At 38.8% G+C, this 63,223-nt stretch overlaps 1 protein-coding gene across 1 annotated transcript; it reads left to right on the forward strand.

Annotated features, from left to right (window-relative positions):
- Nucleotides 1-5,985: 5,985 nt before the first annotated feature.
- On the forward strand, nt 5,986-47,992 carry LOC122737951 (serine/threonine-protein kinase PDIK1L-like). The gene is made up of 5 exons (XM_043979961.1): nt 5,986-6,063; nt 6,471-7,086; nt 21,480-21,696; nt 24,508-24,760; nt 47,861-47,992. Exons 2-4 carry the CDS (start codon nt 6,541-6,543, stop codon nt 24,747-24,749), a joined length of 1,005 nt encoding a protein of 334 aa, XP_043835896.1. The 5' UTR covers nt 5,986-6,063; nt 6,471-6,540; the 3' UTR covers nt 24,750-24,760; nt 47,861-47,992.
- The last annotated feature ends 15,231 nt before the right edge of the window (nt 47,993-63,223 follow it).

A 63,223-nucleotide genomic window follows, 5' to 3' on the forward strand; every position in this document is an offset into this window, starting at 1 on the left:
GTACAGTGATTTAGGGGCTCAGAAAGGATGAGATCATACCTTTGGGATGAAGGAAGACTTCCCGAAGGAGGTGACATTTGAACTAGATTATGTTGGATGGCTAAGAATCTGGTAGGTAGAGATGGGAGTGGAGGCAGGGGAGCAGTCCAGGCAGCAGCAGCAGCAGCAGCAGCAGCAGGAGTAAAAGGTGCTCAGAAACACTTGCGTGCTTCAGCTTGGCTACAGTGTCAAACATGTATTAGGGGAACGGTGAGGGATAAGGCTAGAACCAGAACGTGGAACATCGTGAATGGCAGGCAGAGGAGTCTGAACGTTACTCAGGAGGCCTTGGGGAAGCCACAGAAAGTTTTTGAGCAAGAGAATTGATGCGGTTGGAACTCTGCTTTAAGAAGATTAGCTTGAGAGTTTTGCATGATTGCATGTGTATAATCTATATCAAATTTCTTACCCTCAGTTTAGACATGAGAGATGTTTAGAGTTGGAATCAATAGGATGCAGCATGGATTAAATGTTTGGAGGGGTGGGGGTAAGGGAGAGGAGTCAAAAGTGACTAAGGTTTTGAGTCGGCAAGGAGGGAATAACATACACTCAATTGGGTAGAGTATAGATTACTCTAAGCCTGCAGGAAAGTAGGAGAGGAAGGGGATAAGAAGGGAGGGGTGAAGGAAGGGAGAGCAGAGTGGGGGAGGGGGCAATCAGAAGCAAAACATTTTTGAGGAGGAATAGGTTAAGATAGAAAATAGAGTAAATATCATGGGGAGGGAATAGGATGGAGGGAAACAATTAACAATAGTAACTAAAAATTTTTTTGAAGCAGAGGCAAGAATAATGTAAGATGGTGATGATGATGATTAGATGAAGATGAGGATTGATGAGGATTGATTGAGGATGATGAGGATTTATGGATGATGATTGATGATGACGATGACAAAGACTTATGGTACTTTGCTGGGCTATTGTGAAGAAAATTCTGTTAGGCATAAGGTACTATATAAATGTTATTTATTACTGTTGTTGCAATAATCAACCGCATGGGTTATTGTAAGGAAATCTCTCTTTAAAGTACCATATAAATGTAGTTTGCTATAAAAAATGATGAGCAGGATGCTATCAGAAAACCTGGAAAGACCTACACAAACTGATGCAAAGTGAAATGTACTGTATACAAAATAACAGCAATATTGTAAGATGATCTACTGTGAATGACACGGTTATTTTAAGCAATGAAGTGATCCAAGATAACTCTGAAAGTCTTATGAAAAAGTGTGATTCATCTACAGAGAGAGAACTGATGGTGTCTGAATACAGATTCAAGCATAATTTTTTGTTAGTTCCTTTATTTGAAGTGTTTTTGTCTGTTTTCTTTCACAACCTGGTTAATGTAGAAATGTTTTGCATGACTGCTCATGTATAGCTTATATTGAATTGCTTGAGTTCTTGGTGGGGGGTGAGGAGGGAAGGAGCAAGAGAATTTGGAACACAAAGTTTTTTTTAAAAAATGATGTCAAAATTTGTATTTTACATGTAATTTGGGAAAATAAAATTCTAAATGATCCAGAAAAAAAATATTTCGAGTCAGGGTCAAATGATGGTACCATTAACAAACATAGGAAAGTCATGAATGGGATATTTTCAACAGGCTGGGATACTGGTGAGAAATCTATTGAGAATAATAATAGCATTTATGTAGCTTTTCAAGGTTTGCAAAGCATTTTACACATGTTATGTCATTTGATCCTCACCACAACTCTGGGAGGTAGACACTGTTAATACCCTCTTTTTACAGGTGAAATAGCTGAGGCTGAGAGACTTCCCCAGGGTCACACAGCTATAAGGATCTGAGGCAAGATTCAAACTCATGTATTTTCCTGATTCCAAGTTCAGTGCTCTATCTACTATGCCACTTAGCGGCCTCTAGGTGGAGATGTCTAGTAGGCAGTTAAAATGGAGGATCAGAACTTGGGAAAGAGGTTGGAACTGAGTGGATGAGATAGCCGAACAAGAGGAATGAAGGAGGCCTGAAGCTGAAACTTTCTTACACAATTGTTTTATTCCCCTTAATATTCAACACTGTGCTGGGCATTAAGGGATACTCAAGAAATACTTGAATGAGAGTTGCTGAGGTGGGCTGCAAGTCTCCTCTTATATGTCAGCCAGCATTCTAACTCGACTAATTAGAGGAATTGCTCTGACAACTTGATGTGTCCAAGAGGTAGCCTATCAATAGGTATTCATATCTGGAAAGTCTTCAGTTCATATGTTTTTTAATTAGGTTCTTTCTCTCTTGCCTTCTCCTTCGGGGAACCTATTGGGAAAGCATTGGATGACCAGAAGCCTCTTTTTTCAGTCTACTGACACTATTCGTGTGTGTTATGTTGTTTTGTCATCAAGGATCTTTCTAGAAAATTTAAAACAAATATAGCACTTAGGGGATATATATATATATATATATATATATATATATATATATAATTAATAAATACTTTATTCAACAACATATAAGTGGCACAATGGATAGAGCATTGGGCCTGGAGTCAGGAAGACTTGAGTTCAAATCCAGCCTCAGACATTTACTAGCTTTGTGACCCTGGGCAAGTCACTTAACCCTGTTTGCCTCAGTTTCCTCATCTGTAAAATGAGCTGGAGAAGGAAATGGCAAAACACTCCAGTTTCTTTGTCAAGAAAACCCTGAATGAGTTCACAAAGAGATGGATACCACTGAAACGATTCAACAACATCAACAACTATAGGCTACTTGCAAAATAACACTATATGAAGTACTATAGGGAAATGGGGACAGGAATGTCAAGTTATATACAATATTGTTGCTGGATTTGAAGCCTTTATGAGTTGCCCAGTTCTGAGTGTAGTTGGAATCAAACTTTTCAAAATGCAATGGCCCTTAGAGATCATCAAGGCCAATTCCCTTTTTTAAAGGGACCCAGAGAGGGCAAGTGACTAACTTGTCCAAAGTCAATGGTTGGTGGCATTTGGTTGTTCTTTTTTCTACCTCTCTACTCTTATTAAAATGCCAAGGAGACTATCATAGTGTAGATCACAGTGAACACAGACTTTGAAAGGATAGTTTTGGGAACAGACAGTTCTTCTGTAATACTTGTTTTTAAAACCTGAATTAGTTCTAACTTGATTGACATATTAGGGAACAGGAATTTCAAGTTTGCTTATCAGTGATTTTGTCATCCAGAGACAGTAAGATGATAAGCCATAGCCATCCATTTCTGGAGTTACATCTTTCCATGTGATTTCAGATAATGCTGCTTCCATTTCATAATAACTCACAAGCTGTCTTTTTCAAGGTAAAGTGTATATTTTCTGGTGCATTAGGAGCTGGGGGCATAGGAGAGCTCCACTCCTCTCTCCTCACCTTCTGCCTTGGCTGAGGCTGTCCTCTTACCCATAGCTGTTGACCTTATTGTAATATTTCTTAAACATTTAACCCATATAAAACTGTGCTACCATTTTATTAGGTTCTTGCCTTTTATATGTCTCACTGATGCAGTTTTGTAGTTTTGTGCTCCCAACCCCATTTCCCCCAGTAAAAACCACATGGTTTTTATTGTATGTTTTTGCATCGCAATGTGATTTTTAGGAATGCGTAGAACACTGTACGGAAAAACTGACTTTACTTAGTGCTTTCTTTATAATGATAATAACAGTAACAATAATAATAGTTAACATTTTAAAAGCACTTTAAAGTTTGCAAAGCCCATTACAAATGTTATCTCATTTGATCCTCACAACAACCCTGGGAGTTAGGCACTATTATCATCCCTGTGTTACAGATGAGGCAACTGAGGCTGAGAGGGATTAAGTGACTTCCCACGGTCAGGCGGCCAATAAACATTAAGCCAGGTTAAAGAGGATTTCATAAGCCAAACCAAGGATTTTACATTTGGTCCTAGAGGTAATGCGCAGACTTCCATCAGTCAATGAGTATTTACTTATTAAGCATTGATGTGCCAGGCACTGTGTTAAGTGCTGGGGAATACAAAGAAAGTCAATCCCATGGTTCTTTGCCTTCAAGGATTTCAAATTCTAATCAGGGGGGCAGCACCCAAAGAACCATATATGTGCAAGATCGAATAGAAGGCACTGGCAGTGCCTGGTAGCAGAGCTTATCTAGTCCAACTCATGCTAAATAGAAATTCACAGAGCACTACTGAAAAATTGTAATCCGATCTGCTTGAAGGCTTACGGTGATGCTGAACCAGCTCTCTCCCGAGGTAGCTGATTCCAGTTTTGGATGGTTCTAATTGTCAGGACCAGAAAAGCCCCTAGCAAACAGTGAGATATGAGCTGAATATTAAAGAAATCCATGAGGTGGGACATCTGTGAGGAGGGAAAACTTTCTAAGTATAGGGGGCAGCTAGCAAAAAGGGATGGAGCTGGGATATGGAATGTTATGTGTGGAGAAGAACAAAAAAACCAGTGTCACTGGACCATGGAGTATGTTGAGGGAGTGAAGTACAGGAAGACTAGAAGCACTCTGAAAACTAAGCAGGAATTTTATAGTTGATGCTAGAGGTAATAGGGAGCCAGTGGGGTTTATTGAGTAAGAGAGTGACATGGTCAGACCCATGCTGAATGGAGACCCAGGTACCCTATTTAGAGATGTCAAATTTAGACATTTAGAGATGTCAGATTTGCAGCCTGTAAAACTCTGGAGCGCACAGGAAGGAAATTAAAATGTAATTGAGAAATATTAAAATAAATAAAAACACAACATACATACATAATTTGGCCTGCAGGGGTATATTTCTATTTGATCTAGGATCTAAATAATAGAGGGATAAAGAGGGGCACTGAAACCTTTGGAGAGAAGAAGTAGAAAGAAGAAGTAACATGAAGACAAATGCAAAGAGATAGAAGATTTTGAGACATTGAGGAAGGCATGTCATAGAAAATAAAATGTGCCTACTCTCAGGCTATGAATTCCAAACACTTTAGTTTTGATTTAGGATACTTCATTCCTCATAGTGCAGTTATTATTAATCATTAATGTATCTTGGTGCAGATATAACCCCCTGGAATTGAATAAACATGAGATAGGAAAATTTTATCTTCTTGACTCTTAGGTCTATTATAAACTCAATGACTAGGGAATGATTGTTTTAATTAGGTTTTGCATTAGGTTTAATATTAATTATTAGTCTGATTTGATATTTTAATTTTAGGAACTGATATCTTGTTGTTAGTTACATTTAAACATTCCTTAATTTTAGTACCTTCATATATATATATATATATATATATATATATATATATATATATATATATATATGTATATGCTTCAAAAATCACAACATATATCCTTTGATCTGCCACACCTTCAGGAATGGAGGGATAAGTAGTAGTGTATTATGGCTAAGGAGGGATAATTCTTATGGAATGGAATAACTTTTTGTCCGTTTTTTTTGTACTGAGATGATTTTCTTCTTGTTTTATTTTTCTCTCCATTTCTCTTTGTCCCATTCTCCAAAGGAGTAGACATTTCTTATTTAAATATACCTTTAGAGAGGAGTGAAAGATGAGCTTTTCTTTCCAGGGATCTACATCTATTGTTGCAATTGCCAGACTAGTGGATGTTGGTAGTGTAAGGGCCTAAAATTCTCGCTATGATGTCTAAGATCTAATGAGTGGTCGCCTTAAATTAGAAAACATATAGCACCAATCTTTGGGCATTAAGTATTTATTAAAGTATGTTAGGAGTTAGTAAAGAGAAACACGTGGATAAAGTATCCCTATTCTGCCTGTCCCCTGCTGCCAAGCCCAAGTCCGACACCAAAAAGACTGAGATACTCCCCCTTCCCCCAGAAACCCCCTGCCAAACAGGAAGCCAGGCCGTCCTCACACACAGCTCCAAGCTAATTGGCTGGTAACTTTGATTGACACAACTTCCAGATGCCAAGTCACACGGAGGAGCTTCCCTGCAGTATCTTTCTCAGCGTGTTGCTAGTGCTGTAATTCTCACAGTAGAACCATTTGCTCTTCTTTGGACCAAAAAGTAGGAACCTGCTCTAGGACTGATAAGGAAGGATGCTGGTAAGGAACTTTCCAATAGGGTTTAAAAGGAGAAACCAATGTGAATTTGACCATATCGAGCATTTATACATAATTTTAAATTACTTTGGCCCTCAATGTCTTAGTAGTGTTTGTTTTTTTAATCCTATTGTGTCTCTTTTGAATTGAAGGAAGAAGGGCTTTCATCTATGTGTAGAACAGGAGACCCTTGGGGAATCTGAGTGCCCTAGATGTTAGGTAGAGAATGATGACAGCCAAGAAGAAAGGGTGGAGGTGAGGGAGCTGCTACTTATATAGATCAGGGCTGTGGGCTTATTAGAGAGTAAGCAAAATTGCAGAGAATGATCTGGGGTTCAGTTGTCTGACTGGGGTATTATTTTGCATTATCCATTCATTATACTTTATATGTCTTTTCTTCTTTGCTGCAGGGTTATTTAAAAATTAGGTGCACTTTTCCAAGATTTCTGTTGCTTCTCCCCTGGGGCCCAGAGGTGAGCCATGACTACAGATGCCAAGTACAACATCCTTCAGGAAGTGGGCCGTGGCAGCTATGGGGTGGTGTATGAAGCAGTTGTCAGTCAGACTGGAAAAAAGGTGGCGGTGAAAAGAATTCATTGTAATGGACCTGAAAATGTAGAATTAGCTCTGCAGGAGTTCTGGGCTCTTCAGAGCATTCAAAGTCAACATGAAAATGTGATCTGGTTGAAAGAGTGTATCTTGCAAAGTGGCCAGGTTTTCCAGCCAATGAGCCACCACTCCAATAAGTCAGATGATCAGTTGCTGCTCATAGAGACCTGTCTCAAAGGGCGTAGATGTGTGGATCCCAAGTCAGCCTGTTACCTGTGGTTTGTGATGGAGTTTTGTGACAGCGGCAACATGAATGAGTTCTTACTGGCCCGACATCCAGATGCCCGGCTGAACAAGAGTTTTATGAAGCAGATGAGCCAGGCAGTGGCTTTCCTGCATAGAAATCAGATTGTGCACAGAGACCTGAAGCCAGATAACATTCTGATCTCAACTAGTTCTGGAGGGCCTGTGTTAAAGGTAAAAGGATGAAGGACCTTTCATCATCCTCTTAGCGTGAGGGGTAACATTATGAAATGTCTACTTCATTTCCACAAGTGTTTACAACCCACACAGTGTTTCACACTGTACTGAGTGTTGAGGAGGGTGCAAAGGAAATATTAAATCCAATACTGCCCTCAAAGAGCTGACTATCTAGTTGGGGAAACAAGGCCATAAACCCAGGACATAAATAAGAATAAATGTATGATAGCGTGTACCAAAAAGAGTCATATGAACAATCTAAGTGTTATAGGAGTTCAGAGAAGGTGGTATCATTGAGGGATGGAGTGGTCAGGGGAGGTTTTGAGAAGATAACACCAAAAATATAAGTAAGAATGAAGAAAGAGTAGGAATTGGATAGGAAGAGAAGATTGGATATAGCAGTCACATGGGAATGTATGAGCAAAATCACCATGGGGTGATTTGTCATGGCATGTTCATGGGACAGTGAAGAGAGTAGTGGGAGGTAAAGTTGATTAGATAAGGTAGGGTGAGATTATAGATTATCTTGAAAGCCAGTCCTCAGCCTATTGTCTCACCAGAAGACTCTGTCTTAGACTTCACTAAAAAAATAGAAGTTGATTGTCATGAGTCCTCTCCCATCCCCTGTTCTACATCTCACAAGCCCTTTACCGCATTCCCCACTCTCTCTTTTTAAACTTAGAAACTCCAGTTTCTGATGAAGAGGTGATTCTTCTTGCCAAGGCTAGTTCTTCTACTTGGACCCTTGATCTGCTCTCTCTGGGTTTTCCTTCTATCTGTCAAACTTATCCTAAGTCTCCTTTGCTGGATTATCATCTAAATGCACCTTAAGTATGAGTATACCCCAAAGCTCCATGCTTCATACCATCTTCTCCCTCCCTTCTTCCTCCCCCATATCAACACTTATTCTTTCCAATGTTATCTCTTTGCAGGTGACTCTCAGATCTAAATGTCCAGCCTCCATTTTTCTTCTGAGCTCTACTACCATACCATTACCTTAACTGCCTTTTGGACATCTTGAACTGGATATACCATAACTCTCTCAAACTTAACATGTCCAAAATAGAACTCATTTTCTTCCCCTCCAAACCTATCTTTCTTCCAAACTTTCCTATTTCTGTCAAGGAACTGCCATCCTTCCAGTCACCTGCATTAACAAGATCGATATCATCCTTAATTGCTCACTCTCCCTCATGTCATCAGTTGCCAAGCTTTGTTTATTCTATCTCCACAACATCTCTCAAATCTGTCCCTTTCTCTCCACTCACATGGCTGCCACCTTATCACCTTTTCCCCAGTCTTTGCAATAGTGTACTAAGTTGTGTCCCTGTTTAAAATCTCTCTCCTCTGATCCATCCTCCCCATAGTTATCAAAGTGATACTTGTAAAGTACAGATATTATCTTGTCCCTCTTTTGCTCACTCAACCAACAAGCATTTATGCACCAGATGCTTTCTATGCGCATAATAAATCCTAGTGGTGCTTGGTTACCTCTAGAATCAAATCCAAACATCTATTTTTGACTTTTGAGACCTTCACAACCTGGTTCCAACCAACCTTTCAAGCCTTCTTATTATATTACACTCCTTCTTGTACTCTGGTCCAGGCAAACAAGCCTTCTTGTTTTTCTTCAGACACAACATTCCATTTCTTATCTCAATGCTTTTGCCCAAGCTGTCTCCTGTGCTTATAATGTCTGTTCTCTTCATCTCTGTTCCTTTGACTTCCTACCTTCCTATAAAGCTCTGGTCAGACACCATCTCCTCTAAGAGATCTTTCCTGCTCTGTCTAGGTATAGTTCTTTCTTCCCCTTACCTTGTATTTATGTTGTATATGCTTATCTTTGTACATGTTTATCTTGATAGAAATGTAAATTCTCTAAGGGCAGAGAATGTAGTTTGGTTTCTTCAAAGAATCTTCATAGCACATGGACTCAATTCCTCTCGTGACTCTGTTTACTGTCTTCTGGATACTCTCCAGCTTATCAGTATCCTTCCCTAACTATGGTGCCCAAAACTGAACACAACACTCCAGATATGACTGTTACTTTCTTATTTATAGAAGCTAGGCCTCTTTTAATGAAGTCCAAGATCATATTACCTTTTGAGCTGCCACATCACACTGTTGACTCATACTTAGTTTGCAGTCCAATAAACCTCTCAGATAAATTGCTATCTAATCATGTCTCCTCCATTTTATACTTGTGAAATTGATTTATTTGAACTCAGAGGTAAGGCTTTATGTTTATGCCTACTGACTTTTATCTTATTAGATTTGGCTCAGTGTTCTAGCCTGTCAAAATCTTTTTGGATCTGGATTCTCTCATTCAGTATGATGTTAATTATCTTTCCCAGATTTGTGTCATCAGCCAATTTGATAAGTGTGCCATCTTTGCTTTTGTCCAAGTCATCAATAAAAATCTGAACTAGCACAGAGCCAAGTATAGATTTCTGGGGCATTCCATTGGAGACCTTCTGCCAAGCTGACATCGAAGAATTAATGACTACTTTTTGGATCTGGCCATTGAACCAGTATTCAGTCCAGCTAGTTATAGCACCACCTGTCCCCACATATCTCTGGTTTTTTTATACAAAAGAGTATGAAATACTCGATCACATGCTTTCCTGAAATATAGTGAAATTTCCAGTTTAGTAACCCTATCAAACAGGAATGATTATAGGATCATAGACCTAGAGCTGGAAGGAAATCAAAGGCCATTTAGTGTAGAATTCTCATTCTACAGAGAAAAAACCGAGGCCCAGAGAGCTTATATGACTTACTCAACGTCCTACAGGAAGTAAGTGTCAGAGGTGGGATTTGAACTGGCGTCTTTTGACTCCTGAATAAGTGCTCTTTCCATTGTACTGTGTTGAATAGTGGTGCCATTGCTAGTAGTAGGAGAATTAATGTGGAATGGAAGATAATTAAATTCAGTTTTGAATATGTGAGTTTGAGGCGATAGTGAAACATCCATGAAGTGACAGTAGAAAGACTATTTGGAGACAGTGGGCTTGAGTTTAAATCCCAGCTGTTATTTAACAGGCAGCTAGGTGGTGCCAGTGTGCACAGAATGCTGGGCCTGACATCGAGAAGACCTGAGTTTAAATTTGACCTCAGACACTTGCCATGGTGACTTGAGGCAAGTCGTTTAAGCTCTATCTGCCTTGGTTTCCTCAATTATAAAATGGGAATAATAATAGCACCTGCTTCACAGGGTTGTTGTGAAAATCAAATGAGATAATATTTGTAAAGTGTTTGGCACATAGTAGGTGCTTAATAAATGCTTCTCTCCCTTCTCCCCCTCATCATTTATATCAATTTGCCTCTCTGGCTTCTGTTTCTTCATCTATAAAACAAAAAGGCCATAATAGATTGCATTTAAGGTCTCTTCTAAATCCTAAGGACCTATATAAAAAAGGTCCAGCAGGGCAGCTAGGTGGCGCAGTGGATAAAACACCGGCCCTGGATTCAGGAGTTCCTGAGTTCAAATCCGGCCTCAGACACTTGACACTTACTAGCTGTGTGACCCTGGGCAAGTCACTTAACCCCCATTGCCCTGCAAAAAAAAAAAAAAAAAAAAAAGGTCCAGCAAATATTTTGACATATGGGGCAGGTGCTCAAGTGAAAGATTGTATCTGGGGGATATACATTTGTAGTCCCTGGCATAGAGGTGATAGCTGAAGTCATGAGAAAAAACAAGCTTTCTAAAACAAGAGTGTTAAAAGAGAGATCAGAAGTCTGAAGTGTATGCACAGTTAAGGAACAAGGTAGGAAAAAGGAGAATGGAATTAGCATTTATATAGTATTTATGATGTGATAGACACTGTGTCAGGTACCTTTACAAATATTATCACATTTGAGAAGAAGATATAGGAGTATTTAAACAAAGAAAAGAACCTGTTAGTCTCACACCAAAGAAGGCAAGGACAGTGAGAATTTCAAGGAGAGGAGTTGGTTATTAGGGACAGATGTCTAAGACAAGGAGTATGGAAACTGAGGAAAGGACTTGAGATTTATCAAGAAGGGAAGCCACTGGTGATTGGAGGTAGCATGGTATGGTGGAAAGATTACTGACTTAGAGGCAGAGATCTGGGTTGAAATCCTCTTAAGAATGGACTAGTGGGGCAGCTAGGTGGCGCAGTGGATAGAGCATTGGCCTTGGATTTAGGAGGACCTGAGTTCAAATCCGGCCTCAGACACTTAACACTTACTAGCTGTGTGACCCTGGGCAAGTCACTTAACCCCAATTGCCTCACCCTCCCCCATAAAAAGAGTAGACTAGTTCAGAGATGTTAAGCATGTGAGCCACATGTGTCCCAAAGCTCTCTAAAGGATTGTTCAAATCAGATTAAAATGTAAGTGGGAAACATTTAATAGGAAAAAATAGAAATGCAATAAAACATAGATAATATCAGCTTTTAAAATCAAGTCAATATGAAGCCCACATGGATCCTTATATATAGATTAGTGGTCTCAATTTCTCTTTGAATTTGATACCACTGGACAAGGTGATCTCTGAAGACCCTTTTAGCTCTACATCTATGATTCTAAGAAGAAAGTAGTATCAGTAGAGTGGGTGCAGTAGCCATATTTCAGAAGGTTCAGGGAGAAGGACAATGAATAAGTAGAGGTAGCAGGTACAGAATATTTGTTTTATGAAGTTTGATAATGCAGGAGATGACAAACCACTCTACTATCTTTGCCAAGAAAACTCTATGGACACTATTGGTGTGCTGTGGTCCATGGGGTCACAGAGAGTTGGATACAACTGAACATACAGGAAGTAGAAAAATAATGTGGTACTATAACTGGCTGGAGTTATAGGGTGAAGTCAGAGGTTTTTCATTCAAGAAAAGAGAAGCTTGAGTGTGTTAAATGGCAGAGGTGAAGGACCCAGTGGGCTAGGAAAAAGTAGATGCTTGAACAAGAGGGCATGAGCATGGAGATCAGTTCCCTTAGGAATCAAGAAGGGTTTGGGACCAAGGGGTAGAGAGAGGTTTTTCTTAGAGAGGAAAGGGAAACGTGAAGCACTTGGACTAGATAATCAGAGGTCCCTTCTAGGTCCTTTAATCCTTTTTGGACCATAGTAAAAAAAAAATAAAATAAAGATGAGTAGCAGAGAGAGTCATTCTTATAATTCTGCTTCATCAGCTTTCACACCCATGCTCTTAATGGTGGCTTTCTAGTTTTTCTATTTCCCTTTAATAAATTGTGAACTTCCTTAGGTTATTGGACCATGTTATATCCCATACAATGCCTAGAACAATGTCTTTGGCTTACTAGGAAACTCCAGTAAATGATGTAGGATGAATCATTCTAGGTGTGGGAGATACAGAGTAAAAACCCTACCTAGTAGTTCCTGCTCTCTAGAAGTTGGTGTTTTACCTAGGGGTTGGCGTGGTGGCGGTAATTGAATGAAACTTTTGAACATTATCAAAAGTTCCTCAGCCTTCATCAGTTTATTGTTGTGTGCTTTGTGGTTTACAGTGCATTTTACTCCCTCACATTAACTCTGTGAAGGAAGTCGTTGTTATCCTTCTTTTCACTAAGAGGAAATCAAGGCTCATAGAGTTGTAGTTTGCCTCTTGTCACACAGGTATTAAGACCTGAAGCTGGGACTTAAACCTAAGTCTGCTCCGCTTCTGCATCAAGTTGCTTTTTCTAGAGTCAGTTCTCCTCTTTGTTGCAAATATGAGGAAACTGCAGACCAAGAGAGGTTGTCTAGCTCATATGAGCTGTAATGTGAGCATCACTTAAGTGCTTTCTTAGCAAAGATATTGTAGTGGTTTGCCATTTCCTTCCCTAGCTCATTATACAGAAAAGGGAACTGAAGTAAGCAGGGTTAAATGACCTGTCCAGTTTTTGACCAAACAAGAGATAGAGTATATTATAAAATGCAAAATGGATGATTTTGATTATATTAAATTAAAAAATTTTTGTACAAACAGAAGCAATGCATCCAAAATTGGAAGGGAGGCAGAAAGCTGAGAAACAATTTTTGAGGCCAGTACTTCTGATAAAGGCCTCATCTCTAAAATATATAGGGAATTAAATCAAATCTATAAGAATCCAAGTCATTCCCCAATTGAGAAATGGTCAAAGGATATGAACAGGCAGTTTTCTGATGAAGAAACCAAAGCTATCTATTCCCATATGAAAAAATGCTCTAAATCTCTAATGATTAGAGAGATGCAAATTAAAACAACTCTGAGGTACCACCTGACACCTGTCAGATTGGCTAAAATGACAAAAAAGGAAGATAATAAATGTTGGAGAAGCTGTGGGAAAATTGGAACACTAATGCATTGTTGGTGGAGCTGTGAACTGATCCAACCATTCTGGAGAGCAATTTGGAATTATGCCCAAAGGGCGATAAAGCTGTGCATACCCTTTGACCCAGCAATTCCACTTTTAGGTCTTTGTCCCAAAGAAATCATGGAAGGGGGAAAGGTACCCACATGTACAAAAATATTTATAGCTGCTCTTTACATGGTAGCAAGGAATTGGAAGTTGAGGGGGTGCCCATCAATTGGGGAATGGCTGGACAAGTTGTGGTATATGAATACAATGGAATACTATTGTGCTGTAAGAAATGATGAGCAGGAGGAGTTCAGAGAAACCTGGAGGGTCTTACGTGAGCTGATGATGAGTGAGATGAGCAGAACCAGAAGAACATTGTACACAGTATCATCAACATTGAGTGTTGACCTACTGTGATGGACTATATTCTTCTCACCAATGCAATGGTACAGAAGAGTTCCAGGGAACTCTTGATAGAAGAGGATCTTCAAATCCAAGGGGAAAAAAAAAAACTGTGGAGTATAGATGCTGATTGAACCATACTATTTCTTTTGTTTTGGGTGCTGTTGTTTTTTTTTTTCTTTTCTATTTTGAGGTTTTGCATCACTGCTCTGATTTTTTCCCTTGTAACAGGATTAATGCAGAAATAGGATTAATGTTATTATGTATATATATATATATATGTGTGTGTGTGTATATATATATGTATATGTATATAGATATATAGATATAACCTATATCAGATTACCTGCTGTCTAGGGGAGGGGGGAGGGGGGGAGGGAGGGAGAAAAATCTGAAATTGTAAAGCTTGTATAAACAAAAGTTGAGAACTATCTTTACATGTAACGGAAAAAATAAAATACCTTATATGTAAAAAAAAAAAAAAATGACCTGTCCAGGGCCACACAGCTAGTAAGTGTCTGAGACCAGATTTGAACTCAGGAAGAAGAGTTTACCTGACTCCAGGCCCAGCACTCTATCTAGTAGTAGTAGACTGGCTCTATTTGATGATCTTATTGTAGGTCTTTGTGCTGTCAGTGAATATTCATTATGGCTCATCAGTGACACTGGCTTGAGAAGCAGGATGTGACATCTGTGTTGGTAATGAGTTTTGGAGTTGAATTTCTTTATATGCCAGAATTAAGGTTGGGTTGCTTTGTAGACCTTCATTTTGAGACCATCTTTTGCCAGACCTCTAAAGGACATGCTCCAAAAATAAACAAACAAACAAATAAATAAAAAATAAATAAAAAAATAAAGGACATGCTGCCCTTTTCAATTTGAGCTTCTGGTAGATATTAAATTGATGTTAACTTCTTGATTGATCATTTGTTGGGCAATTTATTACGTTGGTAGCATTTGGTGATAGCTCTGTACTGTTGATGAAAACCCTTGGCTGTAATAATCACATTCATACCGTGCTTTGTATTTACAAAGCATATGCATAGAGCATCTATACATAGATAGCATCTCATTTGCCTCTTACAAAAAAAAAACAACAAGCATTTTCCCCATTTTACAAAAGACCAGAGAGAGGCTCAGAAACATTAAGTAAATTGTTGCAGTTGACATTTTATAGATGAGGCAAATAGGCTTAAGTGACTTGTCCAGAGCCACACAGCTAGTAAGTGTCCAAGGCTAGATTTGAACTCAGGAAGGGGAGTCTTCCTGACTGACACCACTTAGCTTCCCTTTAAGCAGCCAGTAAGTGGTTAAATTTAGACTTGAACCAAGATTTTGGAATTCCAGATCAATTCACTTTCCATTTCGCCATGTTATCCCCTGGTACCAGTGGGATAATTTTTTTTCTGACTTGTCCACGTTCACAGACATGCACAGAAATGTACACACATGAACACACATGATGCACCATACACATTTGTTGATGCTTACTATGTATTGTTTGTATGAACATGGGTAAGACTAGATAGAGTGCTGGGCCTGGAGTGGAGTCAGGTAAACTCTTCTTCCCGAGTTCAAATCTGGTCTCAGACACTTACTAGCTGTGTGGCCCTGGACAGGTCATTTAACCCTGCTTACTTCAGTTCCCTTTTCTGTATAATGAGCTAGGGAAGGAAATGGCAAACCACTACAATATCTTTGCTAAGAAAATTCCAAATGAGGTTTTGAAGTGTTGGGCATGACTGGAATGATTGAACAACAACAGGACTGGTTTGGTTTATCTTGTAACTCTTTGCAGTAACCAAAGAGATTGGTAGAATACCCCCTAGGTTTGGGGTTTGAGTATCAGAGATTGAGAACACAATGATTTGGTACTTTCTTATTGTTCTTCCCATGGGCCAATCTCTTGCAAGGTTGTAACCCTCACTAATTCTCATAAGGTTTTTATCTCAAGTGATTGGATTAATGAGATTGTGCCTATGTGGTCCTTGTGTTGCTATCTTCATAATTAGTTCTCAGTGGAAGTTGTTATAGTCATGATCATTCTCAGTAGGAAGAAATCTGGGAAGAGCTCTAAAAATTAAACTTTTGAGAGCCACATCAAGCAAGAAATTTGAAGTGGAGCCTGACTAATTTCCACAAGAGAGGGTTGCAGAGACTGTCAATAAAAACACAGTAAAAGTTTTGTTTGGCAAGTTGGGGAAGCCTGCGTTGGGTCTGGGGTCTGAAGGGGGGGTTGGGTAGAAGGGAATGTTAATTAGTTTAAAACTCTGATTAAATCAAATTAGCAAACATTATTGTCATGGGAAAGTTTGAAAGTGTTCTTGAGATTAATTAGGCTTTGGTCCTCAGAAACGTCCTCCATATGCTTTTGTTTTTTGGGGGTGGGGCAATGAGGGTTAAGTGACTTGCCCAAGGTCACACAGCTAGTAATTGTCAAGGGTCTGAGGCCAGATTTGAACTCAGGTCCTCCTGAATCCAGAGCCTGTGCTTTATCCGCTGTGCCATCTAGCTGCCCTCCTCCATATGCTTTTGATCCATCCTTCCCACTGGTTTTCCTAAAAGATCAATGTCATAATGCCCCAAAACATTAACCATCCAGTGGTTTCCTGTTACGTATTCACTCCTTTATTCATTTACATTTGTTCATCCATATGTTCTTTGCATTAAGGAATCCATCACAGCCATTGAAATATACACTAGGTTGATTAATGGGTTCCTTCTCATGAGGTCTTTTCAAGCAAAGTCTAGAAGGGGTTGGAGAAGGGACTCTTGTTTAGGTGTATTTTGGACTAGTCCTTCTTGTGACTGACTCAACAGACATTTAGTGTTGACTTTGTGGTGGGTGATCTAGCCATTAGACCAAACATCTATATCAGGATGTTCTCAGACATGCCCACTCTTCCTATTGGTGAAGTGCAGGATAACACAGTTTTTACTGTGTTTTTAAGAACCACTTACTTGGGAGATCAGTCAACCTAATTATACCTACCTAAAAGAGCTCCAGGTCAGAAAGAGTAAGGTTTTTCTAAGGGTTTACCTTGGACCTCCCACAGTTTTATTATAAACCTTCTAGAGGTGAACGCCACTGAGGCCAAGTTTACTGGGTAGGCCCTTCTATTCCAGGGACACTGAATTTTCATGGGAGAAAAGAAATTCATTGCAAAGTGGCATCCAAGTATTACTGGTTTCTTCTGGAATAAGAGTTCCATTTTGCTTATCCTCAGTGCACAGGAACTTATAGATAGGTTTACATAATTTTAAAGACATGTTTTAATATAATTTGAGGTGAGGCAAAGGCTGGATTACAAAATATAAAAACTTATGGTAATTGTTCTAATAATTGTTTGAAATTTAAAAATAATGTAGCAATTTTTCAGAAAAGGGGAGGAACCCCCAATTAAAATTTCTTTTCCCAAGTGTTTTTTATTCAGGAGGCAGCATCAGAGGACCTGAGTTCAAATTCTGGCTCTTCTGATTAAACTGCTCATGTGATCTTTTACTCTGTCAAAAAGGATCGGGCTTCAAATCCTAAATTCTTCCTCTTGCTACTGATATGTCAGTGGGCAACTCACTAAAACCTCTCTTGGTTTCACTTTCTTCATTTTTAAAATGAGGGGGTTGGGACCATATGATCTCTGAGCTCCCTTCAAGCCCTATATCAATAAGCAGTGATACTCTTGTATTCCTGGTAGCTCTTAGGTTCACTCTTTATTGACATTCCTTGGGGGCAAAATGAGGGAAGAATATTTCCTTCTCCTGCCCCACTATATCCTGGATCTGGATATTTCCCTACTCTCTTTCTTCTTCTTGAGTAGTAACCTGCTCACCACTCTGCCTGCTGCAGTCTGACCCAATTCAAATGGAGGAAGTCTCAAATCTGTTTCCACAGAACAAAGACTGAGGGTACCACCACTCTTTCAGTTATCCTGGGACTTCATCTTCAACTCTTCACAGTCCCAAACCTCTCATAGTCAACCCGTTGCCTAGTTGCGTTGATTCTGTTGCCACAGTTCTTACATCTGTTCTCTTTGCTTTGCTCACATGGGCACTGCCTTTTACCACAAGCTTTGCAATAACCTTTAAATTGACCTCCCTGCCTCTAGTCTTTCTTGTCCAATATAGACTCTAGCCTGTCTTTTCAAGCTTATTACTCAGTTTTTGTGCTAGGCACTTTCCTAATGCTGTGGATACAGTGACAAAAAGGAAATAGCTCTTGCCCTCTCTGAGCTAATATTCTATCAGGGGAATTGGCAAATGCAGAGATAAGTAAATGCAAAACATACATACGAAGCAAATGCAAAATTAGGAGCTGGAGAAATGGCACTAATCTCTTTCATGCTTCTCCAGTCAGCAAATTGAATTTGTTATTCCTCATACATAATCTTCCATCTTTGTGACTTTGTACAGGTAGTCTCCTTACTGCCCCACCTCCCGTGTTCTCCTTTCTTTCCTCTGCTTCCTAGTATCCTTAGGGGATAGTGATGGGGCTGCTCTTAGGGGGCAGTTATCCACTAGGGCACAGTGGATAGAGCACTGGCTCAGAAGTTGGGACAACCTGAGTTCAAATCTTACCTCAGACATTTATTAGCAGTGTGACCCTGAGCAAGTCACTTAACCCCAATTGCCTGAAAACATCCAGGGCCATCTCCAGTCATCCTAATGTATATCATGCCACTAGACCCAGATGGCTCTGGAGGAGAGAGTGAGAGGTTAGTGACTTCCCTCACTTAAATCCAATTCACTGCATGATATCACCCCAATGTCAGGGTCCTCTTCAGGAACGAAGGACAAACAACAACAGTATCCTAAACTTCCTTCAAAGTTCAGTTCAAGCCATCTCCTACATGAGGTCACAATTTCCTTAGCTTCTAATTTTGCATTGACTTTGAATACATTTTGTATTTAATTTGAATATATTTTGTATATACTTATCTCTGTGGTGGTTGTTTCCCCCGACAGAATGTTTGCTTTCTGAGGGGAAGGGCTGTTTTATTTTTGTCACTGTATCTACAGAATCAGGCACAAAAATGGGGGCCATTCACTGAGAGTTCCCCTCTCTTCCCACCTCCTTATATCTCTTTCTCTATTATGTCTGCCTTCACCCCGTCTCACATGAAGAGGTGGTCCTTCTTGCCATAGCAAATCCCTCTATATTGTGTCCTGATCTGGTTCCAGTCTATCTTCTCCGAGTAGATTGCTGCCTCTATTATCCCTACTTTTTTTTTTTTTACTAATATTCTGTCTTTTTTCTATCTCTTGGCTGCTTCCCTATGATCTACAAACATGCCTATGTCTCCCTCATCCTTAAAAAAGTCTCCTTTGATCTGACCACCCCTACTAGCTAGTGATCATTCTATACTTTCCCTTCCTTTTGTGGCCAGAGTTTTTGAGAAAGCCAACCAGATTTGGTGTCTCTGCTTCCTCTTCATCCATGCTCCTCTCAACTTCTGCAGTCTGGCTTCTGACCTCATCATTCAATTGAAGCTATTGACTCAAGAATTACTAATGACTTCTTTTTTTTTTTTTGAAGCAATTGGGGTTAAGTGACTTGCCCAGGGTCACACAGCTAGTAAGTATCAAGTGTCTGAGGCCAGATTTGAACTCAGGTCCTCTTGATTCCAGGGCCAGTGCCCTATCCACACTAATGAATTCTTAATTGTCAAATGTAATGACTTTTTCCTCTACCCTCATCATTCTTGATCTCTCTGACACCTTCGACCCTATTGATTATTCTCTTTTGGATTATCCTGATTTTTGTGACGTCCCACTCTCTTGGTTTTTCTCCTACCTTAATTATTCTTTCTCAGTCTTTGCTGGACTTTCATCCAGGTTATGCCCACTAACTGTAGGTGGCCTCCTAGAGACTGTCCTTGGCTTTCTCCTCTTTTGCCTTTATGTCAGTGGTTCTCAAACTTTTTAATCTCAGTATCTTTTTATATTCTTTAAAATTATTGATGATCCCCCCAATAGCTTTTTGTTCATATCGATTGATGTTTACTTTAGTAGAAATTAAAATGTCAGTATTATTATGAAAATGGATTTGAACCCATGGTCCCACAGGGGTCCCTGGATCACACTTTGAGAACCTCTGCTGTATATGATCTTATTTAGTGATCTCATCAGTTTCCATCTCTATACAGATCATTCTTAGATCTGTTTATCCAGCCCTTACCTCTCTCTGACCTTCAGTTTTGTATTACTAACTACCATTGGAATGGTAGGTCCATTGGAATTAGACATCTTCAAAAATGGAGTTATTTCCTTCCTGACCCTCTCCTTTCCCAGCTTCCCTATTATTGTCAAGGGTACTCACCCAGACTTTCAACCTACATATCATCCTCAACTTTTCTTTCATACTTACTTTATCTGTTCTCTTTACTATACAGTGTATTGCCAAGACTTGTCATTTCTCCCTTCACACACCATCTTGTCTCCTCTCAAATAGCCTCTACCCTTGTTCAGGGCCTCATCTCTTCTGGTTTATTCCTAATTGGTCTCCCTGTGCTAAGTTTCTCTTCGTTGCATTTCATCCTCCCCTTTAGGAGTCAAAGTGATCTTCCTAAAACACAGGTCTGACCATGTCATCCCCCTACTCAATAAGCTCCAATGATTTCCTGTTACTGCTAGGATGAAATAAAAAATTCTCTTTTTGGCTTTCAAAACCTTCATATCTTTTCATTGTAACTACATTTTACTTTTTTTCTATATTTTCTACAGTCCTGTGACACTGACCCTATAGTTCTATCCTGGGTAGGAGAAAAAAGGTCCCTTTATTGATTATCTTCTTAGTTTGGGGCAACTTTGGGGTTTCAGCACCATATCAGTCATGTGGTATATTGTGGTGGTTTGGCTGAGATTGATAGATAGGGCTTAAGGCCCCTTTCTAACCTCCTCATTAACTCTGAGCAGCCCATAGTACTGTTGCTGTTCAAAAGGAAGTTTAAATGATATTTTTTAAGAACAATAACATTCTTTCCATAACTTCAAGAAGTAGGTGATAAACTTATATTGTTGATAAATTTCTAGCTGTTGGCAGATAGGTGGCACAGTGGATAGAGTGCTGGTCCTGAAGTCAGGAAGACTCTTCTTCCTGAGTTCAAATATGGCCTCAAACACTTACTAGCTGTGAGACCTTGGGCAAGTCACTTAACCCTAGAACTAGAGAAGGGAATGGCAAACCACTCTGGTATCTTTGCCCAGAAAACCTCAAAAAGGTCACAAAGAATTGGATATGACCAAAAAAAAAAAAGAAAAGACTAACAACAAATTTCTGCATTTCCCATTTAATTATTGAAAAACAGCATCCACTTTATCCTGGGGTTACATAATGAAGAGAGAAGGCAGTTTTAATCAAAGGTACAATTTAAATCAAAGGGAGAGGAGAGATTTGGGTGTTGAGATGGCAGAATTCCTGAGTAGTTCAGGGAAGGAGATCCCACTTTTGCCCACACTCCCTCTTTCCTTAAGAATCTAGGCCAGTTATGGAAAAGGAGGCATGATGAGGGGGAGGGTTATCCTTCTTGGAGATCTATCTGGGAAGGTGTCATGATTGGTGACATAATTCTTAATTAGTTGGCTGAAAACCTGTTCTGTTCATTCACTTGGTAGCCAAGAGGGTCCATCTCAGTGGAACTGGATGTTTTCATACTTGGTCTAATTAGGTACCCTCACCTTTGTTATTTTAGGTAACAGATTTTGGCCTGAGTAAAGTATGCCAGGGGAGAGTGAATATAAATCAACACCGGTTTTCTTCTGCCTGTGGTTCGGATTTCTATATGGCTCCTGAAGTTTGGGAAGGCAGCTACACAGCTAAAGCAGACATCTTTGCCCTTGGGATAATTTTCTGGGCCATGATTGAGAGGATTACTTTCAGGGAGGCAGATTCTGAGAAGGAGTTGCTTGGTGAGTTGCCTTTCAGACATGAATCTGATACTGTTCTTTTAACATAGCCTAAAATTGCATTAGCTTTTTTGGACTGCCATATGTCACTGCTGACTCCTATTGATCTTGCAATCTACTAAAACCCCTCCTGAGGAAACCTCTCCTGACTGCTTCAGTGATGGCTTCCCCTTTGAAATACATAATACTTATCACTCTCTTTGCTATTCAGTTGACACTGACACTCAAAATGGACAATTCTAGACACTGTTTCTTTTTATTGGGGGGGGGGGGCGGGTAGTGGAGGGCATGGTGGATAGAACTCGGGGCCTGGAGTTCAAATCCAGCCTCAGACACTTACTAGCTGTATGAACCGGGGCAAATCACTTAACTCTGTTTGCCTCAGTTCCTCATCTGTAAAATGAACTGGAGAAAAAAAATGGCAAATCACTCTAGTATCTTTGCCAAGAAAACCCCAAATGGGGTCATGTCATAAGACATTACAACAACAACAATCTTTTTATATATATATAATCTCAACAAGTAGATTTTAAACTCCTTGAGTATGGGGAAACTCTCCTAGATTGTACTAGTCTGAATGTAATGACTTATCTTCCCTCAGTCTTGTCTAGGAGTGGCCTATTATTTGTAGTATTTTTCTGAGTATATCTTTTTTTTTCTTTTCAAAGAGATCCTATTTGAAGAATATAGTGGAGAACCTAGGGTCACCTCCATGCCTTGATGAACTAGCAGAGTTAGACTTTAATGAGGGTGATATTAGCTGGTACTTATAATAAAATTTTTTTTAAAAACCTGTTTGAACTTAACACCATTTTTGAAATAAATAAAATGTTCACATTACATTTTTAAAGGAGAAAATAAGAACATCTCAGGGAAAAAGCCCAAAAGGAAGGTGCTGAAGATAAAACTTAAGTGTTTTAATTTAAGTTTATCTTTGGTTCAAGAATCAGAATAATGGAATTTGAACTGTTTACTTTTATCAACTTATTAACATTCAACAAAAACAATCAAATAAACATATAAAATTCTACATAAATCCATTAGCATTTAACAGAGTAGAACCAAATTAATAACAAACGACAAAAGGGCAAATAAATACTTTTATTCTATGTCTCTTTCCAGGTTTCTCAGAACTATTAACTTTGCCTTTGAAATCACTAAATGTGAGAGGCTGGGTTTGGGGAGCACTTGACTCCATTTTGGCCTTAGAAGGAGTCCAGATCAGTATTAACAAAGAAGCTTGTGTTATAACTGGTACACATGCATGTTATCCTGTTTTAAGAAGCATGTGATCTAACTCAAGGCTTCTTAAACTTTTTCCACTCATGAACCCTTTCTGCCTGAGAAATTTTTACACAACCCTGGGTATATAGGTATATAAAATAGGTATACAAATCAGACATTTACTGCTAAATTTTTCATGACCCCCCACATTCAGTTACATACTGTTTTAGAAGCTTTGATCTAATATATGTTAATTAAGTAACTATCAGCTACCCAGCACTGTACTAGAAGCAAAGGGGTGGAGGAAGCTATGAAGAAGGAACAGAATCCCTGCCTTCAACGAGTTTACAGTCTAGCTCTAGACAGTTTTCTGCCTGACAAGCAGTTTGGCTGAACAGGCTATTATCGTCTTGTCTCTCAAATAGTAGGTAGTTACTATTCTAGTCAGGTTCAGGTGAATTTTCATCTGGGCCTATGATTTCATCAGTATAGGGAACCCCACTTTCAACAAACTCCCTCTCTCAGTGTAGCTTTGTAACTGCTGTGCGTTTTATAGTTTTAAACAATTGCCAGAGTTACTGGGAGGTTGACTTGCTTTGGCTCACATAGTCAGGGTGTTTCAAAAGCAGGTCTGTAACCTACCTCATGCTAATTCTTCCTTTTTATCCACTCACCTCTCACCCCCATGTCTTCCTAGTGAATTCATTAAAACATGGGAACAAAGATATTTTTACATCTTTTGTGTTTTCTGAAGAAAAGTTGCTCAGTGAATTGTAGAATATTTTGTAGTATGCTTTTATTTTTTATTAAAAAGGTGTCTGACACTTCCTGAGTTGTGACTGGCTCCAACTGTATATAAAAATACAATTTGCCTGGGTCTAATATGGTTTCATGGATATAAAAATTTATTCTTTTTTGTTTGTTTGTTTTTTTGTTTTGTGGGGCAGTGAGGGTTAAGTGACTTGCCCAGGATCACACAGCTAGTGTCAAGTGTCTGAGGCTGGATTTGAACTCAGGTCCTCCTGAATCCAAGGCCAGTGCTTTATCCACTGCACCACCTAGCTGCCCCCTAAAGATTTATTCTTAACTGATTTTGCAACTGTTAAAAATCAGACCTCCTCGATAAGACGCTTGCCTAGTGTTATTGGCATCAGGGGAATATTTTCTTAGCTGTTATTTCTGTTTTCTTATATCTTTGCGGCTTTTGATGTAGTGAGATAAGCTTGTCATATCCTCTGTGTCCTAGTCTAGATTTTGATTCTCTATCCTGTATCTTAGTTAAATTATCTATTAACCTGTATTTAGTGGTGTATTAAAGGCACTTTATCTCAAGAATGTAATAGTCCCTAATATACTCGGAGATCTGTTTTTGGTGTACTCACTGACTTTGGTCAGATTAGGAAGATGTGCTACTTAAGTCCTGTTGTCTTTATTTGATTTTTTTTTTAAATCTCCAATTCAGTTCCTCATCATCTGGTCTTAGACTCTTGTAATCTTTGAGGCTAAGTCATTTCTATTGCATGTAGGATCTTTGAATTATTTAGAAACAGCTCACTTTTTTTTCTTCCCTGCTCCCTACCTTGTTCTTAGGAATTTACATATGCCAAGGGAAGGACATAATCCCAATTGGGGAGGCAATGCTAGAAAACCCAAGCATGGAGCTGCACATTCCCTTGAAAAAAAAGAGATCCATCCCAAATGATTTCTGTAGGCTTCTTCATGAAATGTTGGCTTTTAACCCCAAGGAACGACTAGATGCCTTCCAGCTCGAAAATCGTATTAAGCAGACTTCCTATGGGGAAAAGACCCAATGTTCTAGCTCTTCAAAGTAAAGTATATTCAGGTTGGTATATTTTAAATACTTTTAAGTGTTTGGTTATTAGGGGAAGAGGGTGAGGGAAGTATAGCACAAAATACACTAGACTTGTAGTTAAAGGACTTGGGTTTGAATCATGACTTTGGTACTTGATGTGTGACATTGGGAAAGTAAGTTAACCTCTGTGGTCCCCAGTTTCCTCATCTGTAACATAAGTGAGATGACCTATGTGATCTCCAAGGTCCCTTTTGTTCCAGGTTCAATGATTCCAGCTTCTGGGATATGGTTCTCCCTTTCATAGATTATGTTCTGATGGAAGATCTCAGAGTATTGTTTGTTTGGTCATTGACTGTCTACTAGATATGTCTACCTTGGTGTCCTGTGGGCACCTCAAATTCAACATGCTCAAAATAGAACTCATGATAGGCTCCTTTCCCTCAATAAAGCCCCAAATACCAAGGCTTACCATTGCTACAGACTTCTTGTTTTTGTTCTTCAGGTTTGCAGCTTTGGAGTCATTCTTGCCTCTGCTCACCATCACCATCTCCGGTCACTTGCCAAATCTTGTAAATATTATTGCCACTTCTCTTGCACCCATCTTTTTACCAACATGACCACTGCCTTAATCAAGGCCTTCTTCACCTCTCTCCTGGACATCACTTTCACCTCCCCTTAATTGGTTTTCCTGTTCTTTATCTCTTCCTGCAGGAGTCTCCACACCAGAATAATTTTCTTTTAAATGTAGTGTCTAATCATGCTTCACCATGATGCTGTCTTCTAGGATAAAATGCAAATGTCTTAGATTGTATTTAAAGATCTTTATCATGTTTCTAGTCTGCCTTTCCAGATTTATGTTATATTATTCCCCTTCATGCACTCTGCATTCCTGTGAAACCTACCTATTTATTACTTCCCAAATCTTGTGTTTCTTCTCCTACTCTCTTCCATTCATGCCTTTGTCTATAGTGTACCACATGCCTTTAATACACTCCTTTCTTAGGTCTGCCTTTTAGAAACTTTATCTTCCTTACCTTTTCTCATAGAAAATTTTATTATCTTGTTTTTACTTATCTGTGAACATTCATATTATATTATTATGAATATTATTCATATCATATTCATATTATATTCCCCAGTAGAATATACTGCCTGAATTCAGTTTGAAAAATATATATTAAATGCCTATTATATGTAAGACACTATTGCAATTTCTGGGGATACAATGATAAAAATAAAATACTGACTACCCTCAAGGAGTTTATATTCTGCCAAATGTTACAATATGTACACCAATGAATTAAAACAAGGTAGTTTGTAGAGGGAGAAAGTACTAACAAATGGAGAGATCAGGAAAGCTTCCTGTAGCAGAACCCAGCTTTGAAGGAAGACAGAGATTCTAAGAAACGGCAGTGAGGAAGGAGAATGTTCCAGACTTGGGTGGGGGGCACAGTCTGTTCAAAGGCATATAGGTAGGAGTTGGAATGTCAAGTATAAGCAACCATTAGCAGACTAGTTTGACTCTAACTATGTGATGAGTATTAAGAATGGAAAGATAGCTGGGAACAAGATGGTGGAAAGTTTTAAATGCAAGATTGAAGATTTTGCATTTTATTTTAAAGGCAATAAATAGGGAATGATGGAAGATTTTTGAGTAGGGTAGTGGCATGGTCAGATCTATGCTTTAGAAATATTCAGTTTGGGAACTGTGTGGGCCATGGAGAATAGAAAAGTTGGAAGCAAGGTAACCAAACAGGAGGCTAGTCCAATAGTCTAGTTGAGAGGTGAAGATGGCATGTAGAGAAGAATTGGATGCAGGAGATGTTGTGGTAGTAGAATTAACGAGATTTGACAACTGATTGGATATAGAGGGAGAAGGAAGAATCAAGATTGTGAAATAAATCAGAGGTTGTGAACCTGAGTGATGGGAAGGATGTTAGTGACCTCAACAGATAGAGGAAAGTTTGGAGGAAAGGATACATTTTGGGAATAATATAAAGATTTCTATTTTGGAAATGCTGAGTTTGAGATGCCCACAGACCATCAGATGATGTTTAGCATATAGTTGGTCATGTAGGAATGGAGTTGAGTAAGGAGATCAGGAATAGTTATATAGATTTGAGTGTCATGGACATAGAGATGATGATTGGACCTGTGGGAGCTGATGGGTTTCCCAAGAGAGGGGATGCAGGGACTGGTTTTTATTTTAACTTTCTCTCTGTCAGAAAATAATTATTAATAATGGATTTCTTGGGGGGGACCCAGAGATCAGTTTCTCAGTGCTTTCTCCCCCCACTCCAGAAAGTCCAGTTCTTAAGAAACTTCAGCAAATCTTATTTGGGACAACCCAAGGGAACAAAAGAAATGGAGATAAACTAGCTCAGTGAAGGACTGATGGGATCAAAACACACCTAGGTGATGGAATTTGCCTTAAGCAACTTGAGCAAGGGTCTTTTGCATTGTATTCCCTGATGTGTCTGTAGAGTTGTTTTAATGTGGACCACCTTCAGATCATGCCAACCAGTGGAATTGAATGATGCTAACCAGTTAACTTTGATCAATGTATAATGACCTGCCTCTATCAAAAGAGGCTATAAACCCATTTGAGTCTTTGGGTTTTAGAGGTTCTTGGCTTGGCTCTCTGTTCTCTAGGTCTTCTGGATCTTTGAGTGCTTTACTCTTGCTTGTGCTACCTGACAAGCCCTTTCCCTGCTTTCTATAGCATGAGAAGTTAGGGAGACTTGTCAGTTCTTTACTGGTATATACTATTTATAAATAATATGCTTACCCCAAACTGGTATCTATAGCAATATTAATTAATTTAAAAAAAACATGTCTTTATCTCCTGACACATAGTAGGCTTCCAATAAATGCTTATTGAATTGAATTGCTTTCTAAGTCAATTTCTGCTGAGAAAATCTGAGGTTTGCCAAGATTCCCAATATTTCTAGACGAGCTGTTTGTAGCCTTCCATTTCCCTGGGAGCTTTATTATTTTCAATCCGCTCACCTGCCATACTCACCTTGGGTCTTTGGAGAAATTAAAAGCAACCCTTCCTTCCAAAAAAAGCTTACAACCATTGCATCTGAGTGTGAGTAGGTATAACTAGCAGGAGTGCTTTACTTGTATCATTAACTATTAGATGCAGGGACCCTTCTTATTTCATCTTGGTAACTTTATCACCAACTACTGTGCTTTAAACATAGTAAGTATTTAACAAATATGTTTTGTTTATTGTGTTGAATGAGGTTTCCCAGGGGCAACTAGATGGTGCAGTGAATAGAGCACCAGACCTGGAGACAGGAAGACCCAAGTTCAAAGCCAGCCTCAGACACTAGCTGTGTGATCCTGGGCAAGTCACTTAACCCTGTTGGCCTCAGTTTTCTCATCTGTAAAATGAGCTGGAGAAGAAAATGGCAAACCACTCCAGTATCTTTGCCAAGAAAACCTCAAATGGGATCATGGAGAGTTGGACACGACTGAAATGACTGAACAACAACAAATGTGTCCAGTGACAGATGGTATTTTTGTTATCCAAGAACCTGTCTGGCTAAGTTAACAAAGTTTCTTCACCGGGATAATGAGCAGACATAGAAATCTCCAAGGCCATCTACTAAGTCATAGAGGCTTGTCCTCTCTAGAAGAGAGTTCCCATGCCAATAACATCATAGTTCCTAGAAGGGTTAAAGGCTCTTTGTTTTTATAGAACATCAGAGTCAGCTCCATGTATCATCATCAGTTTGTGCAGTACTATTTTAAATCATTGTACAAGTTTACAGTTGCATCTTTGTTTTTAGAGCCCTTAGGTCATAACTAACATTTATTGATAATGAGTGCTCAGTAAGTCACCAGTTATTTATTAGGTGCTTCCTATGTGCTAAGTACTGTGTTGAAAGACAAGAATACAAATAGAAGCAGAAAGACAGACCCTGCCCTCAATGAACTTCTATTCTAATGTGAAAAGACCACACATAAAAGGCAGCTGAAAAGGGGGTTGGGGTGGAGATGAGGATGCCTGGTGATGGGACATGACATTTTTTTCTGTCTGTGCCTATGGAGATGAGTCAGCTGTGCAGCTTGGAGAAGAGCAAAGACATGGCTGGTCTGGGCTTCCTTTTTACCATGTTGGGCTGGGAGGAACCAGTCAGAGGGAGAGGTCACAGAACTGAGGGTATTTCAGTGTGAAAAGTAATAATACCCCAGCAATTTATATAGTGCTATGTGCCAGGTACTGTGTTAAATGCTTTACAATTATTATCTAATTTGAGGGGGCAGTTAGGTGGTGCAGTGGATAAAGCACCGGCCCTGGATTCAGGAGGAGCTGAGTTCAAATCTGACCTCTGACACTTGACATTTACTAGCTGTGTGACTTTGGGTAAGTCACTTAACCCTCATTGCCCTGGAAAAAAAATTATCTAATTTGAGACTCACAACAACCCTAATAGGTAGGGGCTATTATTATCCACATTTTTAGTCGAGGAGATTGAGGTAGACAGAGGTTAAATTGCTCAGGGTCACACAGCAAGTAAGTTGGATTTGAACTCATGTCTTCATGATTCCAGACCTGACATTCCACCCACTGCACTGCCTAGCTGCTAGTAGTCGAGAGTTGGGGTGAGCTTCTAGGGTTGAAGAGATTTCTGTGGCATGGTAGAGAAAGTCTCGTGGGGATGAATCAGCAGTGCACCCTGGAGAGGAATGACAAAAAGAAACACAATTCCCAGTTTTAGCATTGTCCCTCTGGTGGTGGTAGGGAAACAGTCTGCTTAAAATGATAAGCTTCATGATACAGTTTCCAGAAATGCATTGTGATGAAAATGGTGATCTTTGGTACTAAAACTTTTACTCTCTCTAAACGCCCCCGCTGTATTTCCTTTCATCAACCTCAATCTCCCTAAAAGTCTAAGACAAGGTCCTGAGAGCTTTACGACCTGTGTTGGTTGAATTCTTTTAATGCCTCATCAGCTTCCTCTTGGTGAAGGGGTGGAGGCAAGAGAAAGGATGTGAAGTGGGTGAATTTGGAAAGAGGAGAGTTGCCATACTGAAGATCAAATTAAATCCACGAAAACAGGAGAACCACATTACAGGAAGAAATTGACTGTTCTTGAAATGGGAGCAGAATCTCAAACAGCATCCCTTCAGATTTCCAAATGACAAATAGTCTTAAACCAAACTTTCTGATTTTCCTCTCAAGGAAAAACTTTCTTCTTTCTCCCTAAAGCTTCCCTCTCACTCAGTACCTCCTCGCTTACCCCTGTGAAGAGTAAACTTAAGTTGAGACCATGTTTGTAGAAAATGTGAATGCATATGACGGGCAAGGGTTCTTTCTCTAGATTGAGAGCTTTCTTTTCCTGAATCATAGGCCCTTAGAGTTAGATTGGACCACAAATGACACCACCTCTCAGCTGTACCTAAATAAGAGTCTTCCTAACAACATCCCTACCAAGTACCTTCCATTTGAAGACCTCACTCCTTCCTGAGAGGACTCATTTGGATTTGGATGACTGACTATTGGGAAGTTTTTCTTACACTGAGCTGAAATTTGTCTCATATCTTACTCCTCTTGATCCTACTTATGCCCTCTGAGCCATGCAAAGCAATTCTTTGAACAAACATTTATAAAGTACCTAATTTGTACCAGGCACTGTGATAAGAACTGGAGACACAAATAAAAAAAAAAGTGAGTCTTGTTCTCAAGGATCTTGCTTACATTCTAATTGGAGATCAATCAACATGCATTTGTTAAGTGCCTACTATGTGCTAGCCATATGTGTTAGGAAATGGGGATACAAAACCATAGGTGAAACAGTCCCTGACCTCAAGGAGCTTGTATTCTATGGATGGAGACAATGGGCAAATACATAGATACATATATTTAAAAATCCAAACTAAAGAAAAGGGAGAAGGTCTGAGTAACTAAGGCTTAGGAAAGTATTTGGGTGGAAGATGACCCTTGAAGGAAAATGGAGATTTTAAGAAGTGAAGATAAGCAGGAAGTGCATTCCAGATGTGGGGGGCAGCAAGTACAAAGATATGGAGACAAATGATGGGTTGTTATGCATGAGGAATAGTAAGAAAAATGGTTGCATTTTTGACTGAATTGTAGAGTACTGGCTTGTGAAAAGCTTTGAATGGTAAATAGGTTGATTTTTGATCCTAGTAGTGTTAGGGAACTACTAGAATTTATTGAGCTAGAGAGTAACGTTGTTAGATCTGTGCTTTAGAAAAATCACTTTGGAACAGGGACAAGCAGGAAATCTTTGAAATTAATATATTGAATTTATTATATACATTTTAAAAAACAAATTTTAGGTAATAAAGAGTCATGATTTCGTGTACAACTCTCTTTTTTAGTTTTCATATGGAAATGTTCATTTTTATATTTGTCAAGACCAGAATAACAAAGAAGACTAATTTTAAGTAAAATCCCTTTGGCAGCTATGTGGATGGATTGGAGTAGGGAGATATTTGAAGCAGAGACAATAAATAAGAGGCTATGATAATAGTCTAGTGGGTAGTGATGGTGCAGTGGATAGAGTGCTGGGCTTGGAGTCAGGAAATTCATCTTCATAAGTTCAAATCTAGCCTCAGATACTTACTAGCTGTGTGACCTTGGGCAAAACACTTAATTCTGTTTTCCTCAGTTCCTTGTGTCTCAAATGAACTGGTGAAGGACATGGCAAACCAGTCCGGTACCTTTGCCAAGAAAACCCAAAACAGGGTCACAAAATGTCAGATATGACTGAAATAACTGAACAAGAGAACGTTGTGCACAGAGACAGCAATATTGTTTGAAGAAGAACTGTGAATGACTCCTCACTCATTCAACAGCATTTATTTCTCTGCTTCACTTGACATTATTAATTAGGGGGTCATTGAAGAGAATTACCTTTGTGAGTACATTTATCAAGAAGTATTGTGTGATCTTAACATGTGCATGAAAGGCACAACACTGGCAGAAAAATCTTGCCTTTTGCTCTGCCAATTCATGTACTTTTTGTAATCAACAAATGTAGAGATAATTTAAATTCTCTATACTTGCATCTAGTTTGTGTGACTGTAGTATTGTAGTTTGCCATAGAGAATTATTTGCAAATTTCTGTCAGTTCTCTCTCATATTTTCATCAAGGATACTGTTAGCATTGCATGTTGATCATTTCAGAAAGATTTTTATAAAGATGAGAAAGTAAGCAAATATGATTGGTAGTTATTGATAAATGTTCAGTTGGCTTTTTTGAATATTAGTATAATCTGAGATTCCTTTCTCCCCATACCCTCATTCTTTTTCCATCTCCTCTTTGAGAGATCCTACCAAATGATTCCTCAATGCTTTCAAGATTGCATTGCCTCCAGAACGGATATTCTCAGTGTTTAGGGCTGAGGAGCAGCTGGGCCAGCTATTCTTCCTAAGTGCCACTTCTACTTCATCCTAAGTGTCGTAATACATTAGAGACTGAGGGATTATGGCCCAAATGCAGTTCCTCTGTCACTGATAATGAAAATATACATTCATGGAAACATCTACAAATTTGTTCCTTTTTATTCTATTTGTTGTTCTCTTACCAGTTTCATTTAAGAATGTTTTTAAGGTGAAGTGGTTCATTTGGGTCTCATACCAGTCTTTTTATAGACTTATTTTTGCTACTTTGTGAGGCCTTGCTGTAGGTAGTCTGCCACCCCCCTTCCTAGTATTTTAAAAATGAATTTCTTTTCTAAACCAGTATTTCCCATGACTACCATATCTCTTCTTGGCAAGGAGATTAAGTATTTGCTGGCTATACTGAGTTCTGGGCTCTTTTGGCCACTTCATTGCAATGATTGTTTTATATAGGTTAAACTTTTTTTTAGGAAATGATGATCATCAAGGTCAATATCTTTGCTCATTTCCATTTTCTCATTTGAACATCTATGGCTTATTTGATTAATTCAGGTTAAAGCTATTATGATAGTTTACATTGTCTTCTTAGTCTTCTGATTTGATGTTTATTTTAACCTATGCTCTAGTTTAATGCATCAGTGTGTTGACTGCACATAGGTAGCTCAATCTGATATCATTTCCACAACAGTGAGCAGTCATTTTCTCTCTAATAAGATACAGTCTGTTTCATTTTTGTGGTGATGTGTGCTTTCTGGCTAGGGCTTTTCAACTTTCTTCTGGAAGAAAGTAATTGATAATATATAGGCATGAGACTTTTGAGTAATCTGTAAGCTTTTTTCATTTCTCAAACCTGGCCTATATTTTTCAACATATTTTTTTCATCATCTACTTCTCTGCTCACCTTTGCATTGAAGTCACTGAAGAGAAGGTCCTTTGATTTGGTTTGGACGATCTGATCCAGTTCTTCACAAAATCCCTTCTTCCTCAGCAGTATGTTGGTGCATAAGCTGTAGTGATCTTCAAGATCTTTTTGTTTGTGCTCATCATGAATATCGTAAGATATGATGACCAAGTGTTTTATGACATAATATTTATTGCCCTTGAGTTTGTGATGAAATCAATTTTTTCAACTTCTTTACTTCTTCACAGAGAACCTGGGAGGCATCTTTCTATTGAACTGCAACTTGTTCTTTCTTCTGGGTTTATAGTGTGACTGTCAACATAGAAATGGTTCAGTCCTTTGAATAGTATTTGAATTTGTTGGTCACTGATTAAAAACCCCTCACATTTAGGGTACTAAAGTTAATGCTGACACATAGTCTAAAAACTGAAAATCTTTTCTGCCCCTCTATTACTGTTGCTTTGGAAGTAGAAGGGTCTGCACAGAGCTGAACCACTTATAAATTTTCTTTGTTTCATAGGTTGTTATGGCCAAACAATTCATTGCCTAATTGCTAACCTACAGGTGATGAAACTGTTCTTAGCTAAGTCATCTCAATCCAGCTGACTTGGTCTTTTGTGGGGACTATCCTTAGAGGCTTTTCATTATGGTAGAGCCTGTCTGACCTCTTGCTTTTGTTGTCAGTCTTCAAGAACCCAAGTTTATCTCCATGCCACAGTCAGATGGATCTTTTTGTTTTGTTTTGTTTTTGTTTGTTCAGGGGTTTTTTGTGGGGCAGTGAGGGTTAAGTGACTTGCCCAGGGTCACACAGCTACTAAGTGTCAAGTGTCTGAGGCCAGATTTGAACTCAGGTCCTCCTGAATCCAGGGCTGGTGCTTTATCCACTGCACCACCTAGCTGCCCTCTCAGATGGATCTTTGAGGAGGGTCTTACTAATGTTATGTGTTTAATAATGTTTAATTAAAGTATTAGCAATACCTTTCCTGATGGGAAAATTTTGGTAGCATGATCTACCTGCTGTTGACCCTTTTATCCCCAGTTTGTACCTATCCTAAGGACATAGGAACTTCTCAAATGACTGGGCCTTTCCTGATTCTAGACTATTCTTGGTCTTGAAACTTACTTGTTTTCTTTGTGGTTTAGTAGAAAAGACTCTAGACACTCAGGAAACATGAGTTCTAGTTCTGGCTCTGACTTTTTTTGTTTAATAATGTTAATAGCAAGTGGTTGCTTTCTTGGGGCCTCAGTTTTCTTCTTTTCAAATGCCTTGTTTAGGTCAAATATCAAATGGAATATTACAGATATGAAAATGTTCTTAAAAATGTGAAATGTTCTATGAATGGAAGATAAGGTTGTTTTATCTGGAACTGGTTTACATGGTCACATTTTTTTAGAGGGTGGTATCTAAAACACTGAACAAAAATTCTTCAAGATTCAAATTCACATTAGGTAAAAGAAATTAATTCCCTACTTCATAAATTCTATGAAGTGATATTATTCTGTATTTGCAAGGACACAGTTCCTGCTTGGTATCATGAGGAAATAGGAAACTGCTGTTGTCTTGAATATATTTCTTTTTTCTGTATGTTGATTTCATTGTAACTTCTGAATTGCCACATTTTAGTCCCACTGGATATTTCTCTGAACTGATGTGTTAATTAAAACACTAATTAAAATTAGCTGCTCTTGAGGGGTGATTAGTTCTAGGTCCTCAAGGGTCATTTTCCCATTTTCTGAGGCAGATTGGTCTGATCTAACTTGATTGAGCATGTCTCTCTGTTTTTGTGTCTATCCTGACTCTTAACAGAGATTTGACTTTGAGCTCTGACTTCCCAAGGGTTGCTTTTGAAAGAAAATTTCTGTATATAACACTTCATAGTTTACAAAGGGCTTTGACATCCATTCATTTGATCCTCACATCAACCCTGTGAGGTAGTAGGGGCAAGGAATTTTATCATCCAGTTTACAGCTGAGAAAAATTAGATTCAGAGATGCTAAGTGCTTTGCCCATAGTCAAGTCATTAGCTAAGGTGTGGGACTAGACCCCAGCTCATTTCATTATCAAATGTCAACTTAGGTATTCTTTGGCCACTCATTTAAAATATTAAATCACATTCTGGGTTTTGCCAAACTGTTAGTATTACAACTTAGATCAGCTATTCTTGGCTTTTTTGAGAACAGAGCTCTGGTAGCCCTGCCTTTCCCTATTTATTTACTTATAAATTTATGTAATTTGGTTTATTTTTGTGTGTCATTCTCAAATATATATATATATATATAGTTTTTATACTGGAACTTTATATCATATTTCTCAATCCTTTTTACAAAATCAATTACTTATGAATTTATTAATATCCTTCAATTTTCTTTCTCTTCCCATTCCTGTCTTTTCTCACACTGGGCAAATAAATATTGCTCAGCTCTGGTACATATAAACAATAGATTGAGTATTCAAGTTGCTTGAAGAGATTTCATGATCATTTTCTGGATGTTCCCAAGTAGAGGAATTTAGCCTACTCTATAGGAATTTTAGTTTAGGATTATTCTCAAAGTTGTATGTTTGTGAAATGAATATATAACCTTTTAAATCAAAGTAAATGAATTTGTTTTCTTGTAATGCTTACACAATTAGACCAATGCATTATTAAATTTCAGTGACAAAATTTGGATGAGAGTGGAGGTCATCTTTATCAGCTCTATATAAGGTTATTCTACTTCACTGAATATTATTCATTATTTCTGTGATCTCTTTAATAGTATTGTTGTAAAGTTATTTTCAGTCGTGTCCAACTCTTAGTAATCCTATTTGGGGTTTTCTTGGCAAAGATACTGGAGTGGTTTGCCATCCTTCTCCAGATCATTTTACAGATGAATGAGTAAACTGAGACTAACAGGGTTAAGTGATTTGCCCAGGGTCACACAGCTAGTAAGTATCTGAAGCCAAATTTGAACTTAGGAAGATGTCTTCCTGATTCCAGGCCTGACATTTTATCTACTGTGCTACCTGTCTTCCCTCTTTGATAGTAGAATAGCAGAAATATTAATTCTTTGTACCAGCAGTGGGATGTGAGGCATTTGCTATAGACCATACACTCAAAGACCCTGAAGGCTGTACCAGTATACCCATTCTCTTCATTCAGTTTTCATAATTGTGTGACTCATATGACTTTGGCCAAAAGAGACCAGTTATATTAAAGAAGATTCTGTCAAAATCAAATACAGTTTTGTTCTTGATTTTGTTTAGTAGGAGGAAAAATGTTTGAGCTAGCACTAAATCTTTGTGATCCTAAATCAGTTAATTCTAGGTCCTTAAAAGAGAAAACCCCAAAGCAGCGACGTTCTCTACAGTAATCAACAACTGTTCCCAAAGCTTAAAGCATCTCTCCTTGCTTTGATAATGAAATAGGGTTTTATTTCCGTTAGTGTGACTGAATCTCAAGGGAGTCTAGCTGCAGTCTCTGTCCTGTTTAGTATGTACAATGCATGGGTAGATTCATTACAGGCAAGGGGAAAATTGAAAAAACTATCTCATCCAGGCCACCCATTTTTTGCACACAGTTCATGTCATTTGGCTTAACTATATAAACCATGCTTTCTTGGAAGTGTTACTATAAAATGAAATAAATATAAAATAAATGGGTATTTTAGGTCTTTTTTTTCTCGCCTAACATTTCTCTCTGAAAACCTGTTATTTTAAATGATGGAAACAAAGCAATTCTACTTTTAGTTAGTATAAAAAGCTAGGGACCTGGTGTTGTGGTTAAGGGAGTCTCCAGTTAACTGAGGGGTAAGCTATTTATTCCATGGAACTGCTAAAGGTGAAGAGATCCATGCTAGAATATAGCAAAGGGCAGTGGAAAAAAGGCTTGGATCTTCAATCAACGAATCTGAATTCAACTTCCAGTTCTTCTACATTATTGCCTGTGTCCAAGGTCGTATGACCTTAGACAAGTTATTTGACTTCTCTGGGTCTCGATTTCTTCATTTGTAAAATGAAGGGGTTGGGTTAGATAGACTTTAAAGCCTCCTCTAGCTTCAAATATATATGGATGTGTGTATGTATACATACATACAGATGTATGTATAAGTGCATATATACATATATATCCCCCCACATATATAATTTTGTACTGAGTCCTTTACCTTTTTATTAGGAGGTGGGTGGGTTTTTTCATCATTAGTCCTCTGGAATCATGGTTGTTCATTACACTGATCAGAGTTTCTAATTCTTTTAAAATTGTTTGCCTTTACCATATTGTTGTCTTTGAATACGTTTTTCTCTTGGTTCTATTTACTTAACTCTGAATAAGTTCATGCAGGTCTTCTTAGATTTCTCCAAAACCACGCCCTTCATAATTTCTTATAGCATAACTTGTTCAACCATTCTTCAGTTGATGGACAACACTTCAGCTTCCCATATTTTGCTACCTCAAAAAAGAGCTATAAATATTTTCATATATCCTCAAAGTTTATTTTGCTTAGGACTAATCCTTCCCTTAACCTACCTTTTGCCTAATTCTTCCTTCCCTTATATTTCCCTGTTGAGTGAATTTTGTTTTTTTACCCATCTCTGTGTGTGTACTTTCCTCCTTTGACCAATCCAGATGAGAGTGAAATTCAAGTGTCACTCTCCCCCAACTCCTCTTCTTTTTTGTATATATGTTTAGTTGCACACTATGATTATGTAGATAATTTTCCTTAACTTTCCTTCTCCCCTCCTTCCTCAGTGTATTACTCTTCCCCTCCTTTCTATTTTTCTTTTAAATCAAGATATAACAGAACCACTCTCAGGCCTTCTATCTAATTTGGCTTCCTCTATGACAGTTGATAATGATAGCATTCACAGGGGATACATGTCAACTTCCTATATTAGAATGCAGGTAGTTTATTCTTGTTTTAGTCCTCTATATTATTATTCATTCATGTTTATCTTTTTATGTTTCTCTTAATGCCTGTGTTTGAACTTCAGAATTTATAAACAACTCTGGCCTTTTCATCAGGAATGTTTGGAAGTCCTCTATCTCATTAAAGGTCCTCCCCCTGCCCCATAGGATTATATTTGGTTTTGCTGGGTAAGTAACTCTTAGCTATAATCCTATATAATTTGCCTTTTGAAACGTGGTATCACAAGCTGTCCCCTCCTTTAAGTTGGAGGCTGCTATATCATGTGTGATCCTGGCTGTGGCTTCTCTGTACTTGAATTATTTCTTTCTAGCTGCTTTAAGTATTTTCTTTGGCCTGGAAACTCTGGATTTTGGCTCGATATATGTTATTGACTCACTGAGATATTGTGAAGGAGTGCTTGGTTTGTAAAAATAATGACAGATAAGACTGGAAATGCCAGATTGTTGAGGACCTTGAATGCCAGATGAAGCAGATTGTATTTTTTCTTGGAGGCACTGAGGAAATGACATAATCAGAATGACTTCAGTGGCGAGAGGGTGTTTTGGGCGAACTAGAGGTGGAGAGATTCTTAGAAGGCTGCAGCAATAGATGGGAGGAAATGAATGTTGGTGTTAAAAATATGGGCATTTGTGTAAGCTAGCAATGTGGGACCACTGAAAGGACTAAACATTTCCTCAGATGTAATTCTGCTTGATTTCTGCATCCTCCTCGGTTCTGGGTACAGTTTTGTCCATATAGAGCACCTGAAAAGAGAACACATGAATAATGTCACTTAATGGGCTGCTGGTCCAGCTTGCATGTCTGGTAAATGTGCCTTTTCATCTACTTTGTTTTCCAAGTGTAGATAGTTAGCCCTATCCTTTGCGTTGCTGTGTATTGTATTGAAGAGCCTTTAAATACCTTTGGGCCAGGAGGAGAAAGCTCAATGCAATGACTATATAGTCATCTTTGAAGATGAGAATTTCTGGAATTTCACCATGAGTAGAGAATCCATTTGTTTGGGTTTTTGTGTTACATCATCCATGACACGAACAATCACCTCAGGTATTTTTATTTTTTTCCCTACATTGCTTAATGTCAGCTCTGAACAGATCACTGAACAGCTATCTCCATAGTGGTACCTGTCATTTTTCAGTCGTTTCAATCCTGTCTGACTCTTCCTGACCCCATTTGGGGTTTTCTTGGCAAAGGTACTGGAGTGGTTTGCCATTTCCTTCTCCAGGTATATGCTATAGTCTTGTATAATTGTAACATGTGTGTGACACCTTGTTTGATGTGATTCTTCAAGGTTACATTTGGTTTTACTCAGTCACATTCTTTTTTCTTAAAAAATATTTTTTTCACCAAAGCATTGATCACCTTTCCTTCCCATCTCCTACCTTCTAAGGGGTTGGGGGAGGCAAAACCCTTATCACAAATATGCAGAGTCAGGCAAAACAAATTCCTACATTGGCCATATCAAAAAATTAAGTCACACAAATTCTAAAAATGGATAAATGATAGACATTACAGGATCTTAGAATTCTCTCTCTCACACATTCAGTTGTGACCAGAAAGTTTCGTCTGTTATAGAATGGTTTCCAAAAACCTGTTTTATTAACCTGCATTTTCATCAAAGATATTCATAGACCATCCTCATGAAGGTTTTTATAATTCTGAAAAAGGCATATGAGTCAATAATTACTCAGGTGCCTTTTTTGGGGGAAAGCATTGTGATATTTTCCATTCATTCAGAATATTTTTCTTTTGTAATACCTTGAGAACCAATACCATTAAATTTCTAACACCTCTTTGTGTTTTCTGGTCAGGAACAGCTGGTCTTCTTGATTACATCTTAAGTGTCACTGCTACTTCCTCACATTGTGTCTGGGGTATTGAGGTGGTAGAGTCTAAATATAGCTTGAGATGGCCGGCAGACTTTTACTGTACTGAGCATAAGTAAGGGGAAGGGAATAAGCATTTTTAAGTGCCTACTGGTCCCGTGCTAAGTGTTTTCCAAAATTATCTTATTTGATCCTCACTACAACTTTGCAAGATGAGTTCTGTTATTATCCCCATTTTACAGTTGAGGAAACTGAGGCAGATAGTGTTAAGTGACTTGTGCAGGGTCACACAGCTAGTATGTATCAGAACTCGGATTTGAATTCAGGTCTTCCTGACTTCAGGTCCAGAGCTTTCTCCATTGAGGAACCTAGCTGCCTCTAGGCAAATATGACAGTTCCATATCCCTGCTGATGAGAAGAGATCATTATGAAATAAGCTGGTAGACTTGTTCCATTTCCTGTCCATTTCCTTTTTCAGTTCTATCTGAAGGTGTTTTTGAGATGATCTACTTAGCTGGGACCCCTGCCAAGCTCTCTGCAGGCTTATTTTTCCCTCAGCTGACTCTCACCTATTCTTCTAGTTATATGACTCTAGACAGGTCACTTAAGCTCATTATCCCAATAACTCCCTAGGACTAAGCTACGAAGTTGTTGCTGATCTGCATCAGGTGGAGGTAGTTTCTACATCAGAAATTCTTTACATAGAATGAATTATAGGTCTGGGCCAAGAGAAAAAATCTGCTTGCTCATAACAGTTAGGAATAAGGCATTGAAATGGCTCCCCACTCATTGAAAGAAACATGTTGGACCTGGAAGGAACCTGAGAGATCAATGAGGGCATGAACTTTCTGTCTCCCCTGACATGTCATAGAAGGTAGCTGTGCAACCCTGGGCAAGTCCCTTAACCCTGTTTGCCTCAGTTTCCTCATCTGTAAAATGAGCTGGAGAAGGAAATGGCAAACCACTCCATTATTTTTGCCAAGAAAACCCCAAATGGGGTCACAAAGAATTGGACATGACTGAAACGACTGAACACCAACAAATGTATCTTGTGTATACCTATTTATTTACGCTTTGTCTCTCCCATTTGAATGTGAACTCCTTATTGCTTAGAAGAGAACAAATGGGCACTGAATTTTTGGTCACAGCAACTCTCTAAACACTGTGTACTAATTTGTGTAGAGATGGCTATCTGTTGGTGGAAGGAATACCCTCAGTGATAGAATCACAGATCCTTGATTATTAGTGGTAATGGTAATAAAGATTGATCACTCACTTTTGTGCAGTTTTCGTGGTATTTATTTAAGGAAAAAAAATCTGGTTCTCTTTTCTTTTAAACCTTTTAAAGATAATTTGTTTAAAATGGTTTTAAACCAGATTTCAAATTCAGTTATAGAACAGTTTCCTAAGAAAGGGTGAAATGTCAAGGGCATTATTATTATTATTATTATTTTGCTTATCTCCAGAGGCGGGTTGAGCCTCTCTACAGCATAGATTTATTCTCTTGCTGATCCGATTTCCTCTTGTTCTTTTTCAACCTGGTTAGTGGCCAGACAAGGCAGGGCATTTATCAGTAGCACCCAGTTTCAGATGAACAATGAGTTGTGGAAAAGGTTACTGTTGATTTCACTGTGGCCTGAAGCATTAGTATGGGAACAGGAACATATAAACTGAGACCAAATTGATCCTGCATATCTTGTCCTGTTCTTTTTACATGGAAATGTTCATTTTTATTGCTGTCTATCAAATTCAGCATAACAAAAAAATTATTTTGAAACACCCAACAAATTGTTCCTAGATAGAAAAAACTCAAAAAGGCTAGGTACCACACAAATCAAGACACATTCTTGGTGATTTAATATTTTAGGGAATTATTTTTTTTTCTTTGTGTCATCATGGAACCAATTTTCTCTTTAAGAAGAAGAACCGACAAGGAAGGCAGCACCTAAATGAAAAATTAAATAACTGGAACAAAAGTAAACTGAGCTACAGACCTCTTCCTCTTGGGTAATGGGAGGAGTGACAATGAGTGAGACCTTGAGAACAGAGGCAAGATGCATGCTTGGAAGGATATTGGACTTTGAGTCAGAAGAGCTGGGCTCTAGTTATGGTTTGGATCTTTATTTTGTTTGGATTTTTATATTGTCTTAATTTTTTTGAGCCTTCATTTCCTCATTTATATAAAGGAGATATGACTGCTTAGAGTGGTCATGAGGAAGACCCTTTTGTAAAGTTAGGTGCTATAGCAATGTGATCTTCATTTTGTGATATTTATTAGTCAGTGAACACATATGAAGTACCTACTATGTGTACTGCGAGAGGTGAGGATACCAATTGATTATATAAAAAGGTCACAATGGCAGGTATTTAATTTGCTAAAACTAAGTATAGGTAGAATGTCAATCAAAGTCACTTCTGTGGTTTTCTTGGATTCTTCTGTTTTTCCTCTTTTATGTTCAGTTCCTTATGCTGGTCTTCTTCCCTTATATTGATTTATTTCTTCACCCTATCTCTACTTTTAGATCAACAAACAGCAGGCACTGTGGCAGATGTAAAAAGGCATAACATACAGTTCTTGATTTAAAGAGCTCACACTGTAGTAGGAGAGATAAGGCACATGTAGAAAAAATGTTATTACCTTATTAAGTAGAAAATGAGTGGCAAAAGATTTCAGAAATCACTGTGGTCTGGAGTTGTCAGAAAAGGTTTTGTAGAAGACGTAAGATGCTTTGGGTTTTGAATAATTGGTAGGATTTGTAAAATGGAAAGATCAGAGGGAAAAGATAGTTGGGAAGATGTAGCTTATAGAGAAGGAAAACATAAGGTGTGCTTAGTGAGCAAAAGGCTAGATCAATCTGGCTTTGTTGTTGTTGAGTTATGTCCCTGATCTTGTTTGGGCTTTTTTTGGCAAAGATACTGGAGTGGTTTGCCATTTCCTTTTCCAGCTCAGTTTACGGATGAGTAAACTGAGGCAAACAGGGTTAAGTGACTTGCCCAGAGTCATATACCTAGTAAGTGTCTGAGGCTGGATTTGAACACAGGACGATGAGTCTTCCTGACTGGCACTTTATCCACTGAGCCACCTAGCTGCCCCTATCTGACTTTAGTAGAAAGTTAATTTAATGGAGTAGTGGGAGATACTTGGATGAGCCTGTCATTCTCAATGTGGGTTATTTCCTTCACAGGTACAAATTGTAACCCATCCATGGCTTCTCATAGTGTGTGGCTCTTGCACTTTCGTAAATCTTTCATAAAGCATTTATATGACATGCTGGAGACCTCCCTCTATGTCTTTTCATATTTTGTAGATGCCAGCACAACTTCTTGGGTATCCAGTTATCATCCACTTTTCTCTCTGAATACCTTTTCTCTCATGCCTGTCTTGATAATATGTTGTACGCTATTTAAAAAAAAAAACATTTTATTATTGCTTTGTCCTTTTTATACCCTTGTCATTTCCCCCTTTCTCTCCCTAGTCTTGGTTGAATCCTTTGTAACTAAGGAAAATCTTTAAGCAAAGTTAGCAGACACAGCATCCAGTTTTATACCATTTTTACATGTGTGTCATTATTGGTCATGTGCTGTACACGTCTGTCTACCATTGGTCTTTTTGAATGGGCACATACCAAGCTGAAGACATTTGTAAATATTCTGAGGCAATGCAGTTAGCCCAATGCTCCCTGTAAACAGGAGCATGTGAAGAACTTCATCGACCAGCCAGTGTCACAGGAGGTGGAAGCGGTGGTTGTGGGCACATTACAAGGTACAGGGAAGGTAGGAGAACAGGTTATTAAGAGCTTTTAATGCCAAATAGATAACTTTATATTGATTGGATCCTGGACATGATTGGGAGCCATTAGAATTTATTGAGTTTGTGTGGGGGGGGTGAGGTTAACATGGTCAGACTTGTGCTTTAGGAAGATCACTTCAGCAGTTGAATAGAGGATAGGCTGGAGTGGGGAGAGACTTGTGGCATGAGGACCAAACAAGTGGACTATTACAGTAGTCTAGGCATGAAGTGATAAAAGCCTGAATTAGGGTGGGGGCAGTGTCAGAGGAGAGCAGGGGAGTGTAAGTGAGAGTTGTTATGAAGTTATCATCTACAGGACTTGGGAACAGATTAATGTGAAGGGTGAGAGGGTTTGAGGAGTGTAGTCTCTAGGGATCTCAAACTCAAGATGTCCAAACAGAATTTTTTATCTTTCTTCCAAAATCCATTCCTCTTCTAAATTTCCCTAAATCCGTCTAGGGTACTATCATCTTTTCATTCAGGTTTTGTAATCTTGTAGTCATTATTGATTCCAAGCTCTCCCTTACTACAAATATCCACTAAGTTGCCATGTCTTGTTGATTGTACCCCCACAGCTTCTTTTCTCCTTTCCTTTGCTCACGTGGCTACCACACTAGTTCTGGCCCTAGTGCTATTACTATAGCCTCATCTCTCCCCTTTCCAACCTATCCTCCACACTGCTGCCAAAGCGATCTTGCTAAAGCATAACTCTGATTGTGTCACTCTCTTGCTTAATAAACACCAGTGGCTGTTTATTGTCCTGGGATCAAGTACAAACTCTTACATTTGCCCTTTTGGCTCTAACTTAACTTTCCAGGCTTATCATACATTGCTCACCTTCACATGTACTCTATGATCCAGTCAAACTCCATGGTTTTACAGGTTGTTGTTTTTTTTTAACTTCACATTCCATCTCCTATCTCTGTGCCTTTGTATTGTATTTGTATCCCTGTAACAGGAAAATACTCCCTCTTCACCCCTGTCTCTTCGAATCCATAATCTCCTTCAAAGGTCAATTCATATGCCACTTTTTACAGGAGGTCTTTCCTTCCCCTGCTGGTCATTACTTTGTATTTATTTTGTATATACTGACATATTGTCTCCTCTTATAGAATGTAAGCTCCTTTGAGGGCTGGGATTTGGTCCTTGTACTGATCACCTAGCACAGTGTTGGAATGTGTTGTTGTTATTACTCAGTTGTTTCATTCATGTTGAACACTTCATGACCTTATTTGGGGTTTTCTTGGCAAAGATACTGGGGGTGGTTTGCCATTTCCTTCTCTAGCTCATTTTACAGATGAGGAGACTGAGGCAAATAGGACTAAGTGACTTGACCAGGATTACACAACTAGTAAGTGTCTGTGGCCAGATTCGAACTCATGAAGATGAGTCTTGCTAATTCTAGGCCCAGCATTCTATCCATTGCACCATCTTGCTGCCCATGCAGACATATAATAGGTACTTAATAAATGTTCATTGATAGATTAATTTGTTCAAAATCAGCATTGCTCTTGGCCTCTGTAACTCTTCTTGGGAACATAATCATGTTGTTGCCTGTGGTGGTTTCTGGGATATTTTGATTTTTCCATTATGGTGACTATTTTATATTGGTTAAGATGCTCTACAAAGTGGTGCTAGTCAGAGTTCATATCTTTACTTTTAGCTATTACTCATTTTTTAAGAATCAGTATCTTGAATAAATAAGTCAGTATTTTATTGCCAGCAATGTCTTTTTATCTTTTATCTTTTATTCTAAATTGGTATTAATTTTGACATTTGTTCTAACTAATTTATAATCTGTACCCTATCAGCTGATTCATTAAATGACTACATAGGATTGAGGACCATATTTTATTTTGGGGTATTTCATGAATTTGCTATGGCCAAAGCTTTCATCATCTTGTGGTCAATCTCTTAATAAAAGCCTTTCAGCTTCTATGTAGTCTGGTGGTTGGACAGTGGACAGTCTGTTGTTCCTATACTCAAAACCCTTGTAACTTACACTTCGCAGTGTAGTGTTTGAGAACTCAGGGTCATCTCCATAACATGATAATACAATAGAGTTGAATAATTTCTGGCTATAATGGAATTTGGCTTTTATTCTGTAAAAAAATATAGATGCAGTGAAGATTTTTGAGCAGGAGATGTATAGAGTTGAAATGGTGTTTTGATTGATCTGATGAATGAAAGTTTTCTCCAGTGTTACAAAGGATGTTCTGTGAAAAACTTAAATACAAAACAAAACAAAACCACAACCTATCTAAAATCTCTGCAAATGGTTCTTTTTGTTGATGGCATTGTGCTATGTAATTCCACACTGGAAAGACAAATAGGCTTAAGCAATCTACACTTGAAAAACTGAGTGAATGATGATGAACACATAGATCACATTTGGGCATTCGAGTTAGTTCTTTCAGTAACAAGTTGCTCCCTGTCACTAAGTCCAAATTTTTAAAAATTGAATTTTTTCACTGATGCTATATTGTTTCAAATTATGAAGTAACATAATTTTAAAGAATCAAAGTAGCAGGTGGGATAAAAAAGTCCAATGGAAAAATGCATGGAGCCATTAGGGAGGCTGCAGAATACCAAAAATAATCAGTTGCTTGTTGGAAGTGGTATAAGTCATCATTCAAGACATGTATGACTCAGAAAAGAAGTGAAAATGGTTCTGTTTTGAAATTTACTAAGCACCCACTTTTTGCCAGGCATCATACTAAGTACCGGAAATACAAAGAAAGGCAAAAAAAAAAAATACATCTTGTATCCAAGGAACTCATAATCTAGAGGGAGAGGGGAACATAACATGCAAACAACTATGTAGGAACAAGATATATACAGGATAATTTAGAGGTGATCAGCAGAGAAGAGGCATTATCCTGAAGGGGGATTGAAAAAGACTTTGTAGAAGGTAGGATTTTATTTTATTTATTTTTATTTTTTGCAGGGCAATGAAGGTTAAGTGACTTGCCCAGGGTCACACAGCTAGTAAGGTTGTATCTGAGTATCTGAGGCCAGACCTGAACTCAGGTCCTCCTGAATCCAGGGCTGGTGCTCTATCCACTGCGCCACCTAGCTGTCCCCTGAAGGTAGGATTTTAAGTGAGAATTGAAGGAGGACAGGGAAATCAGAAGATGGAGATGAAAATAAAAAACATTTCAGGCATGGAGGATAGCCAGTGAAAATGCCTGACATCTAGAGAGAAATTGTGTCAGGGAATAGCAAGGAGGCTCTGTGTGTGCATGTGTGTGTGTGTGTGTGTGTGTGTGTGTGTGTACTAGAATCACTAGATCTCAGCATATATGGTTGGTGGGAGTAAGGGTGGGGGTGGGGGAGAAGAGGTATAAGAAGACTGGAAAAGTAAGAGGGGGGAAAGTTTATAAAGCTTTGAATAGCTTTATATTTGATCCTGGTGGTAATAAGGAGCCATTGGAGTTTATTGAATGGAGGTGGGGAGTGGTGACATGGCCAGATCTGTGCTTTAGGAAGCTCAATTTGACAGCAGTTTTAATAGATTTCTGGTGGTAGAATCTAGATTTCAGGACCTAATGAGGGAAAATAGGTGATGTGAAAGTGGAGGATTTTGGTTCCATGAGTTTGGTTGTATTGTAGGTCAGAATACTAGGGGCTCATATGCAAGAAGATGGAGGCCACCCAGGCATATGTGAAAGCTGAGCTGAGAGCCAGTAGAGTGAGCTTGAAGCTATTGAAGGAAGAGAGAATTAAGGGTTCAAATTCTATTTTTGGTCACAGTTGAAGTAGCCATCATATGTAAAATGGAAGATGGGGTTGTTGAACTAGATCATCTCTTCACCCCCTCTAGCTAATTCTTCCCCCCCCCCCCCCCCGTCATTTTAGATATAGCTAAAATTCAGCCTCTAGTGTTGTCAGGTTGCTAACTGTAACCAGATCATAGACAACCTAATAAGTCTGAAACAGCTGGGTTGTACAGCACTCTTAGAGTGCTGGGCCTGAAGTGAGGAAGACCCAAGTTCAAATCCAGCCCCAGATACTTACTAGCTGTGTGACTATAGACAAATCACTTTGCTTCTGTTTGCCTCAGTTTCCTCAACTGTAAAATGAGAAAATAACAATACCTACCTCACAGGGATGTTGTGAAGATCAAATGAGATAATACTTATAAAATGCCTGGCACATAGTAGGTCCCATACAAATGCTTATTCCACTCCCTTTCCCCAGTAGGGGTCTTTTTTCAGTATTAGATATAACGACTGCGATGGCATTTATATAAGCCTATTCCCCTGTGTTCCATCTTCTTGTTGTAGACTTTAGGGTAGAATTCCTAATAATGCCTTTCTCTTTCTCATTCCAGGAGTGATGATAGTTCAGTGGCAGGTGAAGTCATTCATAGGTTATCATGTCACACTTCAGAAGTTCCTGTAGGAGATCTAAACCAGAGCTTGTGGAATCCTACAGAATCAGAGTGGTGCTGCTGAGAACCTGGAAACAGCAAGAATGGGCTTTGGTAGTTAGACACTTAGTATTTCCATGTCTTTTTCTTCTTCTTCCCTTATTTTCTCCCAAGAGATTCATGATTGTTAAGTACTGAAATAAAACTGGTTTTTAGAGCTTATCAAAAGATTTACTGACACTTGAAAAATTACTGTTTTTACAATTGGAGACACTGCTATTGCATCCACTTCACTATAGAGTGTTCACATGTACACACACACACACATTTAACAATGTAAGTGCCTCATTGGAAAGATGCTAGTTTGTGCTTTCTCACCTTGGGGCTGCTATGAAGATCAAGACAGTATGGCGAGAGCTATCTCACAGGAAAAAAAAAATACTAGACATTGAGGACAACAGGTCGTGGGTCACAAATGCAGTCTAAAAAAATACCAGTTGGGTCGAAGTGGAGAGCGTCTGAGAGGGCTGATAGGAAGATGAGGCCACACTGTGATGGGTCTTAAATGTCAGTCTCTCTCATAAAAGTTGCTCAGAATTTCTTTTGTAGAAAAGGGGTAGATGATTTCCATTTGTAGTCAAAATCATTGGCTTTTCTCCCCTACCTGTTTGTCACTAACACCATCCATTCTGAGGAGATACATGCAGGTCAGATGCTCTGGGAACCTATATGCAGCCGGCACAACGGCTAAAAAGACATAGATGGAAGTGACTTTGAGTATGGGGAATGTCCAGATAATTTACTGCACTATAAATGATATTTTCTTTTAGCTATTTCAGCTGATTCTTTTTGGCCTCAGTTAAAACATAACTGGGGGCAGCTAGGTGGCACAGTGGATAGAGCACCGGCCCTGGAGTCAGGAGGACCTGAGTTCAAATCCGGCCTCAGACACTTAACACTTACTGGCTGTGTGACCCTGGGCAAGTCACTTAACCCCAATTGCCTCACTAAAAAACAAACAAACAAACAAAAAAACATAACTGACTGCTTGTTTCAGTTGCTAGCTTTTGACTTAAAGGGCCCATCTTCCTCTAGGTTCTTTACATAATGAAACACTTGGGCCTCCAGTCACATTTTGAGGATTCACCCTTCTGGTCTCCTGAAAGGCACAATGACTTTAAGAGTGTGGCTTTGGGGCAGCTAGGTGGCACAGTGGATAGAGCACTGGCCCTGGATTCAGGAGGACCTGAGTTCAAATCCAGCCTCAGACACTTGACACTTACTAGCTGTGTGACCCGGGGCAAGTCACTTAACCTTAATAGTGTGTGGCAAGTCACTTAACCTTAATAGTGTGTGGCTTTAATTTTTTTTTTTTGGTCAGAGCATTATGGAACCACTTTTAAATTAGCTTGTTAATGAACTAATGAGAAAGTATTTATTAAGTACTTACTCTGTGCACACTCCTGGGTATACAAAGACAGTCCTTGCCTTCAAGGAGCATACATTCTAATAGGGGAAATGACATACAATGGGGAGTGATGGTCAGAGAGAGTATGAGAAGTTATAGGGATAGTGACTGGGGCTATAGGGGAGTATATTGATATGGCCCATCCAGGAACAATGGCAGACCTGATTTAATCTTGCAGAACTGGGGATGCTCAAGCAAGGCTAGAGCCTCAATGACAGTGGTCCAGGAGAGCATTCAAGAGCATTCAAGGGCACCAGGTTGGTATTTATGGGAAATAGTCTGTGGTGTGGGCAGGAAGGTGGTTGTTGAGTCTGTTGACAGAAGCTTCAATGACAGTAAAGAGCGAATGAACAGTTTTTTAGGGTGGAAAGAAGTTTTGGCAGGATTTCCTACTCAAGAATGGGTTGTAATAGGGGGCAGCTAGGTGGTGCAGTGGATAAAGCACCAGCCCTGGAGTCAGGAGTACCTGAGTTCAAATCCGGCCTCAGACACTTAACACTTACTAGCTGTGTGACCCTGGGAAAGTCACTTAACCCCCATTTCCCCGCCAAAAAAAAAAAAAAAAAAAAGAACGGGTTGTAATAGATGACCTAGGAAGTCTCTTCCAACTCTGAGGTTCTGCAGTTTTATATAGGACTTTTCCTGGAGTAGGTTGGTAGCTAAACATAGTCACCATCAGGCTGCCTGTAGTTTAATAAATTAATCCTTAGATTACCACCTCCAGGACTCTGGATGGCAGTCCGGGTCTGAGGTGCAATATTTTAGCAATTGTCCAAAGACATATTTTGACACCTAGAATCTTAGCTTCTTTGTTACAGTCTCAAGCATGAACCATGGATCACACAGGCATATCTTATTGTAATTCATTAACATTTTTTTCTTTAATAGCCAGCTTTTGGGGTATCTTTTACAAAGTTCAAATATTCATTTTGGCAGATATTCATTTGTTCCACAACCATTCATACTATGTACAGAGTATTGTGTTTTAGGGAAGGTACAGAATTGAGATAAGATATAGGTCTTTCTTTCATGAAGTTTGCAGTCTTAATAAGGGAATCAGACACAAATACAAAGATCAATATTATGAGATATATATCAAGTATGTACAGAAACAGAGAACAAAAGACTATGTGAAGTCTGATTGACATTAGGGAGCAGAAAAGATTTCAGGTAAGGAAGGGTATCAGTGTTGAGCTTTAGAGGATGCTAGAAAGAGAAGACATTCTAGGCATGAAGTTGGGAAAATGGAAGCCATCTTTGGAACAGCTAGTCTAGTCTGACTAATGCATACAATATGGAGAAGAATAAAATTAAGATAGAACTGGAAAGGGAAGGGCTACACCAGATTATAGAGAGGTCTGATTGTGTGTGTGCTTTCATAGGGTTTCCATTTTAGAAGCTGTCCAACAGTGCAGTTTGCCACCTGACATCTGTAACATATACTTAGAGGGTTACCTGCAACACTCAGATGCTACACAACTTGTTATTATTCACATAGCTGCTGTTCATCCGAGGTGGAATGTGACTCACAGTCTCATTTCAAGGCTGATTCTTTAGTCAGTAAGCCACACTGCTTCTTGTCAGGAAAAAAATAAAAATAAAAAGTTTGAGGTCAGTTAGGGAGACCTTAATGAATTTTGAGTAGGGGAATAAGATGACAGATCTATGCATAACGGAGATGAATCTAGCAGTGGCAGGAAGGATGAATTGCATGAGGAAAAGACTGGCCGAAGGACTGGTTGACCTGTTACTGCAATAGCCCAGTAGCAATAGGCTGCTAGTAATGAAAGACTTTTAACTTTGTTGGAGTCCATGGGAGTAGAGCAGGGAATAAGCATCTGATGTATAGAATATACCCACATGCACACATAGGTTTTACAAATGTAAGCACAGGGGGCAGCTAGGTGGCGCAGTGGATAGAGCACCAGCCCTGGAATCAGGAGTACCTGAGTTCAAATCTGGCCTCAGACACTTAACACTTACTAGCTGTGTGACCCTGGGCAAGTCACTTAACCCCAATTGCCTCACTAAAAAACAAAAACAAAACAAAAAAACAAACAAATGTAAGCACAGAATCAGAAGGGGGTGCTCATCTACATACCCTTCCCACTTAGGGGCGGCTATGAAGACTCCTAAGAGAATGAGATAATTTATTATTGAAAGTGAGGGAAGAGTTCAAAGATAACTCCAAAAAGGATTGGGTGACAGGGACTCAACCATAAGGGGAGAAGTCTCATTTCTTTTAGACCTTGGGTGCTGGTAGCAGTGGAGAGGGAAGGCAATGGGTAACATGGGGTGTTATGTCTTCATGTGCTTAATAGCCACATTGCCATTGGATGCATGGCCGTTAAATATAAAATTAAAGTTTTGGAGAAAAGATAAGCCCAAGGTCTCAGACATGGGAAATAGGGAGCCACCTGTAAAAAGAGTCACGACAGGAGAAGGCGAAAAGCTAATAAGCTGGTTTAGACTAGGTTAAGTTTGAGCTAGCAGTGGAATTGTCTGTAGGCAGCTGGAGATGGGAGGATAGAGCTCAAAAAAAGTCAGCAATAGAGATAAGGATTTGGGAGTCAGCTCCATGGAGATGGTATTTGAAGCTATTAGAGAGTGAAATTGCCAAGGAAATGAATATAGAACAAAACCTTTGAAAACACCTGTTTTTACATAGCTCAACAGATGAACAAGCAAAGGAGGCAGAATAATGGTTAGACATGGCAGGAGAACTAGACAGTCTACCCTCAAGGAGCTTATATCCTTAATGGGTTAAGACAGTACTTAATGGGGCCGCTAGATGGCGCAGTGGATAAAGCACCAGCCTTGGAGTCAGGAGTACCTGAGTTCAAATCCAGCCTCAGACACTTAACACACTTACTAGCTGTGTGACCCTGGGCAAGTCACTTAACCCCAATTGCCTCACTAAAAAAAATTTTTTTAAAAAGACAGTACTTAAAAGGAAGCTGAAAAGTGTGTGTGTGTGGGGGGGTAGATCTGAGGAGAGTAGGTACTGATTGGGATCATGATAGAAAATGTCTGGAGAGTAGGAGTGAAACCTGGGAGGAATGAAGACATGACTGGCCTTGGTGCTTTCTTTAAACTCTATGTCTGGGGGGCAGTGGATAAAGCACTGGCCCTGGATTCAGGAGGATCTGAGTTCAAATCTGGCTTCAGACACTTGACACTTACTAGCTGTGTGACCCTGAGCAAGTCACTTAACCCTCATTGCCCTACCAAAAAAAAAAATCTATGTTCTGGGAGGAACCAGCCAATCAGAGGAAGGGGCCTCTGGGGCAGAGTACATTGTCATTAAGAGAACAACTTTAGTGTGTGTTGTTTGTACTTCATTTTTGAAGAGGACCAATGGCATCACAAGGTGAGGTCTTGGAAAGCCATAGATAGATTGCAAGGTGTGGAAGAGATAATGGAAGGTGATAGACAGTTTTTCCCCAAAGCATAGCAGTTTAGAGTTGAAGGAAGATATGGGGTAGAAGGGTCAAGGGAAGGCATTTTTCAGGGGATTTTTTGAGACCCAAGCATGTTTGTTAGAAGGATGTGAAAGAACAAGTGGAGACTGACCATGCATCATGATAGATGACTGGGGCAGGTAGGTGGCGCAGTGATTAAAGCACCAGCCCTGGAGTCAGGAGGACCTGAATCCAACTCTGGTCTCCAACACTAGCTGTATGACCCTGGGGAAGTCACTTAACTCCAATTGCCTCCCCTCCCCACACAAAGGAGAAGATGATTGCTAGACAAGGTATGATGGAGGCATGAAAGGTTGGGATCCAGGGTACAGAGAAAGAGGTTAACTAGTGAAGTGAAGACTCCCTCTTCTGTGATCAATCAAAAAGCATTTGTTAAATGCCTGCTATGTCCTAGGTGCTAGAAATTCAAAGATAAAGGTGAAAGTTTCTGCCATTAAGCAGACAACAGGTACACACGGACATGCACACAAAATCAATACAAGGTAATATCTTTTTTTCTTTTTTTTTTTTGGCAGGCGGAGCAGGGGCGACCTAGTACCACCATGTAGAAGGTGGTATTTGAACTGACCTTGGAAGGAAATAGGGATTTTAAGAGGGGGAACTAAGAAAGGAGTATATTCTATGTATGGGGCACAGATACAGAAGATAGAATGTCATTTGTGAGGAAAAGACAACAAGCATTTATTAAGTGTTTACTGTATGCCAGGCAGCTTACTAGAGTTGGCTAGAAGGAACAATGGATAGAGAACAGGGTGTAGGGTCAGCAAGATCTAAATTAAAATCCTGCCTCAGGCACAAGTTGTATGACCCTGGGCAAGTCACTTAAATCCCTCTTTGCCTCAGTTCCTCATCTGTAAAATGGGGAGAAGGAAACAGGAACTCAGTCTAGCATCTTTTCAAAGAAAACCCAGTGGACAAGTCCATAGGGGAGACATGACACAAACTGAACAACAAATATGCCAGGCACTGTGCTAAGAGCTAGAGATATAAATAAAGATTAAAAATAATGCAATTTGGCTGGACCACAGAGTGTATGATGGAGGGCTATGGAAATAAGCCTGGAAAGGTAGATCATGAAAGGCTTTAAAATGCCAAACAGAGGAGTTTTACATTTAATTCTAGAGACGACAAGAAGCTGATGGCTTATAGAGGTGGTAAGTGGAGTGCTTTGCTCAGACTTAGGCTTTAGTAACATCACTGACAGTTATGTGGGGATAGATTGTAGAGGGAGACACCTGAGGGAGGAAGATCAGATAGAAGGCTGTTGCAATAAATATAGGTGAGAAGTGATTAGGACATGACCTAGGGTGGAGGCTATGTGAGAGGGGACAAGATGGCAGAGTGAGGGAGGTAGAATGAACAAGAATCAGCAGTCAGTTGGTTGTGTGGGATGAAGGAGAGTGAGTAGACAGGGATGATGAACCTGGATGGTGAGTAGGATCGTGGTGTCTGTGATAGAAGTAAGAGAAGTTGGGAAGGTGGTGTGAGCTTAGAAGACAAGATTGGGCAGTAAAAGAGTATTGAGTGAACCTGGAGACCTCAATCAGCAGTGAACCAGACTTAACTAAGTTTTCTACCATAAAAACAGTTGGGTGTGAAGTCATTGACTGATTACTTAACTAGGGGTTTGAGGAGAGATGAAGATGGGAAATGTGTGGAATAATTGCTATGGGGAATGAGATCAGGAGTCAGCCCTGTGTTAAGATCGTGGTGGAGGAGTAGGAGTAGTTGTAGGGGTCCCACTGTGATTATGACATAAACTGATAGTGGGTAAAATCATTGATTTTAAGATTTTTCTCCAGGAAATTTAAGAGCAGAAGCAGAGAAATTCTCTGCTGGAGTCTAAACAGGGAGGAAGATAAGCAGATCAGAAGCATTATATAATTTATTTCTCTTCACAACCCTGTTGGGGTAGATAGTGCACATATTATTCTCCTCATTTACTAAGGCCAAGAAAGATGGAGTGACTTATATAAGGTCTTGGGGTGGTATGGGGCCTTTCCAGGGCTCACACCCAAATCTGACATCATGCCCAGTGATCTTTTTTACATGTCATAAAATTGAGGCAAATCTGCCTATAAAGTGAATTTCTAAATACTTTTCTCAGTCATCTTCATTAGGAAGTTAAGTGTATTTGGGGTAAAAGTCACCCTAAGATGTAGTAGGATCTCACTGAAATTTACAGATAACCTTTAAAAATATCATTTAGAAGAAAAACGTTTTCCTGATTTAAAAAAACTGAAAATAAGTCACAAAATAGAAAAGTACAGTAGGAATTGTAGTTTTTGTATTTGCCATGACCACAGTTGAAAGTGACAACCATTTTAAGTGAGCATAACCTGCTGGACTAAAGATGTTCTTCTGTCAACCCTGCTCTATGATATTCCACAGCAGGAGACCGTGCCCATTATCTTCGCTTGCTCAGAGTCTGTTTCTTTACCCAGTTTTTTAGAAACAAAAAAGGCTGATGAGTGGTAAAAGGAATGGATGTAGGGACATAGCAGAGTCAGGATTCAAAAATGTCGAAACAAATGGAAGCTGCATATTTTGTGACAGTAAAATGAATATTATAGCGATATCCAATTATGCAAAACAAATCTTTACAGATTGCACACTGATTGTGTGTAGGGTATTTTCATTGTTGTTTAATCATTTCAGTTGTGTCTGACTTTTCGTTACCCCATTTGGGGTTTTCTCAGCAGAGATGCTGGAGTAGTTTGCTATTTCCTTCTCCAGCTCATTGTTATTGGGTTGTTGTTGTTGTTATTTTATTTGTTTTTTGTTTTTTTAAGTGAGGCAATTGGGGTTAAGTGACTTGCCCAGGGTCACACAGCTAGTGTTAAGTGTCTGAGGCCAGATTTGAACTCAGGTACTCCTGACTCCAAGGCCGGTGCTCTATCCACTGTGCCACCTAGCTGCCCCAATTGTTGTTGTTATTTTAAACAGATGAGGAACTGAGGCAAACAGGATTAGGTGACTTGCCCAAGGTCACATAGTTAATAAGTGTCTGAGGTTAGATTTGATATAAAGGAGCCTTCCTGACTCTAGACCTGGTGTTCTATTCATTGCACCACCTAGTTGTTAATATATGGGCTAGCGTTTTAGGCCACACAAAGATGGACCTATTTTGCCACCTGGAGCCCGTCCATTGGTGAGAAAGCCCTCATTGCCTTTGTTCCAAACCATCCTTGACTCCCTGTGGGTGTGGAATGTTTTCCCTTCTTATCTCTGCCTCCTGGCTTTTCTAGCTTCCTTAAAGTCTCAGCTCAAGTCCCACCATCTGCAAGAGGCCTTTCCCAGTCCTTGATCTCAGTGCTTTCCCTCTGAGAACACTACAGGTTTATCCTGTATATATCTTGTTTGAACATAGTTGTTTGCACACTGTCTCTCCCATTAGCATGTAAACTTCTTGAGAGCAGGGACTGTTTTGTTTAACCTTTCTTCATACCCCCAGTGCTTAGCACAGTGCCTGGCACAAGGGAGGCACTAAGAAAATTAGTTGACTTGATTTGACTTCACAGCAGCAGGGCAGTCAGATCTTCTTAGTTCTATGGTGTATGATGATTGTGGTGTTTGATTTCATGAGGAAGGAGAATCTGAAGTGGAGAGTGGCAAGATGATGGCTTTTGTACAGTCCTGTGCTTTGTTTAAGGCTGGAGGGTCGTTCTGATTGTGTACTTCCTATCACTACTTCTCAGAGAGCTGGTAAAGGACTTAGGTAGGCTCCTGGTTTCACTGGAAAAATTGCTGCTATATATTTTGGAGACTTTCTTTTATTGATGTCTTACTTGAGGTTTAAGTCCATTAATGGAGTTTCTGGGTCAAAGAGAATGGGTATTTTTATAACTTTATTTGCATAATTACAAATTGATTTCCAAAACAGTCGTACCATTTCACAGCTCTCAATATACTATTGTGCTTGGGGCAGCTAGGTGGCGCAGTGGGTAGAGCACTGGCCCTGGAGTCAGGAGGACCTGAGTTCAAATCCGGCCTCAGACACTTAACACTTACTAGCTGTGTGACCCTGGGCAAGTCACTTAACCCCAATTGCCTCAGTAAAAAAAAAATATATATATATATATATATATATATATATATATACACTATTGTGCTTGTCTTTCCACAACAACTCTAACACTGACTGTTGCCTCTTTTGGGTCATTATTTGCCAATTTGTAGGACATGAGATGAAAGCTCAGGGTTGTTTTGATTTGCATTTCTCTTATTATTAGTTATTTACAGTATTTTTTCATGTGTTTGTGAACACTTTGTAATTCTTTTAAGAATTCTTTGTTTATATCTTTTGACCACTTATCTATTGGAGAATGGCCATTAGTCGTATCTGTTTCTATAGTTTGGATACCAGACCTTTACCAGAGAAATTTAATACAAAGATTACCACCCTCCCCAATTTGCTTTTTATTTATTTATTTATTTAATTGTTTATTTGCGGGGCAATGAGGGTTAAGTGACTTGCCCTTGGTCACACAGCTAGTAAGTAAGTGTCAAGTAAGTGTCTGAGGCTGGATTTAAACTCAGGTCCTCCTGGATCCAGGGCCAGTGCTTTATCCACTGCGCCACGTAGCTGTCCGCCCCCTACATTTGACCAACTTCCCTTCTTAGCCTAGGTGTATTAATTTTGTCTGTACAGAAGTTTTTAATTTTTTTTGTGTGTGTACTTGCCTTTTTCTCTTGTGTAGTTAAGAATACAACTTCCACCCATAGCTGTGAGAGCTATATGACCTGTTGCTCTTCTAATTTTTTATAGTATGATCTTTAATATTAAGGACATGTGGCTATTTAGGATGTATTATGGAATATGATATATGATGTTGGTTTAAGCTGACCAGACTGCTTTTTAGTTTTCCTATTATTTCTCAATAACCAAATGTTTGGTAAAGCAGAAAACATAGATCGCCTAGGAAAAAACTCCATATTAGTTTTTATCAAATATAGAGTTTTTTCCTAGGTAATTTATTATAATAGAATTTATTTCTGATTTTCCGTTGTCTAGATTTGGAATGGGATTTCATTTTCTATTTTTTTTTGTTATTGTTTAGAGATGCTGTTAATTGTTGAGAATTTATATTGTAACCTGCTGAAGCTATTAGTTGTCTCAATTAGTTTCTTTGCTGATTTGCTAGGATTTTCCAATTAAACTACCATATCATCAGAAAATAGGGATAGTTTTAGCTCCTCTTTACCTATGTTTAGGTCTTTAATTTCTTTCTCTTGTCTTATTGCTCTTGCTTGCATTTCCAGAACTATGTTAAGATATAGTGGGGAGAGTGGGCATTCTAGTTTCACACTTGAATTTATTAGAAAAGGTTTTAGTGTATCCCCATTGCACATGATGCTTTTAGTTTTAGATAGATGCTTTCTAGGATATTAAAAAAATAATTGGGGCAGCTAGATGGCGAAGTGGATGGAGCACCGGCCCTGGAGTCAGGAGTACCTGAGTTCAAATCCGGCCTCGGACACTTGACACTTGCTGGCTGTGTGACCCTGGGCAAGTCACTTAACCCCAATTGCCTCGCTAAAAAAAAAAAAAAAAAAAAAAAAAATTCCTCTAAGCCTGTATTTTGCAGTTATGTGTGTGGTTTAAGCATAAAAGAGTATTGTACTTCATTAAAGACCTTTTCTGGGGCAGCTAGATGGCGCAGTGGATAGAGCACTGGCCCTGGAGTCAGGAGTACCTGAGTTCAAATCTGGCCTCAGACACTTAACACTAGCTGTGTGACCCTGGGCAAGTCACTTAACTCCAATTGCCTCACAAAAAAAACCCCAAAACAAACAAACAAACATTAAAGAACTTTTCTGTATCTGTTGAGATCATTATGTGGTTTGGGATGTTTTGGTTTTTAATATGAGTAATTATATTGATTGTTTTCCTAATATTGAACCATCCTAGCATCCTTGGTTTATCTCACTCGGTCATAATGAAAGTCTTCTTGGATAGATCTCCATAGACTATTTGATAGAATTTTGTTTAATATTTTTGAGTCAATGTACATTAATGATATTGGCTATAGTTTTCTTTTTGTGTTTTATCTTCCCCTGGTTTAGGTGTTAGGACTATATTTGTCTCATAAAAGCATTCCTGAAAGGATGTTTTCTGGTTTTGAGAATAAATTTGTGAAGACTGAGTACTAATTGTTCTTTAAAAGTTTGATAGAATTTTCCTGAATCCATCCAGGACTAGGAATTTTTATGTTTGGCAATTCCTTTATAGCTGAATCGATTTCTTTTTATGGGATTGTTGGATTATTTAAGATTTCTATCTGACCTTCTGATAGTATGGCATTTTATATTTTTGAAGATAAGCTTCTTTTTTGTGTTCTCAGTTTTTGTTAACATACAACAATGAATAATATGTTCTGATTGGTTTTTTTCCCCATTTTTTTTCTGGCTTTGCTTCTGATTTTTCCTTGCTCATTTGCTTTTTTATTGATTTGATTTTCTGCTCTTTTCTTTTCCTTCAGATTAGATGAGTGTTTATCAATTTTATTAGTCTTTTCAATGAACCAGTTTTTAGCTTTATCTATCATTGCTACAGGTTTTTATTTTTTGTTGCCAATTTCTCTATTTCCCCATTAGTGTTTAATATATCCTCTTTTGTGCTTATTTTAACTTTGTCAACTTTCTAATTTTAAAAATGAGCATTCAGTTCACTAATCCTGTCTTATTCAATTTTGTTAACATATGTTTGTTGGGATATGAGTTTTCCTTGGAAGACTGCTTTAGGTACATTGCAGAAATTTTGGTATATTGCTTCATAATCATTATTTTTATATAGTTGTTAATTATTTCTATGATTTGTTCTTTGACTCACTTTAGGGTTTAGGATTTCATTGTTAAGTTTCTACTTTGGTCTGGATATTTTGGTTTTGGTCCCTGAAAAAAAATTATTTTTATTGTGTTATAGTCTGTAAAGGTTATATTAACTCTGCCTTTTTACATTTGTTTGTAATATCTTTGTGTGCTGCAGTACACAGTCCATTTTTTTTAAAGTTCCATGTGGTACTGAGAAATATATATATATATTCTTTTGCTGTCCCTTTTAGAAGATGCCATAAATCTTTTAACTCTACTTTCTTTAGCAATTTGTCCAGTTACATCTTTTCCCTTTTGTTTATCTTTCTGCTAGACTTATCCAAAACTAGGAGAGGGATACTAAAGTTTCCTGTCACTATTGTGTTACTCCCTATGTCTTCTTGTAGCTCAGATAATGTTTCCTTTATTGATTTGGATGTTAATGAATTTGGAGTGTATACATTTATTACTGATATTGGTTTGTTGTTTATGATTTCTTTCAGCATAATATAGTTTCCTTGTTTATCCCTTTATATTTTTTGAATGCTTGTTTTTGCTTTGTTAGCATGATTTCAGATCCTGCTTTTTTGGATTCACTTGATGGGTAGTAATTTTTTTTCCATCCTCTTACAAAGTTTTATTTTTTGTATGTTTTTATTTATTAATTTTTTTGTGAGGCAATTGGGGTTAAGTGACTTGCCCAGGGTCACACAGCTAGTAAGTGTTAAGTGTCTGAAGCTGGATTTGAACTCAGGTCCTTCTGAATCCAGGGCTGGTGCTCTATCCACTGAGCCACCTAGCTGCCCCCCTGTTTTTATTTTTAAAATGTATTTCTTATAGGCAAGGGATTCAATCTGTCACTTTTTCCTTTTGTTGGATTGTTTAATCCATTCACATTGAAATTATGAGTTATATTTATGTTTTCATCCACATATCCCTAATATTGTGGGGTTTTTTTTTCAAATTATGATTCCCCTACCTTTCTTTGGCTGTTAACACAGTACCATGCTGCTCAATTACCTTGCCTGAATATTTGTTAAGATGGCTGTCTTCCCCTCATCTCTCATCTCCTCCTCTTGTTTGTTATCTCTTTCCTTTTGCATTTATCCAGTCATATAATTCTTGTCTTTTTTTTTCCTCTCAGTCAATTATATTTCTCATTCTCCTCCCCTTCAACTAGTCCTGTTCATTAGTTTTAAAATTTTCCTATTTTTGTTACCCTTTCCAAAAAAGGATTTCTCTCACTCTCTTCATTAGACATTTCTTTATCTACTCTACAACCTCATTCTCTGATTCATGACCCCTATAATTATCTGTCTTTTCCTCCTTCTTTATTCTGCATGTAATCAAAACTTCTACTATATTCATTGTAGGCTCCCTCCTCTAGGAAATTTCTACCACTGCCTTATAGAGCTTCCTCTGTGGATTCCTCTTTTCTATTATGCCTCACTCCTACAACAATGCCAATTATTGCAATGTCAAAGAGGACATTGCCCCATGGTAGGCCCTTCTTTTATCACGTCCCTGATTATGCAGCCCAGCACTGATCTATACTCTACCCTTATTACCTTTCTTCACCATTTGTTTCAAAATCTCCTTCTTGGGTACATGCTCTCCCTTGCCCCAGGTGCCACTTGATTCTAGGAGTTCTAACTCCACCCCTTCACCCCTCTGGCCAAAGTAAGACAAGTAGATTTTTTAAGCACCAAATCTCTCAGGCTACACTGAGTGTAAGGTTCCTATCTCCCTTCACAGACCATCTGTCTTTACCAATAGGAGGATTCTTCGGTGGAATACCATCCCACCACCAAAGCAAGGTATCCTTCCTTTCCCTAACTTTTTAGGCCTTCTTGCCTCCTCCTCACCCACTCCAGATATGGGCTTTCTTTAACCCCAGCACATTATACATGCCTCTCTTTCCCCGGCTACCCTCCCTCCCCTTGCATGTAGTCTCTCATATTTAATGTAGGATCCCCCACCCCAACAACAACAACAACAACAACAACAACAACAACAACAAACAACCCACTGATTCCCCTGTGGGCAGGATGTCACCAGGTTCTGTCTGTTAAGTCTAAAATTCTAGCTAGTCTGTCTAAAATATCTAATGAGTGGTCACCAATAAATTATAAGCTTTAGCAAGAGTTAGACTTTTAAGCATTTATTAAGGAGAATAAGAATTTGGCAAAGAGAGAGAGAAAGGCCTACATTCATTTATCTATTAAAGGGAGAGCACATTTCTTGCTCCCTTCTCCACCAGCGTCCTCAAGAAAGAGAAAGAGTCAGAGATCCTGGCTCCCCCTTCTTCCTCCCACCAGCAAACGTCAATTCCTGACGCCAAAGAAAAGACGCATGGTCTTGCCCTCAAAGACCTTCACCTCATGGGCGGAGCTCTTCTACAGTAAGTCTCCAGCGGGTGGCGTCATTCCAATCGTTACATGTCCATACCTGCCTCTCCATCAGACTTCCTCCTTCACTCCTGTCTCCTTGTGTACCTTTAAAAAGAAGTTTCTTATTGGTCTCTCTAATGTCACACTGTTGCTACCCTTGACTGCTGCATTTGTTGACTTTTGCATTTCTGTTGTTTGGGGTGTACAAGAAGCAAATAATCTCTTCTGGTTTCCATTCTAAAAAGGTTTCAAATGCCTCTTTGTTATTGAATGTTCATCTCTTTTCATGTATGGTTAAGCTCAAATTTGTAGGACAGCTCACCCTGGGATGCATGCTGAGCTCCATTGCTCTAATGAATACATTCTATTTTCTCCTGTTTTCTGGTGGGTTCTGATAGTCTTGCACTATTTGGATTTCCTTTCCCTTGTATTTCAAAGTCTTTCTCCTGTCACTTGAAGAACTTATTTCTGAATTGAATTGTTAAATTTAACCACTATGTGTCTGGAGTTTGTTCTGGTTTTTTGTTGGTGGTGGTGGTGGTTTTTCCTGGACATGATCTGTGAATTCTTTCAATTGGTGTCTCATTTTCTAGTTGAGAAGTTCTGGGCAGTTCTCTTCTATTATTTCCTGCAGTATGGTGTTAAGGTTTTTTGTCCTGTCATATTCTTCTGTAAGACCTATGATTCTTAGCTTGTCTTTGCACATCCTGTTTTTGTTTTGCTTACATAGTGAGCACATGTTTAAAAAATGTTGGTTTTCACTTCTTCTAGATTGTCTCACATTTCTGTGTATTTGCATTGTTTGTATTGTACTTGTATTCCAAATATGTTGTTCTATTTTTTGTTTCTTTGGTGAGACTTGCCATGGCAGAAAACAGTTTTCCTATTCCTATATTTGCTGGGCAGGGCATCAATTCTGCTCTCATAATTCTCATTTCTCTTTTGAACCACGCAGGAACAGCATGTTGTAGTTCCATGTTCTCCTCACATTCCATAGGCTCCTCTATCTCTTCAAGTGTTGGATTATTTTTCTTTGTTTTGCCATGTTTATTCATAGATACCTGAACTTGATTACTAGTTCTGGAGGCCACATTTCCTCCTTTTGTTAGTGTTTCCCTGTTGATTTATCTGCGTTTGTTCAAAGTCTTTGAGTTTTCTTCTACCTGAAATC

Source organism: Dromiciops gliroides, chromosome 2 (genome assembly GCF_019393635.1).
Source record: "Dromiciops gliroides isolate mDroGli1 chromosome 2, mDroGli1.pri, whole genome shotgun sequence".
Lineage (NCBI taxonomy): Eukaryota > Metazoa > Chordata > Mammalia > Microbiotheria > Microbiotheriidae > Dromiciops > Dromiciops gliroides.

Coding starts and splice junctions, on each gene's coding strand:
- LOC122737951 (XM_043979961.1), top strand. CDS start 6,541: ATGACTACAGATGCCAAGTACAACATCCTTCAGGAAGTGGGCCGTGGC. Junction 7,087..21,479: donor CTGGAGGGCCTGTGTTAAAG/GTAAAAGGATGA, acceptor TTGTTATTTTAG/GTAACAGATTTTGGCCTGAG. Junction 21,697..24,507: donor TTCTGAGAAGGAGTTGCTTG/GTGAGTTGCCTT, acceptor CCTTGTTCTTAG/GAATTTACATATGCCAAGGG.